This window comes from Pleurodeles waltl, chromosome 9 (genome assembly GCF_031143425.1).
Source record: "Pleurodeles waltl isolate 20211129_DDA chromosome 9, aPleWal1.hap1.20221129, whole genome shotgun sequence".
Classification (NCBI taxonomy): domain Eukaryota; kingdom Metazoa; phylum Chordata; class Amphibia; order Caudata; family Salamandridae; genus Pleurodeles; species Pleurodeles waltl.
The window spans coordinates 681,518,359-681,590,447 of record NC_090448.1 but is presented as its reverse complement, the minus strand read 5'-3'; the positions used below and the strand labels follow the sequence as shown (position 1 = coordinate 681,590,447).

At 46.8% G+C, this 72,089-nt stretch overlaps 1 long non-coding RNA gene across 1 annotated transcript; it reads right to left on the bottom strand.

Annotated features, from left to right (window-relative positions):
- Positions 1-29,724: 29,724 nt before the first annotated feature.
- Positions 29,725-68,502, bottom strand: LOC138258700 (uncharacterized). The gene is made up of 3 exons (XR_011198510.1): positions 68,394-68,502; positions 46,963-47,029; positions 29,725-31,292 (listed from the first exon to the last, which is right to left on the bottom strand). It is a non-coding gene; the product is annotated as an uncharacterized lncRNA (long non-coding RNA).
- Between the last annotated feature and the right edge of the window lie 3,587 nt (positions 68,503-72,089).

Here is a 72,089-nt window from a genome sequence, read left to right as displayed (position 1 = left end):
TGTAGAGACTTGAGAGACTGTGGCTTTGCACTCCCCAGGATGGCACTGTGGGCAACCCACCCACTGTAGAGACTTGAGAGACTGTGGCTTTGCACTCCCCAGGATGGCACTGTGGGCAACCCACCCACTGTAGAGACTTGAGAGACTGTGGCTTTGCACTCCCCAGGATGGCACAGTGGGCAACCCACCCACTGTAGAGACTTGAGAGACTGTGGCTTTGCACTCCCCAGGATACATCAATGGGCATGGTGGCCCCTTCGTGGATCTGGCGTCGTGGACTCATGTGGCTGTGGTGCCCCCCCCTTCCCTTCCCCCTGAGGTGCCTGTAGTTTTTTCATCAGATGCCCCTGCAGTGTTCTCTCCAAAGGACTCAGGTCTCCTGTGTGGGCTTTGCCCTTGTGTCGCTACACTGTGGCCCACGGACTGTTCTATTTAATTTTGATGTAGAGGACTAATTGCCTCGGTTCTCCATGGCAGTGTATATAGTATTATTTTGGTATGGATATTTTGCATAGTTGACCTATATTTATCAGAGTCTATTTTTTATATAAATTTTTCTTCACAATTTAATTATGTCTTTGCATTTTTCAGGGGGGTTTGGGTGGTGTCACTGTGCATTGTTGCTCTGCATTGGTGTGTACATTGTTTGGGGGGGTGGGGGTCGCATATGTGTGTGCCGTAAGCTTCCCTCCTCCCCCCTCCCGTGTGTCGTAGGTGCAGTACTCACCGTTGTCGTCTGCGCCGGCGTTCGTACTCGTGGTAGATGAGCAGGTAGACGAGAGCAGGTAGGATGTTTAATTTGGGTTTCATGCTGTCCTCCGTACTCGTGGAGTGTGTTTTGGTGAGCGTTTTCCCGTTCGTAGTCTGTTTCCGCCGTGTTTTTATCGGCGGGGCTCCCGCCCCGGAAAAGGTGGCGGATTGGTGAGTTATGATAGTGTGGGCGGTACATTGTCTGCTGTCTGCCTGTTGGCGGTGACCGCTGCGCTGTTTGTCTGTACCGCCGTGGCGGTCGGAGTGTTAATGTGGCGGGCAGTGTTGGCGGTTGGCGCCAGGGTCAGAATTCAATTTTTTCGACCGCCGGCCTGTTGGCGGTTTGGCCGCCGCTTTATCACCGACCGCCAGGGTTAGAATCACCCCCATTGTCTCTGAGTTAAGCCTGCCTGATCGTGCCAAGCTTCCAAGGGAGTGAGGGGGGGTGGTTAACTGAGTGTGATTCTCCTTTACCCTGACTAGAGTAAGGGTCCTTGCTTGGACATGGGGTAACCTGACTGCTAACCAAAGACCCCATTTCTAACACCAGACTTTCCAGGAGATCATTTTATAATTTGTTTCAGGTGTCATGCCGATGAGTAAGTTGGCTTAAGGACTTTTACTGCCCCCACAGCTAGTATGAATGATAATGATACCCAAATCAGAGGTGCTGTAATAACCAGTGCTCTAATTCCCCCAGCAAAAAATAATTCCCAACTCCCATTCTCACAGATAAGAAGCAAAACACTTCCCATCCAAATTAAGACGTAACAAAAACTGTTTTAGCTATGCAAAACTCTCTTGTAGGGGGACTTGGTGTAGTAGTACCCGAGGCTAGGCACGCAGGCACCCATCCAACCTTCAATGAAGTTGGAGTGTGAAGTGCGAAGGTAGGGTAGGACAGGCTATGCATTGTACCGGATGTTATTCTTTGCGTAATGTCATCTCATGTCAAGCTCCCTTCCCTCCTATCTGCAGGCCCCCAATAATAGTGGTTTTGCCTTAGAATAACTCATCTGCTGTCCTAGGAGTTACCGCCGGCAGCATGTCACTTGAGTGTACTGAGGCCGAGGATCCAGGGTCAGAGTCGGATTCTTCTTCCTCAGGTTGCTTGGATGGTGTACCTGGGACAGTACTGCACCCACTCAGAGATGCCACTGCTTTGACCACTCTCCACCTTTTGCTTTGCTTCCCTGTAAGCGTTGGCACCCTCAATTTCCTCAGGGGCTTTCTCTGGTGGGATCGGGAGCAACGCCGCGGAGGGCTCACCAGGCCCACCCCAAAGGGACCAGCATTTGGTTGTGGTTCAATCCATGACCAAATTTCTTGTGGAGTGAGGGAAAACCGAGTGCCCTACGGGGTGATCACCGCCAGTCAAGCCAGGAACTGCATAGAATATGATATTCTCATTTCCCTTAGCCTCTTCTTTGCTTCCTCAAATGCTGCCTGCTGTCGCTGGACCTCGCAGGAGAAATCAGGAAAAATTATTTTGCTGTTTTCAAGGGTGATGGTGCCCAGCTGTCTGGCTTGTTTCAAGATGCAGTCTTGGTGCTTGTAAAATAGCAGCCGGGCTACCACAGGCCTTGGTGGCATCCCAGGAGGCAACGGCCTTGCTGGTACCTGGTGCACTCTCTCTAGAGCAAAAAAGGAAGAGAGGCCCACTGGCGCCACCTTTGTGCACAACCAGTTTTCTAAGAATGAGACCATGTACATCCCCTCTAGGCTCTCAGGGAGCCCAACTATACAGGTATTTTGCCGCATCCTAATTTCTGGGTCATCAGGTTTGGATTAATGCATGCTTCCTGCATGGCGAGCTGTGCATGGGCATTGGACAGTGCCAGGGAGACATCCGCCAACCCTCTTTAATTAGTTGTGACCATTTCAGCTAGTCGCCTATGGTCGTCATGCAGGAGGCCTAGATCCGAACTCAGAGAGTCTATTTTAGTTTCTAAGTCCTCTTGTAAAGCTGTGATAGCTTGAAGTATGTCCTGCAGCGCTGGGGGCGGTGCAGAGCTCTCAGTTTCAGGAGATGCAGTTTCTAGTGGTGCCCTGCCGGCTGATAAACTGTGGGACATTCCGCTAAGTTCTACTGCTTGCTTGCGGGAGTACTTGCCTATGTTGGTGGGCAGCCAGTGAATCAGGGGAAGTGATCTATACTCCCAGCAAACCATGATTCTCCAGATGATAGTCTGCGTTATTTATCTTGGAGCGGAATTTTCTGGTTGGAAGGTAGAACGTCTTTGGTTATCCCTCATTGTTGAATCGCCCTGGCGAACTAGCTTCCCAGTCTCACTCGTGGCGCCCAGGTAGCGGGTTGAGGAAAAGCTCTTCCCAATCTTGGCTTCTTCTCTACTTCAGCCCCAAAACCAGTGCAGTGACAGTATCATCTTGGCCTTGTGCATATCCCTTGGGCTTCTCATCCCCCCTGGTTTCTCACCTCTCTCCCCATTCATGGGGAACCATCAGGTCCATCACAAGAAAGGTTGAGCCGTTTTTTTGCATGGCTATTGGGTCAGCAGTAGTTCTGCACTGCAGCTCGTGGTCTCCTGTTCCCAGTGGTGTGGATGCCCTCTCCTCCGCTGGCTACCCCGGCTTTCTTCCTCTGTCTCAAAGTCGACGGCTGCCAACCAGATCTCTGGGCAGTTTCTCTGTTATTCGAGTCCCCTAGATGAGCCCAGGTTCTCTAGTCTTCAGTTTTGTGGGCACGCCTGTCAGATGGGGCTCCCTGCTATTTCAAATGCCTCTCACAGCCTCGTCATGCCCCCGTCTTTGTTCTTCTCGGTGGGTAGCCAGTGCTCTTCTACTTGTTTGCACAGAGCTCACTGCTATGTGCTGGGGGCTCTAGACCGCATCAGCACCTTCCGCCTGCATCAGCACTCGGGTAAGCCAGAGGAGGTTCTCCTCACTATCCATGCCAGTCACTGCTCATTCCTTGTCAGGAGAGTTTGTCTCCCCCTCGCAGTCCCCCGTCCAAAGTGGTACCCTTTCAGCCATCCTTCAGGCCCGCTTGCGTTAGGCCACCTCTTGGCACTCTCCTTTCTCCACGCTGTGCCTTATGCAAGGGACCGCAGCCTTACCTTGTCCCCTGTCTGCTGGACTAGGGAGTCGATCCACTCATTTCATTAGCTGCCACGGCTGTCACAGTCTACGTTGCGGAGCGCAGTGTCTTAGGTCCATAATCCCTCACTCATACTGGCTCCATGCATCTGCCATATTGGAAGCACTGTTGCATTCGCTGCCGGGAACTCTCGACCTGATTTCTCCATTGTGCCTCGTTCGCTGCACCCAAATGGGTATTATCAGCCTCTGTGCCACTCACTGCTCATACCTCATTGGGGACTCCCCTCTACTTGACATGGTCCCGGTTGAGGGACGTCCCTCTCCAGTCGTCCTGCAGGCCCAACTGCATTCAGCCTCTTTCAGGCCCTCTCCTCCCTCAGCGCTGTATTCTGCGCCCGCGGCACTGTTTCAGCTCGGTGCCATCACCTCTCAGATCGGTGGGCAGACAGAGTCTGTCTGCCTCTTTCAGTTGCCGTCCTAATCAATGATCCCCCTCTGGGCGCTGTGCATCCCTTGGGCCCTGCAAGTCCTCAGTCGCACTGACTCTGTGGTCTGCCGTTTTCGGCTGCTTGCCGCTGCTGCTACAGGGGTCATTTTCACCCTTGGTTGTCCCCAAGCCGTTGTTCACAACCCCTGGGTGGATGTGCCCAGTCTTTACCGTTGTGGATTTTATGTTGGGGGGGGCAATATTGGACAGGATAGGGGTCGGTTGGGGCCAGGCTTGCCACAGCACTCCGGCTGACATCCTACTTCATTTGCGGCAAGCCACGTCCCCCAAGAGCCAATTTTAAGAGTTAATGCTATCTGGGACAAGTGATCCTGCAGGGGAGGGGAAAGAGATGCAGAAAAGATCTTTCTATAGTGCATATATTTACAAGAAGGTGCATTTCTAAAATCACATGCAGCTGCTAATTATGTCAATGGAGGTTTGTAAAGGCCTATCTACACCTTCCAGTCTCATTCTGTTTATTCAATGAGCAGGAACCTCTGGATAGCAATACGCTCTTTAATCAGAAGCAGTCAATTTGACAATCTACAGAGAGTCTACTCCACACAACTGGCATCTGTGCACATTGCCATGGTTTGAGTAGATGTTGTGAGGGGTACCCACAGGTTCTCCTTTTGAAGTACTGCACACCCTATTTGCAGCTTTTCAACAATTTAGCCCATAGAGTGTTGTGGGACATATAATGCACAGTAAAAGGCATTTTGTTTATACTAAGCCAAGTAAATGTCCATTTAGACCACCATCTGTGAAGCCAATTAATCCCAAACGTATCAATCATGCAGACATTTCTTGACACTGTAGAATATGGGTCTGATTTAGAGCTTGGCAGAAGGGATACTCTGTCACAAACAAAACGGATATCCTGTCTACCATATTACAAGTGTCATAGGATATCATGTACTTGTAATATGGAGGAGAGGATATTAGTCATGTTTGTGACAGATTATCTTGTCTGCTGATCTCCAAATCAGGCCCTTTCTCTTTTAGTGCTGAGTTTGACACATAAGAAAACGAACATCACTATAAACATCACTGTAGGTATGGTATTCCCCCCCGCAAGTGTAGACTGTTCCTGTTACTGTAGAATCTTTCTGAGCATGAAAACTACTTCTGTCTCTGCATATTACTGCAGTTAGTGAAGACTTCACAACTCTTTGTACACATAATAAATGGATGCAGTCTCCTACATCCTCTGAACACTGTGGGGCATATTTATTTCACCACTGAAGCACAATAATGCTGCCAGAGCGTTACTTTTCTGACTCTCCGGCGGTGCAGTGTATCCGCATGTATTTACAAGGCCACATAAATCCACCTTGCATGGCTTTTTATGGCCTTGTAAGTATGGCCCCCTTGCATGCATAACTGCATAAAAGGGGCATTCCATGGTTGTTGCTGTGGATGTTCCCACGCTACACCCAGGGAATCCAACGCATTCCCAGATTTACAAGGTTTTGTAAATCTGGGAATGCGTCACAATCCTACACCACCCTAGGGGTGTTGTAAAAGTGGCCCAACAAGGAGAAATACCTTTATTTCTCTTTGTTGTTTCCTCGTTCTATATGTGCGCCATTGTGCATTAATGATTGTTTATGTGCAGGAAGGTGTCCATTCTTGCATGAAAAGAATCATCACTGCAACACAGGCACCCTTGCACAATGGTGCAAGGGTGCCTGAGTTGTCGCTAGGCAGTCAATGGTGGGCCAGTGCAGAGGACAGTATGAGGAGTCGTCGTATTTTTGTAAATACGATGCATCCCCGCACTTTCCAAATGGCACAGCACGGTGCACCAAGCTGGCTTGTGGTGCCTTGCTGCGCCATTTTCTCGTAACTATGAGCCTGTGTTTTTTTTTTTCTCAGGTTTACCTAGTCTCAGGGCAGGAAGTGGGTAACCTCAGAATAATGAATATGAATCCCTACACCAAGAAGGCCTCTTTGCACATCCCTTTAAAAGGTACTCAAACTTTGGCCATGGGTACTTTTCAGTCTTCATGAAGACATAGTTTAACCACCAAATTGTAAACTGGGGGAGATTAAAAAATTAGCAATTGTTGCCATAGGCGCATTACTGGATGCTGTAGCCACATACAGACAAGTGAAACCGCAGAACCAAGCAGCCATGTGCAGCTGCACAAAGAGGCAGTAAACGAATAGCAAGAGAGAGGCAATCACACAGATGCAGGAGCTCACATGTAGTTACAGAGTGGGAACAGACTCACCCAGACATTAGCAAGATAACGGCACTCACCCGACATGTTGCGTGTGCAACTGGAAAGCAGTTGCAGCACAAGAAACTCACAGAGCACTACCAGCATGAAGGCATTCAGAGAACAGTGGAACAGACAGTCAAAGAAAAATGACAGCACATTTCTGAAGTTGCACCATAACAGAAACTACAGGCTGTCACCAAGCAGCTGCATTACACTGTACTGTATTGTAGTTGCATTTAGGTAGCACATCATACCCCAGACGATGTGCCCAAGCACATTTGCAGATGGGTAGCACGCTACTGCGTGAGAGTTCTGAGGTGAAAGAATTGCCTGTTTGCCACATGAGCAAGTCAGTAGTGTTTTCATATTCCGTACGAGAACCAGAGTTGTGGCCTTAATGTTTTTTGTCAGATCGCCACGGTATGTAGTAAAGCTAACAAAGTGAGTATAAGGAAATGCCTCTTTTTGCATAATCACCCCAAAGTTTTTGGACTGATGCTTCTAGTTTTCCGACTCTGAAGGTGCACTGATGCCTGCTAAACAGACCTCAGAGCCACTGCTCTGACCCTTAAAAAGTTTGTCTGATTGGTTCACCCTCAACCCTCAAAGTTAACCTTTTTGCTAAGTCCCTAGTATTTGGTACTAAGGGCACACAGAGCCTATAAATGGACTGGAGACTGCCTTCACTGAGAGGTAACTGTCCTACTAAGCCTCATTGGCCTCTGTGACCTGCTACCTGCTGGAGTTGGTTTCCCACAGTGGGTTGGAGTAGAAGTTTGTAACTCTATAAAAACTATCCCAACTTTCCCAAGTAAACCCCTAACCACGGTAATTGTCAATGCAAAGGGTGAGGAGGAAGATGACACTATGACTTCTGGCATCTACCAGAGGCTCCCGCCTGTATCTGGCAGTCAAAGGAGCACCATGTCAGAGAGGGGGATAAGAGACCTTATGGCCCAAGTTAGCCTACTAGAACTGGAGGAGTGGCGATTGGTCTTGGAAAAAAACAGCTTGGCCTTTGAGGAGAGAAGGGTCTTACTGGGCTTGAAGTCCAAAGGAAATTGTGGCAGCAACAAAGAGTCTGAGATAACTTCAGGCGATGCCTATGATCTTAGATTGCCCAAAGGAATTGTGCCTAAATTTGTTGAGGGGTTGACATAGATAAATGGCTGGCATTCTATGAGAAAGCTCTCAGGATGAGAAAGGTGGGTGCACAGCACTGGTGGTCCTTACTGTGGAAACTATTTTTAGTGGTGGGGAGAGATAGGCTTCTCATACTAGAGGATGAGGTCAGCGTCCCATGCAAACAGGAAAGCAGCACTTATAAAGCTATTTGGTCATACCCCACAGCAGTATCAACAAAGGTTCTGGAACACACATAAGGGGGCAACACAGTCAAGGGTGGATTTTATGGATGCCTTTATAAAGGTACTGGATAGCTGGATGGAGAGTAATTAAATGGTCACTTATAAAGGTCCAGGTGATTGTATAGGAGTATACCCTTACAAATTACAACCCACATCTGGGAGATTCTAAGATAACTAGCCCTAGACAGCTGGGCAAAATAGCAGATGAATAGGTGCTCACTGGGGTACCCAAGAATTCCCATGGAGGTGATCCTAAGAAAGGGAACAGCCTCGCCTTCAGGGAAAAGAAGTTGGCAAATATAAAAAGAAAGAGCCCCCTAAAATGCCCCAAACAGTGTTGAAGGAAGAAGGACCTGAGGCCCATCCCAGTCCAAAGGGAGGAGGTACCTAGGAAAGAATTATGTCCCTTCAAAGGCTGGGGGTGAGTTATGACTGTCAGCAGCCAGGACACATGAGGAGAGTGTCTGAGTGCACCAAGAAAACATTCACTGGTGGTCCTCCCAAGGGCATTGCCGGTATAGGAATGGGAGTGGAAGTTGTCCCAAGGGACTCCAGAGGGTATACTGAGATCACTGTTGATTCAGTAGGTGGGGTGTAAATTGAACTCTTGGCTACCTGTTCCCCTGACATTGAAAAGTACTGGCAGTGGCTAAGAATCAATAGTGTTAGTCAAGCCTTTGAGTGATACAGGTGCCAACATGCCATGATCATGGCTAAGCTGGTTTCCCCAGAACAAATCATTCCCAATGAGGTGCACCAGATTCCGAACTCTGACAATGAGACAGACTCCCATCCCATGGCTATAGTGGACTTTGAGTGTTGAGGTGTTACTGGCCTAAAGAAGGAGGCTGTGTCCCCCTATTATCCCAGTGGAGTGTCTACTGGGGAAAAGACCTGTAAATATCTACCTGGGCAGGTCTGGAAAGGAGGGCTCATGCTGCAATGCTGGACCTCCATGAGTGTGAGTGTGTGTGAAAACTAGAGCACAGGAAGCCTTACAGGGGATTCACAGGTTTTTGGAGTCTGGAGGAACGGCCCAAGACCATAGCAAGAGAAAGGGCAGGTAGCCTGCTCAGCCAGCCTCCCAGAGTCCTCAGGCCCAGAAGGTGAAGGGCTTGCTGCCTGAAAAGGAGGATGTCCCTTGAAAGACCTGCCACAGTCGCCAGAACTTCAGGGGGTAGGAGGTCCCTCCAGAGAGGACTTGTGCCAGAAGCAAAGGACTTGTCCCACTTTTGAAGGCATTAGGGAACTAGCTGAAACGGAAGAAAAGGGATGAGAGTATTACTCATAAGTAATACTCATAAGGTATACTGTACTGTCCTGCACATTGAGGCAAGGCACCCCAAATCAGGAACAAACCAGGAGAGTGGTGGTCCCCCAAAGGTACAGAGAATACCTCCTCATCCTAGCCCATGACATACTCTTAGCTGTTCATCTGGGGCGACCAACACCTGGGAAAGGTTGATCGCTTTTTTTGGCCTCAGATGTCAGACTAGTTGAAGGAGTTCTGTTGCCCCTGTGTCACCTGTCAAGCTAGTGACATGACAGGGAACAAGCTAAGGACTCCCCTAATACCACTACCTATGGTGTGGACCCCTTTTGAGAGGATGGGAATAGCCATTCTTGATCCCCTAGACCTTCAGACTGCCTCTGGGAACAGGTTTATCCTGGTGATAGTGGACCATGTCACCAGGTACCAGAGGCCCTTCCACTCAGGACAGTCACTGCTCCTGCATTGGCCAGGGCCTTACATCATCCCCAAAGTGAGTTTCTCTGAGGAAATCCATTCATAAAGTGGTAGCAATTTTATGTCTGCCTATATGAAAACAATGTGGGATGAGTGTGGTGTTACCTATATATTCACCACTCCCTCCTATTTAAAATCTAATGGTCTAGTTGAGAGATTCAACAAGAACATTAAAGGCATAACAGCTTTGCCAGAGAAACTTACGAGGAGATTGGATGTTTTCCTTCCAGGCCTTCTGTTTGCCTACAGGGAGGTACCTCAAAAAGGAGTGGGCTTCAGCTCCTCTGAACCCTATGTTTTTTCACCCTATAAGAGGTCCACTGACCTTGGTAAGAGATAGATAGGAGACACCTATCAAGGAACCAAAGGAAGAAATAGTGGACTTTGTATTAGGCCTTCGCTCCAGGATGGCAGAGTACATGAGGAAGGCAAACAAGAATATGGAGACCAACCAGGAGCTTATCAAGTACACGTATGACCAGAGGTCATCTTTGGTAGATTACCAACTAGGTGGGATGGTGTGAGTTTTGGAACCAATGGCTTCTACGGCCCTCCAAGACAAGTGGACGGGGCCCTAACCAACTTTGGAAAGGAATGGGGTAAGTCACTTTCCTGGTGGAACTAGGTGCCCCAAAGAACCCAAATGGGGTCATTCATATCAACAGGTTAAACCTACACCATGACAGAGCAGACATGACAATGCTCAGGGTGCCAGGTGGATGAGAAAAACAGGAAAGTGAACCTCTCTCTGACTTACTCTCAAGCAGTGCCAAAGATGGGTCAGTAGGTGGAGTAATCCTCTCCTATACTTTGACAGAATAACGGCAAAGGGGCTGTTACAACTTGTTGAAACAGGTTGCTCGCCTGCTGTCCTTGACCTCAGGCCTGACAACTTGGTGTATCCATGATGAGGACACAGATGACAGCTTGCCTGTTAAAAGTAAAGTTTAGAGGTTGTCAGACTAGGTCAAAGCTAGCATCAAAGCTGACTGTGGCAGCCATGTGAAACCTTTCCAACCCACAATCCAGACCATCCTGGCTTGGGAGGCTCCTAGGACTCAGACCCTGGTAAGAGATTTTCTTGGCCCGACTGCATACTACAGAACGTTTGTGAAGGGGTGTGGTGGCATTTGGCACCATTGGCAGAGCTAACTTCAAGGAAGCAGCACAGAAATGTTATCTGGACTGATGAGTGACAAAGGGTTTTTGACACCCTAAAATAGGCTTTATGCTCATCACCAGGCCTAAAGGTACCTGATTTGAGTAAACAGTTTAGTGTCCAGACAGATACTTATCAACATGGGAATGGGGCAGTGTTGGCACAGGGAAATGATGAGAGCCAAGAGAAACCAGTTGCTTTTATTAGTAGACAACTCCTTCTCCAGACAGCAGTGTTGCAGCTTTGAACAGCCATTGAGACGAAAGCCTTTGCTGTGGTTTGGTTCCTGAAAAACCTGAGATCCTACCTACTTGGGACTCACTTCAGAGTTCATACTGACCATAGACCTCTCAGGTGACTTGTGCAGATGAGAGAACGTCTAACTGTTGAAGAAGTCCACTTCCCTACAGAGTACAGACTTTCCAGTGGAATACAAGCCTAAGACTAACCATGCCAATGCAGATGGCCTTTCTCGGTTCTTCCACTTTGCACCACAACATACCCAGTCTAGGAGAAAGCAGTGGTGAATTGTGTGTACACAGTTTTAAGGTGGAATAGCTTTATCATTCACACACATGCTGAGCAGCCTCACATGTATGTCACACATGGCCGGATGCAAGACTGGCAAACAGAGTGCAAAGACGACACAAGAGAAACAGAACATTCATTTGTATTGTGGGAACAAACAGGATACCACAGAGCTGTCACATATGAGCACAGTAATAAAATAATAAAGGGATGGAAGGAATGTTTGAATTATTCTCAGTCCCTGAAGATTGCGCAGATTTCATTCCAGACAATGAAGAGTGATAGCATATAGCTATCCTAGAGTGGCAGAGTGGGTGAAAAAAGACAGACTGTAATGCAGCTCTGAGCAATTGACAGTGGCTGAGATTAATTCAAAATTCCTTTTCCGTAGCAGAAGATGCCCGAAATGCATGTGCCTATTCAAATATGGAACCTGTACTTGCTGTGTCACAGTATGCAAGCAATATGTCATTGAAGGGGTGTAAATAGGCTGGAACTGGTCTAGGATTTCATGTGTTCTTGTCTGAAAGGGGACTGTCTAGCAGTTTGCAGTGAATGTTCCCACTGAAGCTGGAGCAAGACTCATTTTCATATGGATGGTTTCTGTCAAGAGAACACTGGGTGAAAAATGACAGACTGGAATGCAGCCCAAGCGAGTGCTTCCAGTTTCTGAAATGAATTTTCGCATTCTCTCCATTACTTTTTTGCTGGTTATATAATGTCACAGATCTGCAGAAACGTCAATGCTCAAGAAAGGATAACTGTAAGATAAGTGGATTCTGAACCAAACAATGACATTTTAACAAGAAGTATCATTATCTAGTTCTAATTACAGTGGGTGGAAGCAGACTTGAGCAGTCCTGTTCAGAAAAGTCAGTGGTAAACTGGACTGCAAAAGACATTAAAAATTACGGAAAACAGTCAATTTGTAAATTTCACTGTGCCATTTTTTTGGGCCTTCCTGCGTTGAAACGCCCCCCCTTGCATACATTACACCTGGCCCAGGCATATTGTGATGCAAGGGTTTACAAAGTAGCGCAATGCAAGCATTGCGCCACTTTGTAAATATGGGAGAAAGGCCTCCTGAACACCGCCTAAGTATTAAAAAATATGATGCTAGGGTGGCACAAGGTGGGGCTCGTAAATACGCCCCTACAGTTTTTCTAGATTCTGAATCCTAGTATGAGGAATTGTCTACATTAAATTAGTATTAGAGAAATGTAATCCACTCCTCTAGTTTACAACCTCAAATTATCCTACCAGCTAAGTCCCTAGGCTTCACGCAGGACACAAAAAAACTGAACCTTGATGTCCATATTAAGAATATAGAAGAGGGGACACTTTACCAACTTAAACTACTTTGTAACTGTAATACTTCATTACAAACGGAAGATCTAAAAATACAAGTGTAGTCACTTATCTTGTTAAGCTTAGATTATGGCAATACCCTTCTCACTGGATTACTTAAAACAGCCTGGTACCTCTGAAAGCTAACCTGCACGCTGCTCTGTGATTTGTCTCCACCTCCCATAAACGTGACCACATCACGTCTGTCTGTTCTTCCTCTATGTGGCCCCTGACTGAGGAGAGCCATATCTAGCAAACACCATGTATAAGTTACAATACCTCACATTTAAACAACTTTTCAATAAACTGACCACATTCAGGGGTTTCACACTGGTGAGACGCAAAGGAAATTACTGATCCTGGATTCAGCATTTAAAGAAAGGATCCTCATATTCTCAGGCTTTCTCAAGACATCTGCCTAAGTTATGGAACCCATTATCTGTATCTATGAGACTAGTTAACTCCTTCACCTATTTTAAGCACTCCCTGAAAAGTTATTTAGTCACCCTCTACAATTTCTTGAGAAACTCTACTGAATCTGGTTCTGAAATTATATTTGACCTGTTAGATCACTGATCATGTTAAGGTTTTTCAAGTATGCTTAATGTAGAAACACTCCAATTTTGAAGTGGTATAAGGATACATTCTGTTATATGTTTTTGTATGCTTAGCTGTTGTTTACCCTTGCCTCTATATCCATGTAACTACTCTTGTAAGATTTATTCAAATGAATCAGTGTATCGCGGGGCGCGCTTTTCATTTCCAGTCACCTGGTGGCCGGCACAGCTGAGCAAGCAGACGCTAAGGGCAAGAGCCCTTTAAATATCTTCACAGCGCTCCCGCTCGCGGGATCGCGGGATGCGCTTTTCATTTCCACTCACCTGGGGGCCGGCACAGCTGAGCAAGCAGACGCTAAGGGCAGGAGCCCTTTAAATATCTTCACAGCGCTCCCGCTCGCGGGATAGCGGGACGCGCTTTTCATTTCCACTCACCTGGGGGCCGGCACAGCTGAGCAAGCAGACGCTAAGGGCAGGAGCCCTTTAAATATCTTCACAGCGATCCCGCTCGCGGGACGCGCACGGGCGAAGCCCGGGCCAAGGGCGGGCCCGTCCGCGCCTGTCAGAGACCGAAGGAGGTCGGGCTGGGCCCCCCCTCTGGGCCCTAAGGTACGGCACCAGCCCTCTTAGTACAGGGCAGCACTCTAAAATCCTTTTTTTCTTCATTGTGTTGTGGTATCACTCTCCAATGGGAAAGCGCAAGGCAAAAGACAGCCCAGTATCGGGCTTTGCCAAATCTAAAATACCCAAAACCAACAAGGCCACACTACCCCATACTAACTGTGTCGCTAAGGAAATAGATGATCTGATAGAAGAGGTAGAACAGATCCTACATAAGAAGGAGAGGGTCAAACGAAAGGAGTTAAAATCTGGTACCCTTATTCCATTTTTAACATCCAGACCACACATTGTCTCCAATTCACAACCCGTTGTTTCACGTCACCAGCCGTTAGCCTGCCAAGACCCAACTAGTTCCAGTAGTTCTTCTGCCTTCTCTGTACTTCACTCTGACTCAGAAGTATCAAGAGCCTACGCAACACACCCCATAATTCCCTGTTCCAACCGTTTTTCTCCTCTGGCGCCCCATGATCTGGATAATCATCAATCACCCCCCTCAACCTTGCCACGCACAGAGAGTGCCCCCCTGCAAAATGACTTGTTAACACTGGTGTGTAGCCTTAAGACTGAAGTTGGTGAACTGAGATCATTATTGCTTGAAATTACCACCCTCCTTAAAAATAAACATTCTCTCCCTACTAGCGAGTCCAAGCTAAACCCTACGACAATCAAACACACACCTGCAAAAGGCGTCCTGTTAACTGGGCCCCTTTCACCGCCAGCAAGTGCAGCAGATCTTATAGATGACCAGTGTCCTGATAGCCAGTACATGCCCTCTTTCGGAAGTAATATTCCTCTTCTTTCTAATGCTCCCTTTAAATGGGACACCACCAAAGCTTCCCGCCATAATTCTAACTTAACCAATAACAACTACATATATATGTGCAATGTCCCACCTCTGCCTCCAAACATGCGAGAAGATAAAGCTTCATTAGCCAAAAGGTCTCGCACTGGCTGAGACATGTCAGAGGTTGTGGTTCAATCATCCATGATGACATTTTATTTGCCGAACGAGTTAATGGTTCCCCTGGCTCTTCTGGTCGCAGTGACTTTATAAGACTCAATCTCAAAAACTCCCATCTGGTAGCAGGTCTCCTAGATATGGAAGCACGGACTACAAGCAGGAAGCCCTCTGCTATTTTTCTCACAGTTAGCTGCCCTACTGTTGGTCACACGCGGCCGAACTCTTCCATCAGAACAGCTAATGTGGCTTTGAACCATTCTGTAAGTATCCAAGATCTTAGATCTCCAGGCCACCAGGCCCGAAGAGATCCATTGTCTGGTCTGGCCCCTATGACCAGCTCTGGTCTTGTTCCAAGGGGCCAAGCAGTACACAATCCAGATCCTCAGGGGGCCACATCGGACGTCGACTGACTATATTTTACTAACCTTTGTATTTCCACTTTTAGTTCAGACTCAGCGGCTACTGATTTTCCACCTAATCTATCCAGTCCAGGCCTTGTCCTTTCATCGGAGCTACAACCTGAAACTACTAATACATCCACAAACTCATTCATGGCGAAACCCATTGACAGCCATTTTTCGGATGATATTATTACGAACCTAAGTGACCCTATCCCTCAGGAAACAGCCAAACTTATGTCCTGGAACGTGGCTGGCATTAATGGCAAACTCATTGATACTGAGTGGGGGTCATTTGTTGAAAATTTTAATGTCTGTATGTTTCAGGAAACTTGGGCAACACATTGTACGTATAAACAGGGGTTTAGTTCTTTTTTTAAACCTGCCAGGCCTTCTCCAGCAGGCAGGGCAGCAGGGGGTTTAACCACTTGGGTAAAATCTACAGAGGTGAGAGGAATAAAGGAGATATATGTGGATTCTTATGACATTTTGGCTGTTGCCATTCATCCAGTCTCAGGCTCTCCTGTTCTTTGTATAAACATCTACAGTAGGCCGGGACCTTCCAACCATTGCTCCACCACTATCGAGTTATTGAATACCTTAATTCCGGACCTCCGTCTTAAATATCACATCATAATAGCAGGAGATTTTAATGTTCAACTCAAACTTAATGCAGACCACATAGAGGTCATGCAGCTTGAAGATAGTGTATGTAACATCCCTTCTTTTCTGATTCCTCATTCCATCCAGCAAAACCCATATAAATCGTGTGTCAGGGCTTCACAGATAATAGACCTTATGATATCCCACGGCCTCCGTTTTGGTAATGGCCGTTTTCCAGCTGACACTCCTGCCAGACCAACTTTTTTCAGGGGTTCATATAGTAATAAACTGGATTATATTTTCTTTGATTTAAGAGCTTGGCATTATATACTAGATGTGGAAGTCGGCAACCCCTACACCAGTGACCACGCCCCTCTCCAGATCACGTATAAGAGATCTCTTTTAGCAGGAGCTGTATTTCCTCCTGCTTCTTCTACTGCTCTGGAGTTGTCTAGCAATAGGCGTACGGTAAGATGGGACTCCTTTGCGCAATCAAACAAGCTTCGAGAAAAATTGTGTGCCTTAACTTTTTCCCACCAGCTATTTGACGATAGCCTTACTTTTGCTCCAATCGAAGTATTGTCTCTCCATCTGGACCTCTTTGTTATTCTGAAAGAGCTGTTCACCAAATGTCCTAGGCCATCGACTAACTCCCGAACCCAACCTCATTCTAAATGGTTTAATAAGGGGTGTAGGGAGGCCAAAAATATTTTGGTCAATGCGTTAAGGTCAAAGGATAGACCAGGTATTATTAATGCTAGACGTCATTATGGGGGTCATTCCAACCCTGGCGGTCGGTGTTAAAGCGGCTGCCAACCTGCCAACAGGCAGGCGGTGCAAAAAATGGAATTCTGACCCTGGCGGAAACCGCCAACACAGACCGCCACTTTAACACTCCGACCGCCACGGCGGGGCAAACAAACAGCGCGGTGGTCACCGCCAACAGACAGGTGGCAGACAATGTACCGCCCACCCTATCACAACTCACCAATCCGCCACCTTTTCCGGGGCGGGAGCCCCGCCGATAAAAACACGGCGGAAACAGACTACGAATGGGAAAACGCTCACCCTACACACTCCACGAGGAATCTGGACAGCATGGAACCAGAACTACACATCCTACCAGCAATTGTCTACCTGCTCCTCTACCAGGAGCACGAACGCCGGTGCAGAAGACAACGGTGAGTACTGCACCTACGACACAGGGGAGGGGGGAGGAGAAAAGAATACGAGCACACACATATGCGATACCCCCTCTCCCACCCCACCCAACTACCTACACACCAATGCAGAGCAACAACTCAGAGTGACACCCCCCAAGCCCCCCGGAAGAATGCAAAGACAAAATAATATGTTATTGGAATTCAAATATATTGTAAGGCTAAGTAAATAAGTAAGTCGAACATCCCATAACTACATAAACATATGTAAATTGTCCCGTCAAAATTGGCTTTCTGTCATTGTACGTGGGCCAATGGTCCTCAACACATGGGCAAAGCCCACACATGAGACTCGAATCCATTGGAGAGAACACTGCAGGGGCATCAGATAGGAAAACTACAGGCACCTAAGGGGGAAGGGAAGGGGGGGCACCTCAGCCACATGAGTCCACGACGCCAGATCCACGAGGGGCCTCCATGCCCACTGTTCAATCCTGGGGAGTGCAAAGCCACAGTCTCTCAAGTCCCTACAGTGGGTGGTTTGCCCACTGTGCCATCCTGGGGAGTGCAAAGCCACAGTCTCACAAGTCCCTACAGTGGGTGGCTTGCCCACTGTGCCATCCTGGGGAGTGCAAAGCCACAGTCTCTCAAGTCCCTACAGTGGGTGGCTTGCCCACTGTGCCATCCTGGGGAGTGCAAAGCCACAGTCTCACAAGTTCCTACAGTGGGTGGCTTGCCCACTGTGCCATCCTGGGGAGTGCAAAGCCACAGTCTCACAAGTCCCTACAGTTGGTGGCTTGCCCACTGTGCCATCCTGGGGAGTGCAAAGCCACAGTCTCTCAAGTCCCTACAGTGGGTGGCTTGCCCACTGTGCCATCCTGGGGAGTGCAAAGCCACAGTCTCACAAGTTCCTACAGTGGGTGGCTTGCCCACTGTGCCATCCTGGGGAGTGCAAAGCCACAGTCTCACAAGTTCCTACAGTGGGTGGTTTGCCCACTGTGCCATCCTGGGGAGTGCAAAGCCACAGTCTCACAAGTCTTTTCAGTGGGTGGTGTGCCCACTGTGCCATCCTGGGGAGTGCAAAGCCACAGTCTCACAAGTGGATGACAGACTCCAGCGGTACTGGAGGAGTCTTGGTGCCCAGAGTGTATCGTGCAGCCCTGTCCGACACGGATCCGGGCCTGCCCCTTCTGCCAATGTGTCAGCGGTGCTTGAGTTGAAGGGCTCAGCGGAGCGGTGCTTGAGAGGAAGGACCCAGCGGAGCGGTGCTTGAGAGGAAGGGCCCATCGGAGCGGTGCAGAGACGGCGGTGCCCAGCGGAGCGGTGCTTGAGAGGAAGGGCCCAGCGGAGCGGTGCAGAGACGGCGGTGCCCAGCGGAGCGGTGCTTGAGAGGAAGGGCCCAGCGGAGCGGTGCTTGAGTTGAAGGGCCCAGCGGAGCGGTGCTTGAGAGGAAGGGCCCAGTGGAGCGGTGCAGAGACGGCGGTGCCCAGCGGAGCGGTGCTTGAGAGGAAGGGCCCAGCGGAGCGGTGCTTGAGTTGAAGGGCCCAGCGGAGCGGTGCTTGAGAGGAAGGGCCCAGCGGAGCGGTGCTTGAGAGGAAGGGCCCAGCAGAGCGGTGCTTGAGAGGAAGGGCCCAGTGGAGCGGTGCTTGAGTTGAAGGGCCCAGCGGAGCTTTGCTTGAGAGGAAGGGCCCAGCGGAGCGGTGCTTGAGTTGAAGGGCCCAGCGGAGCGGTGCTTGAGAGGAAGGGCCCAGCGGAGCGGTGCAGAGACGGCGGTGCCCAGCGGAGCGGTGCTTGAGAGGAAGGGCCCAGCGGAGCGGTGTTGAGACGGCGGTGCCCTGTTCAGCGGTGCTTGTCTTGAAGGGCCCTGTTCAGCGGTTCTTGAGACGGCGGTGCCCTGTTCAGCGGTTCTTGAGACGGCGGTGCCCTGTTCAGCGGTGCTTGTCTTGAAGGGCCCTGTTCAGCGGTTCTTGTCTTGAAGGGCCCTGTTCAGCGGTGCTTGTCTTGAAGGGCTCTGTTCAGCGGTGCCTGTCTTGAAGGGCCCTGTTCAGCGGTTCTTGAGACGGCGGGGCCCTGTTCAGCGGTTCTTGAGACGGCGGTGCCCTGTTCAGCGGTGCTTGTCTTGAAGGGCCCTGTTCAGAGGTTCTTGAGACGGCGGTGCCCTGTTCAGCGGTGCTTGTCTTGAAGGGCCCTGTTCAGCGGTTCTTGAGACGGCGGTGCCCTGTTCAGCGGTGCTTGTCTTGAAGGGCCCTGTTCAGCGGTTCTTGAGACGGCGGGCCCTGTTCAGCGGTGCTTGTCTTGAAGGGCCCTGTTCAGCGGTTCTTCACATGTGTCTCCAGGGCACCAGATCTGGCCAATATATGGTGTTCACTCGCCATCCGACTTCTCGCTTGCGGGGCCCTCCTGTGCTGGTGTCCCGTGCCCGTGGGTGTCCTCCTTCACCCCCGGAATGGGTCTGGTGGGGCCCTCCTGGGCAGCTCGCCTGCTGCCGGACTTGTCGGCCGTGCTGCCCTTGCCATCCTTGCCTGATCCTCTGTGTCCCTTGCCACCCTTTGGAGATGTGCCAGGTGGCACCCCACTTCCTGACGGTGCCAGGGTGGTGCCTGTGGAGGCTGCCGTCTCTGTCCTCTCGCGCCGGCCCTTGCCTTTTTTGGATTTCTTCCCAGGGGGTGGGCTGGCTGTCCCTTTGCTGCTGGCCGATGTAGCTGCCCTCGAAGGTGGTGGACTCCAATATCCCTGGACTATGGTCCTTGTAGGTCCAGGGCTTGTGCTGGCTGAGGTGCTGATTGGACTTTTAAGAGATGGAGGGGGTGGGTCAGGTGATGGAAAGAGGTTAAGTTTGGAGAGGAAAAACTTTTTAGGAGCAATGGGAAGGGTAGGTGCAGTGGGTATGGGAGTGGAGGAAGAGGATGTGGTTGTAGGAGAGTCAAGTGTGCTGTCGTTGGGTGCAGGTGCTTGTGACGAAGGCTGTCGTGAGGTGGATGGCTGTTGGGTGGGTGGCTGCCTGCGTTTGTGTGGTTTGGAAGAGGGGGTGACAGACACACTGGGAGAGGACACAGGGGACGTGTAAATGGCAGTGGGGGTGGTGACTGCACGTGTGCGGAGTGTTCTGGTGGGTGTGCTGGTGATGGACGTAGTGGCTGATGAAGTGGTGCATGCAAGTGTGAGTGGAGACGTCACAGGGGGAAGGAGGGAGACGAGGTGGAGGGGGACACCTAGGAGGCAGTGGCTGTTGGTATGTCTGCATGTGGATGTTGCTTGTGTGAATGCTTGTGGGATGTGTGGTGCTTATGTTTGGATGAGGTGACCTTGGGTGTTGAGGTGTGTGCAGGGTGGTCTGTAGGTGTGTCTGGGATAGGCAGAGGGACAGGGGAGTGGGACTGGGTGGAGGGAGTTGGAGGAGGGAGGCAGGAGACAGGGACAATGGCTGCCATCAGTGCTGAGGCCAGAGCGTTGAACGATCGCTGATGGGCAGCCTGACCCGAATGAATGCCCTCCAGGTATGCATTGCTCCGATGCACCTCCCTTTCCACCCCCTGGATGGCATTCAAAAGGGTAGACTGCCCAACAATGAGCGTCCGGAGGAGATCAATGACCTCCTCACTGAGGGCAGCAGGGGTAACTGGGGCAGGGCCTGAGGTGCCTGGGGCGAAGGAGATGCCCGCCTTGGTGTGCGAGCGGGCACGGGGCGAACGCTGAGGGGCTGCTTGGAGGGCGGAGCTGGTGCGCTGGGTGGCGGCTGTACCTGTTGTTGCGGTGGGCACGGATGTTGCCGCCACCACAAGGGAGCTCCCTTCCGAGGACGTGTCGGTGTCGCTGATGTCTCCATGTGACCCCGTTGTGGAGCACCCCTCGCCCTCCGTCTCACTGGTGAAATCAGAGTCCGTTGCATGGCCCTCCGGGGCCATGTGAGATGCAGCTCCCTCGTGCTCCAATGCCACTTCTCCTCCACCAGATGATGCTAATGCACACATGAACAGGAAGAGCAGACAAAAAAAGGGGGGGGGAGAAATAAAGACATGTTGAGTGCATGCATTGGCAACACAGTTGGCGGAGAGGACAGACACAGAAGCCCCCTGCACTACGCTGCGCACTTGGGGTACACTACTCAATCAGTGAGACTTGGCCTACAAGCCAATGGACGACATCTGCACACTTAGGTGACACAAGGCCATGGATAGCTGTACTTGGCACCCTACAGAGGTGGAGGGCGGGGGCACAGGGCCATGCCTTACGGAGGGGACTAGCCGACAGAAATCACCCTGGCCTAGGGATACCCACATCCCTCCTCCCCCACCCAGACACCTCCACTGTGCGCTAAGATAGCAGAATGTGCTTGTACTCACCCCCTTGTGTCTGCTGTGATATCCTCACGCGCCCATCCAAATCTGGGTAGGCCACCGCCAGGATCCGAGACATCAGGGGGGTCAATAGACGAGTGGCACCCCTCCTATGTTGGAAGGCCATCCCCAGCAGAGCCTCCGCGGTCTTTCTGCTCCCGCGGCGGATGTCCTCCCACTTCTTGCGGCAGTGGGTGCCCCGTCTGTTGTGGACCCCCAGGGTCCGGACGTCCTTGGCGATGGCACGCCAAATGTCGACTTTCTGATGGGCGCTGACCTATGTGACACGTACAGGGAGAGAAAACAAAATATCAACATTTTCAGCATGCTCGATGTGAGTGTCCCCCCATCCCCACCCTTGCCATGTGGCACATGCTCTCATCTGTCGTTTGATGCATGCCTCATACGCTCCCCTCCGCACCTTCGTTCATTCACCCCACTCAACCCAAGCATTGCCCACAAAGCATGGTCCCAGTGTACTAACCTGTTGGTCTGGAGGCCGTTGAGTAGCGCATACTGGGGGAGGACCCCATCCACGAGTTTCTCCAATTCTTCAGAAGTGAAGGCAGGGGCCCTTTCCCCAGTCGCAGCAGCCATTGTCTCTTCCAGACCGAGGTCACAGCAGCACTTGTAGTATAGGTCCTCTCCTGTGGATGATCAGGTCTCGAGTGATTAAGCTGAGAGAAAATGGCGGTCACGCCCGCGGCGGTGCGTACCGTGGCGGTGCGTACCGCGACCGCCGGCGCACTTCGTCATTGGCTCCTGAAACCCATAGGGTTCTATGTAAACCAATGCGGCTTTGCGCCGCGGTCTTCGACCGCCTACCGCCACGGTGTGCCACGCCAGCGCATTGACCTCACATCCCATTGTCACACTTCACAGGTCACATCGCCAACCCACAGGGATTCCCCCTCTGGTGCAGGTTCTGTCAGTACTCCATTTTTTGGCAAGTGGATCATTCCAAACAACAGTGGCCATTTCATCAGGGATGTCTCAGCCTATGTTTTCTAAGGTTTTGTCCAGAGTGTTGTCTGCCCTGATGAAATACATGCGGAGCTACATAATTTTCCCTGAGGTGGGCGATTTGGCTACAGTGAAGGGTGATTTCTATGCCCTTGGACATATTCCCAACATCATTGGTGCCATTGATGGGACCCATGTGGCTTTGGTTCCCCCCAGTGAAAGTGAACAGGTGTACAGGAACCGAAAAAGTTATCATTCTATGAATGTCCAGGTGGTCTGTTTGGCTGACCAGTACATCTCCCATGTAAATGCCAAGTTCCCTGGGTCAGTGCATGACGCGTACATCATGCGAAATAGCAGCATCCCTTATGTAATGGAACAGCTACAGAGACACCGTGTGTGGCTAATTGGTGACTCTGGTTACCCCAACCTGTCGTGGCTACTGACCCCAGTGAGGAATCCCCAGACCAGGGCAGAGGAACGGTACAATGAGGCCCATGGGCGGACTAGGAGGGTGATCGAGCGGACCTTCGGCCTCCTGAAGGCCAGGTTTAGGTGCATGCATATGACAGGTGGATCCCTAATGTACTCACCGAAGAAGGTGTGCCAGATCATCGTGGCCTGCTGTATGCTTCACAACCTGGCTTTGCGACGCCAGGTGCCTTTCCTGCAGTAGGATGGTCCAGAGGGTGGTGTTGTGGCAGCTGTGGAGCCTGTGGAGAGTGAAGAGGAGGAAGACGACGGGGACGACACAGACAACAGGTACACAGTGATACAACAGTATTTTCAATAACACACAGGTACGAATCAACACCGCCATTTTACATGTACTTACAGTCTCCTGCCTCTCTACTGTCTGAGTTTCCCCCCAGTTTATGTTAACTGAGTTGTGACTTTCCCTTCCGTTTTCAGAGATGTGGGCCCCACTGCGTGACCTCTGCTTTGTTTGCCCATGGACTACAGCTGTGTGACAGTGGTATGTTGTCATCACAATGTAACTGATCATTTTGGCACCGTTATGTCTAATACATTTGTTCAAAATACAAGCAGACTCCAGATAATTTTAGTGCAATAAGTGATTTTATTTAAGTGCTAAATTTAGGGACATGCTTGAAAATCGGTGATGGGTGATGGTGGAGTAATGTCCATGGCAGAGTCCAGCTTTTCAGTCTCACAGGTGCATTGTCCATATGCCTGTGGAAGGATGGAGCAGGGGCAGTTCAAGGTTGGACAGGGTGACAATGTGGGACAGTGGGATGACATCAGGGGGTATCCTTTGCTGGCGGGGGTCTTGGCATCCTACTCTGTCTTCTTCCTAGATCTCAGGTACCGCTTGCGGGGTGGTTCTTCTTCAGCAGGAGGTGGGGTTCTGGTGGCCTGTTGTTGTGTGGGGGCCTCCTGTCCACTAGCGCCGGCGGAGGTGGTAGGCTGTTCCTGGTCCATGCTAGTGACAGGGGCCCTTTGTGGTGCCACATGGTCCCGCAATGTGGTGACAAACTGGGTAAGAGCCACGACGATGGTCCCCATTGCGGAACTAATGGCTCGGAGTTCTTCCCTGAACCCCATGTACTGTTCCTCCTGCAGTACCTGGATCTCCTGGAACCTGGCCAGTACCGTAGCCATCGTCTCCTGGGAGCGGTGGTATGCTCCCATGATGGAGGAGAGGGCCTTGTGGAGAGTGGGTTCCCTGGGCCTGTCCCCCCCTGTCGCACAGTAGCCCTCCCAGTTCCCCTGTTTCCCTGGGCCTCTGTCCCCTGGACCGTGTGCCCACTACCACTGCCCCCAGGTCCCTGCTGTTGTTGGGGTGGTGGGTCAACCTGGGTGCCCTGTAGTGGTGGACACACCGCTGATTGACGTGTCCTGGAGACAGAGGCATGGGCCCGCTGGGTGGGAGCTGTGCTGGTGTTCCCAGAGGGTGGTAGGTCTGCTGTGGCCTGTGGCTGTGTGAGGGGAACCGACTGTCCCGAGGTCCCCTATGGGCCGGACTGGTCATCTGGGTCCAGGGAGACAGAGCTGCTGTCATCACTGGGGGCCTCTTCTGGGGGTGGTATGGACATTTCTGGACCCTCCTGGGCGGTGTGGTGGCGTTCGGGTCCTGCAGGGGTATAAGAGTATGGTTATTGCTTCTGTGTGTGCCATAGTGTGCAATGGGTGGGTGGCCGTGGACCCCAGTGCTGGCATTCCCTTGTGGGGGCTGTTGTGACGGTGGCTTGTGGGGGAGATGGGTATGTGCAGTGGGCATGCTTTGGTGATGGGTTTCCATGCTTTGTGGACACATGCAGGGCTTGGTGTTGGGATGGGTGGGTTGTGATGGTGAGCCATTTGCAAGGAGTTGGTGTGATGGGGGTGGGGGTGGGGGTGAGGGTGGGGGTATGATTTGGCATGCAGGTGGGGTGGGGGGAATGAAGTAGTGAAGATTTGACTTACCAGAGTCCATTCCTCCAGCTACTCCTACGAGGCCCTCAGGATGCAGGATGTGCAAGACTTGCTCCTCCCATGCTGTAAATTCTGGGGGAGTAGGTGGGGGTCCGCTGCCAGTCTTCTGCACCGCAATGTTGTGCCTTGATACCATGGAACGCACCTTCCCCCGTAGGTCGTTCCACTGCTTCCTGATGTCGTCCCGATTTCGTGGATGCTGTCCCACAGCATTGACCCTGTACACTATTCTTTGCCATAGCTCCATCTTCCTGGCAATGGTGGTGTGCTGCACCTGTGTCCCGAAGAGCTGGGGCTCTACCCGAACTATTTCCTCCACCATGACCCTGAGTTCTGCGTCAGAAAACCTGGGGTGTCTTTGGGGTGCCATGGGGTGGTGTGGATGAGGTGAGGGGTGGTGTATGTGTTGTAGAGTGTGGTGAGTGTGGTGGTGTATGGTGTTTTGTGCGTGGATATTGTGTGGGTGATGTTGTGATTTGCCTCTGTGTGATGGTGTACTCTATTCTGTGCTGTCTCTCTCTGGCCTTCAGTCGCAATTGTGGTCGTAAGGGTTTGTGGGTGATGTGGGTGTGTGTTTTATATTGTAATGGGTGTGTGGGAGTTGTGTGTGTATGTGTCTCAGGTGTGTGTATTTTGAATTGTCCAATGTGGCTGTGTTTTGTAAAGGTGTGTGTATTTTGAGCGCGTCGGTGTGTACCGCCAATGGAATACCGCGGTTGAAAGACCGCTGTTGGGATTTGTGGGTCGGAATAGCATGGGCGTATTTCTGTTGGCGTGACGGTGGAGGTTTGGTCATCGCCAGTTTTTCGCTGGCCGTTGGTGTGGCGGACTTTTGTTGTTGTCGGGTTTTTGGCGGTTTGCCAGTTGCGGGTCAGAATGACTGTGGCGGTTTACCGCGGCGGTGTTATGGCGGTCTTCTGACCGGCGGTAAGCGCCTTTTACCGCCGAGGTCAGAATGACCCCCTATGTCTCTACATGTAATAAAAGCAAACTCGAGTATGAAAAGGGGCTTTGGAGCAATCTACTTGAGGCAGCTATGGTTCACGACTCCAAACGGTTCTGGTTTCTGGTTTCTTGCAGCGATCAGAACCGAGCACCTTATTTGGAGTCTCATATTGGTCCTGATGTCTGGCTCTCCCATTTCAAGGAACTGTATGGCCCTTCACCGGCCAGTGACGTTCCAAGCCTGGGGGGGTCAACAACTTTGGGTGAGCTCATGTCCTCCTTGCCTCCCTTCACATTGAACGAAACTGTGCTGGCCATCAATGCCCAGAAAGCAGCAAAGGCCCCAGTGTCGGATGGGATTCCTTCTGAGATGTTTAAAGCCGACCAAAACATCTGGAGCCCATACATCAATAGGCTCTCCAACGCCATTTAGACTACCAGAATTTATCCTGAATCATGGAAAGAGGCAATTATTGTGCCCATACATAAGAAAGGAGAGAGGAATTCCCCAGGAAATTATAGACCCATCAGCCTTCTCGACAATCTTCAAAAAATATTTTGCCATCAATTGTTGAGCAGGCTGAGTAAATGGATAGCAGAAAATCAAATCCTAAATCACCTCCAAGCGGGTTTTAGAGAAAAAATTAGTACAATAGATCAGGTATTTCGTTTTATTTCTATCAAATGGAAAGTTGTTGACGTAGACTTAGGTCATCTATATGTAGCATTTGTTGACCTAAAATCGGCCTTTGATCTAGTGCCCCGCCACAAACTGTGGGAAGTTTTGTCCAAAATAGGAGTTCCTTGCTCTATTTTAAACATCATTAGAGACCTTTATACTGGCAATTATGGAAGAATCAGATGGGGCTGCCAAGGCGAATTAACTGAAAAATGTCCTACCGCTCGTGGCGTAAGACAAGGCTGTGTGCTTGCCCCTACTTTATTTCTCCTTTTCATAAATGCATGTATTCCTTATCTTATGGAGTGCTCCAACGATGCCCCCAAACTGGGAGGGCAGAAGATTCCCTGCCTTTTATTTGCCGATGACACCTTGTTGATATCCCAAACAGCCACAGGTCTTTCAAGTCTGCTCTCAAGGTTCATGGATTTCTGTAATGACCATGGCCTTGAAATCAATCGATCAAAAACCAAGTGCATGGTGTTTGGGGATAAAAAAGGCAGGATGAGACGACCTATCTATCTAGAGGGTGCCACGCCGGAGAGAGTCAGTGACTTTGGCTACCTAGGCTTGAAATTAGAAGACTCGCATAAGTGGCACTGTCATATCCAGAAGGCTACCCTGCGATTGAAACAACGGGCGAGTGGCATTGTAAGATTCGCAGCTAGATCCCCTAGCTTTGCCATGACGCCCCATGTCGAAATCTACAAATTACAAGCAAGAGGGGGGGCCATTTATGGGGCCGAACTGTGGGGCCACTGTAGTTTAGATGATCTGACAAAGGTGGAAAACTCCTTTTTAAGGTCATTGCTAAGAGTCCCTTCCAGCACCCCAATGCTCCCAATCCGAATGGATTTAAATCTCCCCCCCATCAGCCAGATCGTCGCACTTAGGCCCTTGTTATATTGGATTCGTCTATGGTCATTAGACTCCCTTGCCCCCTATAGATGTGGGCTTGCCAACTTGATGGCCAACAACACCAGTCCAAAAATCAAGTGGTGTGTATACATAGAACGGACCTTCTCACTACTTGGTTTGGGGTCTTATTGGAAGGACCCGCTATCTATCCCAAAGAATGCAACACAGACATTAAAGGACGCATTTTGGATCTATGTCCAACTTTTACAATTGTCTGCTGTTTCGCCATCTTCCATGACGGGCAACTTCTTACAATTCAAATGCCACTATGAATCTGTGCAGTATATGGACATAGTTTCTTCACCACATGCACGTGCATTATATATTAGATTTAGGATAGGCTCTCTTCCTCTGCGTACCCTTACATACAAATGGTCTAACACTAGCTGCACTTCTAAAATGTGTCCGATGGGCTGTGTCAGAGAAGAATCCATAACCCACATCCTTTTTCAATGCCCCGCATACCACAAACAAAGAGTCAGTTGGATTATTCCTTTATGTAGGAAAATGGGTTTTAAAAACTGTTCACTGGCTTTGAGAATTTTTAAATCTGACTCATCTGTTTTAGTGGCTTGCTGCTTGGCAAAATATCTAGATTCAATCTGGCACAATAGACTGAATATGCTCAAAAAAATAGAGGGAAAACTAACAACGGATGTGGGGAACAGTCATTGATGATCCTACTTTTGTATATATTTATCATTTTACATTGCTCAGATGTATCCCTTTCCCTTTTTTTATGCTTATACACTTTTATATTTTTAAATAGAAATGTCTTATTTTATTGAAATGTTTGGTTAGGTCTGTACTTGATTTTTAATACCTAATATGTATTTTTATATAACTTTATAATAAGGTATGAATTTCCAGCAGGAAAATGCTTATATCTAACAACTTTTTTAATCTTTTATGATCGAAATTTTCTTTTATGAAGCTTGTCATTTTGCTGAACCACGAAACTGTTAATTGTGATGTGCTTTTATGGTATTTACTCTTACCGAAATAAAGCTGATGATGATGATGAATCAGTGTAACTTCCAAACTCTGTTAATAACTCAATCAGAAATGTCTAACTTTTTATCTCCTCATTCGTGCCAATATAAAACATCTAAATACATTTAAAATGTGCCCTCACCCAAAGCTGTATGTAATGCAGGCTGTTTGTAACGTTAGATTGGTTCAGTTGGTTCTCTCCCATGTGTCTTCATGTCTTTCTGGAAATGTCACGGACACTGGCAGAGCACAGTGATTCACAGGGGGAGAATACTGTCATTTCAAAGCATACTTACTGCTGGGTGCCAGTTTGCAGATAAAAAGAATATTTTGGTCTGGTAAGCCAAATTGTATGGTCTATGTTGTCAGCTGAAGAGATATTGAGAAGGATCATTGAAGCTGTAGTCTTCAACAAACTGCACAGGATCTACCTTCAATTCACCAGCATATCCCTGCAACCCCCCCCCCCCCACCAGCCCCCTTGGACTGTTGAATGCAGCACCTGAATAAGTTAGTTATTCAATTTCAGTTCAGTTAATAATTTTATTTCCAGGAATGGAGGTAACCTATGTTGCACTGACTGCCTGCATGGTACCTCCGCCTTTTTCTAAAATCTGCAAAGGAGAGTCCTCCAGATACAGATTTGGATAACACCCAAAGGCAAATGAGAACCCTTTCTATTTACTGTTTTACTTTTCCTGTAGTTACAATAACCTCTGTTACAGTTTTGAACCTCTCTTCCGTTTCCCAAGCATTGTTGGATAACCACAGTCAGATTCTACAGGGTGACTGAGGCTGTTTTCCGTGCATTAGACTCTCACCCTCATAGGGCCAGATTTACAAGACCCTTGTGCCTCTTAGCACCATAGTTGCAGCAAAAGTTTTGCTGCAAATGTAATGCTAACAGGCCACTACCATAGAGCCATATTTACAGGGTGGCGCAAACTAGGTTTGCACCACTTTGAAAACCCTTTGCGCCACATCGTGCATAATATATGCATGATATTGCAAAGGGGGTGTTCCCTCGTTAAAGGGTCGCTAAAAATGGCACAATGGAATCTACAAGATTCCACTGCACCATGTCTAGCGTCATTTTTAACGCCTGCTTTAAGCAAACGTTAAAATTAGGCTCCCGTTGATTTCAATGGACCTCTTAACACTATACTGGATCAGTCAATTTTTTTTACACTAATCCAGTATAGCGTTACAATAGCATTAAAAAAGTGACGCTATTGCCCCTAACATGAGAAATGGTGCGCTGTTTTGTAAACCATGGTGGCGTTAGGGGACGCAAGGGGGCCGCAAGAAGAGTGGCGCATCTTGTAAATATGGCCCTAAGTGATATATGCAGAGAACTCTCAAGTAGATGCACACAGTGATGGAGTAACAATGCAAAGCCATGCCACACAGAGCAGCTGCACAAATCTGTGACATAACTACATGAATACTAAATCAAAGAAGTTACAAACAGGCGAGAAGTGCGAACAGTCTTATCGTCTAACATTTCCCAGAAAAGAATGCTTTGTATGCAAGTACACAGATGAGTCTCTGGGGCAGCGTCTCCAGCATGCATCCGATGTTTAGAGTCTCCAGAAAGGTCTTAGCACTGGATGTACTGGTGGAATTCCTCTTAATATGCACTGAGTGCACCATGTTTGTGTTGTTAAAAAAAATCACAGGTTTTGAAAGGAAGACTGGTTGGAACACTGCCATTAATTTAGGCTTAATCTAGCTGCTACAAAGTTTCAAAGCTCATGCTATATTCTCTTCCACACACTTCTCTGTAGCATTCAAGGAGCCCAGATACGACACACTATTCCCCACGCTGTAACCGTCCTCAATCTCAGTGTCTGAACTCTATCATGTGAATCAAAAAGAGAGTAGTCTCTATTCAGCAAAATCGGACTGGGACAGAAAGTAGGTACGGGCAGAAAATAAATGTGGTAGTTTTGAACATATAGAGACAAGCTTTATAGGAATTTAAAAAGTATGGGAGTTTGCATGTATTTGTGCTTGAGGTGTCACTGCACCTCCTGCACCAATGATAGCTATGCCCTTGTGCAGGCAATGTTTGTAGTAATATCAGAGAAATGAACACTGAAAAACAGCCCACCAGTCAACAAAACTGGCCCATAAACTGACCTCTAAGACCAGCTCTTCTGGCACTGCCAGTTTGCAACATATGTCAGTCCAACCACGATGTTCAGAAGGGAATTTTTCTTCCCAAATGTACACACTTTGCTTCTCATAAGTGCCCTCTTCTTTCAGGGGACGGTGCTGCACTACCAGGCCAGCTATGATACACATACTTCATGTTCCTCTGATGTGAATGTTTTAAGCTAAAAGGCGCAGGAGCAGCACTGGATAAGTTTCCCAGGTGTTTGATGTTTTTTCTGTAAGGTGCATTTAGTAAGAACCAGCAACTTAGAACTCCTTAACCCGAAGGTTCCAGGCTCTATTTACATTCTGGGGTCTCACAGAACAGGCGAGTCTGGAGTTCACTACTAAAGGCGAGGTGACTGCATTTTTTTCAGAGCTCTAACGTGATACTGTCCAGAAAGGCAGGATCCAGGCACTGAAGGATTTGGAGAAGTGAGGTACATAAAAGAATAACGTGGGTGTTGATTTTAAACTAGAGTGGGTAATTTTGTGTCCAGAGTCCTTGAGGGAGTGCATATCATTGAAGCAGATCTACGAAAGTGAAGAGGAACAACTATAAGGAAAGTAACCCTTGTTTCCCAAAGCTTATCCTTTGATGAGGTGTAGCTGTGTATTCAGCAGTGGCAAGCAGTAGACTTTCTGGAGCGGAGGTAGAGAAGTAGGAGATGGTGCTGTGCTGAGGACGTCTTGCTTTTTTGACCCCCAGTACTACCCCCTTTAGTACTTTCTATCCTGTTGCAGTTGTATGGGGTAATCCGCTCAGGTTGAAGTCTGTTAGTGCCTTGTTTCCCTCTTTTAGCTGGAGCCGGAGAAGGTGCCTTGACAGGTTAGATTATGGGTGCTGGAGCTCAGTGTGCGGGTATCAGCTAGGCTTCCTCTGGACATCTGCAAAAGACACATACGAGTTGAATAAAGCCTCCATGTAATTTCTCTTTTTTAAATTTAAAAAACTGTGCAAATCAACATGTTATAGCTTATGTATACAGGCAACTGAAGTTAAGGACCTCAATAGCATGGATATCTTCATATTAATGTCCACACCATAAGCTAAAAATGCAGTCCGACAGCAACTATTGTCGCTTTCAGTGCATTCTAAGTACATCATCAAATGGTCCTTAGCCTGGCATCTCTATCCTACAAGAAATGCCCCCTTACACCCACTTCACGAATAGCTAAAAAGCATTCTGCTAATGTCTAGCCTTCACCTCACTTATCCTATTTCTCAGTCCCCCAAAACGTTTTTTCATATGGACGAAGACAGGAGCCAATCCACCCTCTGCAAATCCCTCTTTATCTGCTTTGGAACCGTTGTCTAGCTATTTTAGCCATATTTTAGACACATTATTTTAGCTAACTAGGCGTGCCGCTGTGCACTTTAACCCAGTTACATTTTATACAGCATTACTTTATTTTTCTAGCAATAGCCACATTTGCAGTGCTGTTTTATTTCTCTATCTCATTGACCTTTCGCCTAGGAAACTATTACGTTCTTAGTAGGACATTTATTTCACTCTGCTTTTTCCAAGGCTACAGTCAGATAGAGTTGCCGACAAACGTGGTATGCTGTGTCTCCTATATTCACAGAAAAGCACACACTCGTACGTGGTGACCATTTCTTAGAATGTCAGCTGTTGTATTATTAAAAAAAAAACACCTTTGTCCCAAACACGTTAGAGGGAGATTCCAGCCAGATGACCACAACTGTATGCTGATTGCTTCGCTACAGCTATTTGCCTAGACGTCCAAACCCCAGATCCACATGGGGACGGTGTCTCTCTAGACTACAGGCTTCTTTCTCCAGGTATAAGGGATGATGTTCTCCCAGGGGGAACCCTGAAGGGCAGATTAGGCTTATTATGCTGTGCTCAAACATAGCGTAGGAAGAAGGACTGGAGATCACTCCTATTTGACAGTATGGTAGAACTGTTTTTGTGTTTCACTCTTTTAGCCACATTCTTGCTTTTATAGTGTTGTATCATCCTAGTGATTGCAATACACGCTATTTTATTTAAGATGCAGTTACTTCAATACATTCCTATTGAACTATATTCTGCCTTTGTTGTCTTTGACTATGTGAAACTTTGGTAGCTGAGAGAAAGGGATGAGGTCTGATTGACCACAATTCCCCTGAGGAGTCTTTCTTGTCATGCGCCCGGTTGCTACAATCATCTCGGGGAGAGATGAGGCGCTGCTAGTTAGCTGGAGAACCTGGATTAGGCCGACATGTGTCATATGGTGTGGAATCGTATTCAGTACCCACAATCCATGTGATTCTGTAGCCCAAATCAAGTAGCCTCATTAGCATAATGAGAACCTACGTGACGTGGCGCCGCCAACGTTTGGTCAGGCACTCATATTCAGATCCTCCTAAGTATCTCTGTCTCTCTAAAGGCTAAAGACACCTCAATACTATATACGGAGACATCCGTGGTATTGATGATTTCCTCCTCAGCTAAATAGGTAGTACCTATCTTGAGCTGCAGGTTGTTCAAGCTTGAACCTTAAAAAGACCGATCCCCATTTGGTGTCCTCATCTCTGAACATACATCTACCATTAATATGGCGAACCCACAACAGGTGGCAATTGCAGTAAATATGGGACCTCCCCTTACTGCATATTTTTTGGCAAATGGCCTAACGGGCCAGGGGGGTCCAGTCACATTTTTTGTCGAGGCTCATCCAGCCTACAGAACAAAGATTTTTTTATTCTTGGGTCACCTTTCCAGTAGCAGATGGGAACACAAATACATTTCATCACTACACACCTGCAAACACACCTGCACAATACAGTGCTTATGCATATTTAGAAATACCTTTATCTTATCAAGACCGTAATAACTGGCTTGATGGCGCCCTACTACATACAATATTACAGATTTAGGGCCAGATGTATGAAAAGTTTTTGCACTCGCAAACGGTGCGAATCGCAAAAATCGGCCGTTTGCGAGTGCAAAAACGTGGTCTGCGATGCATGAAAGGCATTCGCAGACCAAATATAAGAAATCGCAAATTGTGTGATTTTTTTGCGTTGCGCCCTGGTTTTGCGAGTCGCATTTTGCGATTCGGTATTTCCAGTAGGAAATTGCGAGGTGCAAAATGCGAATCGCAAATTCCTAATCGCAAACAGATGCATCAATAAAATCGCAATTAGCGATTATTCGCAGAATGGCATTTTGCACATGCAAAATACCACTAAGTGAAAGCAGGTGGTAACCAGGTGCAATCTATATAAAGAGGCCCAGAATGCCTCAGACTCTGTTCCACAATGGCTGCACTCTACGTCATGGCGAGGAGGATGAGGATCCTGGCAGGTTTGAGGAGAGGGAAGAGGAGACAGGAGCGCATTTTCATAGTGTGCATTACACTTTTTGACCTGACAGAGGAGGAAATATTTGAGAGGTATAGGTTGAACTCAGCCATGATTCTTGATCTGATAGCTGAGTTACAACCCATACTGCAGCGCAGAACACTAAGGACCCATAGCATACCCACCCATGTGCAGGTATTATGCTCCTTACACCTACTCGCCTCAGGGAGCTATCAAGGGGTCATAGCAGCGGCTGGGGGGGTGTCACAGAGCACCCTCTCCAGATTTTTCAATGCATTCATCAACGCCATGCTAAGCAAACTCCAACAGTACATCAGATTCCCCCACACCCCACAGGAAATACAGCAGACAAAAATTGAGTTTTATCAGATAGCACAGTTCCCTCACGTCCTAGGTGCCATAGATGGCACACATGCGGCAATATGTCCACCATCTGTCACAGAGTATGTGTACCGCAACCGTAAACACCAACATTCCATGAATACACAGGTGATATGCAATGCCTCCTACATCATAACTGATCTTGTGGCCAGGTACCCAGGGAGCACACATGATTCATACATCTTTCGCCACAGCAGGATTCACACAAGACTGCTAGCTGGGGAGTTTGGTGAAGGATATCTACTAGGTAATGTCGCTCTTTACACTGGCGCATAGATAACAAACCCTTGTCAGATGGCTGAGGTACTCATCACACCTTCTGTCCCTTCAGGAGACAGTGCCTACGCAGTGCGCACCTACATGATGACGCCCTACCTCAATCCCACAACACCGGCAGAACGGAGATACAATGCAGCACACAGGGCAACCCACAACGTGGTGGAGTTCACATTTGGCCTCCTGAAGAGTCGCTTCCGTTGCCTCCACAAGAGTGGAGGGGCACTACAGTACAGTCCAGAAACCACATGTAGAATAGTGGCTTCTTGTGCAATCTTGCACAATATAGCTACAACCAGGGGCATACCTATAGAAATCAGTGACACTGAATCAGATGAGGATGACGATCCCATACCACCTGTACAGCCAGCACACAGGACCAGTGCAGCAGAGGGACGGCAAAGGCCTGCTGACATCACACACAACCATTTCAGACGTGAGTATGAATAACAAAAATCCACTGACAACTGTACCTGTAGTTATAGGAATTTATTACCTTACGTCAGGTAATTAATTGTGAAAAATGAAGTAAACAGGTGAATAAGAAAACCGAAAATAAAAAAAAAAACGGAGTCCCACACTGTTACATCATAGTGGGAACACCAGTGTCAATGCGGCAAGAGTCACTTCCTCCTCCCTCACACACCACTGGGGTGCCCAGTTGACTCACTGGCACCCTGAATGTCACCCTCAGTGGCAGTGCTGTGCCTGGCACTGCGCCATCTGGTGTCTGAAGCAGGTACTTGCACACTACTGAGGCTCGAACTGTCCTCAGTGTGCCTCAAGGCAACCTCACTGGGAGTGGCCGACCTCTGTCCCATGACTAGTTCAATCACATTGGTGATTTGGACAAGGCCCTGGACCACATCCCTGCTGGTGTGTGCAGCCTCCACTTGGGCCACCACAGCACAACGGGCGATGAGTGCGGTGGAGTTAGCCATCCTATTTGAGGACCTGCAGTAAGTCGCAAACATGGTTCTGAAGCGGTGTTCATGTCTGCGTCGACTCACCCGTTCGTGGCGCAGCTCCTCACACAGGTCACGCACTGCACTGGTAAGCTCCCTAGTGTCCTGAGAGGCCTGCACCTGTCCCTCACGCAGCTGGTTGATATTGTTGTTCAGGGTGTCAATTTGCCGATGCAGGCCTATCATATGTCTGTTGTGGACTCTCAGGTTCCTGTCCAGACTCAAAATTGTCCTGTTTTGCAGGTGCTGTTGCTGCAACATAGCAGCCTCAAGTCCACCGAACAAGGATATACTCTCAGCTGCCTCCTGCGGTTGCTGCTGGGACACTGTGGCACTTCTGCGATGTGCTGAATGACCCCTGTCCTCTGGTATCTGGCTGCGCCTATCGGGTGCAGATGGTGTGCTTGGCCCCTCCTGCTGCACATCGGAGTCACCACTGAGGTCTGGAAGTGGCAATGGCCTGGGCCTGCGGCGCACAGTGGAGACATTGACGGACCCACTGGTGTTGGTGTCAGAGGTCTGCTGTGTGTCCGTCTCCCCTACACACGGAATTTCTGTGGCTGCTGAGCCAGGCCCACCTGCAACAACAATATGCAGCATGTCAGTTCTGTATGTTACATTATCTGTCCAGAAATGGCAATAAAGCTATAGGTACTGCTCTACATGGTGTAGTGTGTGTTGTGTTACCTTGGGTGTCACTAGGCTTGCTTACATTGTCATGCTACTGTCTGTACTAGTTTGTGGACCACAACTCCCATAATGCATTGTTGTGCTGCTACTAAGATGTGGAGTGGACTACTTCACACGCTACTTCACATTACATGCTATTTCCTAGGGGGCTTTTATGCATGCACATATTGGGTTCACACGACAACATTGCACTTACCTTGGCTGGTACTCGGTTGAGCTGAGGTGTCTATATCTGTGACCCCTGTCACTGCTTCCGGTAGGAGTGTCGATTCCACCAGGTCCTCCAGTGGTGTGGCAGGTGGCTCGGTTGGTGGTCCTCCTCCTGTGCCCCTGGCCTCTGCAAGTCTTCTTGCCACCCTCTCCTTTGCCCGGGACCACAGGTCATACCAGCGTTTCTTGATCTCCTCAATGGAGCGCTGTGCCACTCCAATAGCGCAGATTTTACCTTGGATCTCAAGTCATAGTCTTCTCTTCTCACTCTCAGGCACCTGGAGGGATGATTTGCCAAACAGGCGGTCATGGCTCCTCACCACCTCTTCTGTTAATACCTCCAGCTCCTGTTCACTGAACTTGAGTTTGCGCTTCCTCTCCTGCTTCTCCTGTGCTGTACCTTGGGGCTCCATTGTGGCTCAGGTGATGCTGCTCCTTCAGGGTGCTGCTCAATGTGGCTGGGCTGCTCTCACTCAGGATGCTGGTTTGGGTGTGGCACCTGAAACTGCCTGGGATGACTCATTTCCTTCTGGTGATGTCATCAGGCTCCTCCAGGTGTGCATTCTCGAACTTTCTCGCATTTTGCGATTTTTTACCGAATCACAAAAAAATCGCAAATTGCGAGAATGCAAATTGCGATTCGGTAAATGGGCCTCGCAAAACACAAATAGCGATTTTTAAGAAATCGCTAATTCCGAATCGCAATTTTGTTACATGGCCAATTGCGACTCGGAAATAGCGATTTCTTAAAAAACGCATTTTGCGATTCGCAGACCCCAGTTTTCATACATCTGGCCCTAAGTCCTCTGAGCAATAATGGCCCAATCTGGCCTTTATTGGCCATATATACACCACAGCCTGATGCATCAACCGTCAATTATCTGAGGTCCGCCGCCTATGTATAGAGCTCACAACAATATGCAGACTGCTAGTACAGTTTGTTTTGCAAACATTAAATACAAACCCAGCACATGTTGCCCCATACATACAGTTACGCCAGGCATTACCCTGCTACTGTACATTTCATTTTTGTTAGCTCAAAGAATAAATGTGCTGGAAGCAGTTTTCCCACATACAGGATCTCAGGATAAACATAGAATTCTCACTATGTGCTTGCCATTCAGGATGGTTCCCACAGTTGATAACTGCAATACATGGGGCATGGTATTTGCCACACTCTATACCACTGCACAGGGGACACCAACGCTTGCTAATCTTCCGGAGGTGTTATAACAAATTCAAGATGAATACAGGGCTGCCCCTGCCCTGGATTTGGGGATACAATTAATGGGAAGTTTGCCACAGTATCCTCAATTATATTAAGTAACCTTAAAGGGGAAGCAGTTGCACTAGCAGTGCACATGTGGCTCCGGGATGTTCCTGTATAGGATCAAGAAAGTGAGCTGCCCAAGATTATCGCTGAGACCTACTCTAGTATTGGTTGAGATAGTCTGGGGGCCAGACCGATCAAACCACAATTTCAAGGTAGATCTAAAAGACACTACCAAGCAAGTGCCTGAAGGTTACAAAAAACGCTGGGATAAAAAACAACAAACACCTAAAAAAGAAAGGGGATAATCTCCATATGCGGAAACCCCACAAAACAGCCATAATCTTAGAAATGGAGATAACATAAAAATGCCTGACAGTTATCAATATACTGATACACGCCGATCTCGTTCCTTTCAGGACTCACTGGAAAAATACAGTGAGGGAGGTGGGCGGTCAGAGCAGCGAACTGAGTACGTAAAACCGAGAAAGGACTCACAACGCTCGTCTGAAGTTTCAGTTAAGAAGAGAAACTTCACCAACAAAAACCCCAATTTAAAAAGAAAAAAGTGACAGCAGTTACGATCTGACATGCCACTCAAGAAGAGGGCTTTACTGAAGAACAGGAAGTGGGCACTAGCACTGTTAGACAGTGTTGAAGAGGTCACAATAGTTCGCCAGGATCTTCAAAAGCATCTGGAGGTGAAAGCAACTGATGACTTCTTGCAAGTTGAGACTGCGGGCATGAGTGTCTCTGCACCCAACAGGTTGTATAAAGTAACTATTCAGTTAGAGGGAGACATTGAACGTATGATAGGCACCATGTTTAGGGACCGCGCCGTCTCCATTTATGATATTTTGCTGGCTGAAAAAGACTGGCCGCCTGTATACGCGATCTCCCTTATGGAGAGGACGTATTGAAAAGTCCTTCTTGCCCCGTGTTCCCAGAAAGCTTGGTGAAATGTATGGCATTGATTGGGCAGTGGCGCAACACCTGCATTACATACACAATCATGGAGGGTGGGACAAAGATTCCCTCTATCACTTAATACCAATAGAATCCTTACTCAATATCCAATAAAATATGATGCAAAAGCACCTGTGAGGGAAATCCTCAACCACTTAGAGTACCAGGATGTACTTGAATCCTCAAATTCATCAATGATTAATCCACTATTTCCAGTCGCTAAACTCGACCATTCATATCGAATAGTCTTGGACTATAGACATTTAAACAGTCACACATGCACTTTTGCAATCAAAATGGACACAGCACAGCACTCGAACAACATAGAGCGCAAAAAATACCAGACGACCCTGGACATATCCAACGGGTTTTTCTGCCAAATCATAGTGCCTTAAAGTAGAAACTTAACAAGTTTCAGTGCTCTAGGCTCTCAAAAAAAATTCTGCTGACACCCACAAGGCTGCAAGAACAGTCCAGGATCGTTCTCAGCTCGTGTAACATCTATTTTACACAACACAGACCCTGAGGCGTTGTCATATGTGGATGACATCTATCTCACAGATGACGACCTTATGCAACATTTAAGACGGGTAGCCCGCATTGTTGTAGGATTTGCCGAAATAGACTAAAAATTCAACTTAAAAAAACCTAAAATAGCCTACTTTGGTGTCCTGTTTCTGGGATTCGAACTGCCGGATGAAGGCAAGAGCCTTGCGCCCAAATTATTAGAAAAATGCGCACAATTACAACCACCGAACACAATAAAAAAGCTACAATCAGTATTGGGCTTTTTAAATTTTGTAAGAACATGTATCCCAGATTATACACAATGCATTAAACCATCATATGACTTAATCAGGACGACTATCAGCAAATTCGGGACAGTCGAACATACACGCATCCTTAGAGCATTGCAAAACGACATGCTTAAAGCAAAACACTTACATACAAGGGGCAATAAAAAAAATTGGTAATCAGAGTAATTGCTGGTGCCATTGGTTTCACCTATGTGACAATCAGTGAGGGTGAGACAGTCTTGATTGCTTCAAATCACACTTATACTCCACAGCTGAACAACGCATTGCTCCCACTGAGAAGATTCTCACTGCTGTCCAGATGGCGGTCCTTAAAGAGAGACCACTGGCCCAGGGGAAGCGCATTATTGTTGTGTCCCCCATTCCAGCCCTTGAGGCTGTTACCAAAGCGAGCGTTCCAAACGCTAAAGCACTACATCCACATTGGATTTAATGGGCAGCGTCTCTGTCAGCCACTGATGTTGATTTTGTTTTTGACTCCAAATTGCAGACCCAAGAATTCTTACAATATGAACTTGAGTATCCAGCTCCAGCAAATACATTGCCTATTGAACAATATCACACAATCTTGTACAATGATGGTTCAGCCCAACCAGCAATAGGCCCCTAACATTAAAACTTCAACGCTTGTGCAGTCGTGAGTAGATACATGAAGGATGGCAAGTTCCATCCACAAAATACTTACGCGCAAACTCTAGGGGACTTCATTGCACAACTTGCAGCGCTCAAGGCTCTGGTGATGGCACTGGAACATACGGATCCTGAGCAGATGACGTGACTTTGTCTGTGATTTGTACTAATGTGTCCAGTCCTTCAATGAATATCTGCATTACTGGCACCAAAATGTGTTCAGAGATTCAAAATGCAATACTATTAAAGACAGACTTCTGTGGGGGAAAGTAGTGGAGCTGAAAGAAACACTAACTAATGTCCCTGTTGTACACACACTAGGACAAAGTGTGGTGGAATACATGTTGAAGGCAACACTTTGGCTGATGAAGCAGCCAAATCACCAGTAGCTCTAGCTTCTGTTGCTGAAGTAACTCGTTCTAAATTAAAAGTGGATGATGAAACACTGGCAGCTATGAAAGCTTTGGCTGACGGCACGCCCTTACCTAGAGCATATCCTGCTAAATATTCCTACCATATGGCAGGCATTTTTACAGCACAAGTAACAATACCAAGTGTGGAGATTGTGTGATTCCCAATAAAGACCTAAGACCTGAGTTAACAAAAGCAGTGCATGAGAGAGTTGCTTCTACCCATGCAGGTTTGGTGGCTATAATTTCACTCTTACAAGCACATTGTTGGTGGGCAGGTCTCTACAAGCAGACCAAGCAGTATGTCCTTTGTTGTGACATCTGCCAGCAAATTAAAGTATCCACCGTCAAACGCCCATCGCAGACACCCCTCTTAATTTCCACCAAACCATTACAACGTGTGTACTTGGACCATTGTGGTCCCCTGATACCAGACAGTGCATACAAATACATCCTAGTTGCTGTTGATTCATGCTCCAGATTTCTATGGGTTTGGCCACAACGCTCGGCTGACGCTCGAACTGTTATTAAAGATTTGCAAGTCTTTATCAGCACATATGCTGTTGCGGCTTTCCACTCGGACCAGGGCCCTGCTTTTGCCTCAAGGGCTTTCAGGGACGCCATGGCTTCATTAGGGGTGCAACTGCATCACTCAAAGCCATTTCATCCCAAGGGAAATAGTGTAGTGGAGCGACAAAACCTAGATTTAAAGCAGTCCTTAACAACCAGAGTATTAGGCACGGTCATAGTTGGCTCACACACCTCTATGGAGTTCAGAGAGCACTTAATCTGCCCAGAAGGTCCCTGGGGGGGAAGTACTTCATAGGAATGTTTGTTCAGAACAAAAACTTATGTTCCAGATCTTGATGGTCCTGGCGCAGAGGCGGCAGCTACACCCTTTGACATAAATAAACGTGTCACTGTCTTGCAGGACTTACAATAGTTCCGTGATGACAACGCATCTGCCAGTGCTGCCTCCTCTGGAATTAGGGATGTAGCAGTAACATCTACTGGCTGCATTCCGAAACTTGGGGTTCTAGTGAGTGAAAAGATTGCTGTGAAAAAGGAATTTGGTCCCTCTTATCATGAACCAGTTCCAGTCCTGGGAATACACGGTACCAGGACTGTCATGTTACCACCGCTGCCTGGTTCTAAAGAAAATCGCTTTGTCTCCATTGACAATGACAAGCTACACCATGTGGCCGACCTAAGGGACTCCCGGGTAGTACCTCAATCCCTCCCACTACAGACCAGGATGTTCCCCTACAAGTCTTCAACAGCAACGCTGATACCTCTCCAAGCTTGGGGAGGGTGGAAAATGAGCTCTCATTGGTTCCACTAACAACAACTTCCACAATAATTACTGGTGATAATGAACAATTTTATTCAAATTCTACACAAACGGATGGCATAGTCTACTATGAACCACTGAAGTAGTCTTCTGCAAGTTCTCCTCTTCAAAACACAACTCCAGTTTTTGCACAAACTGATTCTGTTTACTTTGTCGACGTTAATGACACATTCACTGACTCATCTGCCTCTACTGTAACAGAACTGTCAAGAGCACGTAAGCTGATAATTTGGCTCAAAAATAACTATTTCATTCCCTGGAGCTATCTATGGCTTTCATTAACTATACTTGCTTTCTTCCTATGAACTGGGGTTGTCATTGTTTTCTTTTTTCTTATGCACGGTCATTACCTTCCTGAACGCTCTACAGCTGAACTGGTGGATGAGGTTTTAACATTACATTTTTCATCACACAACATTCACAGAGACTTGTCCCTAGTGAACATTTCAGCCATACCAATTCCTAATGGAAATGTTTGGGATAAAGTATTATTTGATATACATGGGCCAATGGAGGTCATTCAAATACCATATGCATTCAAACTTTCTATGAATGATGTAATTACACCCGGAGTGGTTTCTGAAGTTTGGGATGTGAAAACTGTTGATGCTATGATGTCTGATCTACAACATTATACAATATTTGAAAATGAAGATGTGTATAAGTTTAGAGGAAATTATGGAGCTATGTTCTGTTACAATTACTATGGACATTATTTGATTCACAGAGCAAGTACCCCAAAGACTATCTTTAAATACACACAGTGGGAACACTGCCCGACTCCACCAGTAGGCAGTTCCAAAACATATACTGAAAAGTTTGCATATTTTTCTGGGCACAGTGTTAAGAATACTGAGTCATATTATTTCAAATTGCCAGTAATGGAAAGTAAACATGTTTTATTGACAGATACAAAATTAACCTATTCTGATTTCTTTGTTTCCTGATTGGCTATAGAAGGCTATGAGTACTGGTTGAAGTCGACTGACTTAAAAAAGTGTGTGGGGAACTGAACGTTGGCAAATAAGAGGAAAGGAAACTTTATTTAGAGCATGCGTGATTCCTGTTCAAATTATATTTTTTAATGAAACCATACAGCAAACAAGTTGTTTAGGCTTCACAAACATAAAGGAACTGAATGCGTCCAGTATTCCTGCCCCTGCAAAATTTTCGAAATGGCAAAAGTATATAAATGCGTCTGAAGATTAGCTCGATGAATGGATCCCGAATGGAACATTTAACACATCATTTTCACGTCCTGGTGGGTGGTTATTATGGCCTGTAGACACCAATGGGTGCCACACACGTTTTCTAAACTTTGTTTTTTTTAGAACAAATAGGCTGGACCCTCCCTATGTGTCCACGGAACACTCAGGTATAGTGTCAACATATAGCATAGGAAAACTGTGCCAGCAATGGCTGAAGGGTTCCTCACTGGATGCTGTCAAAGAACATCTTAGTCTCCTGTCCAATAAACAGATTTACAGGATTTACTGTTAGGCCGCAGAAGACAATGCAGAAAATGCTTCTTACATGCAACATATACAGGAATTTGGAAACTTTCCCAACAAGAAGCGGCCGCCCGGTTAAGGCAAATAGATCAGGAAAGTTACAGAAAGCATTAGCTGTTGTAGATAAAGGGATTAATGCCTTGTCCGACCGAATATACTCCTTAAACAATATTGTGCCCTCTGCAATTTACATAGTACAGAGTGATGTGCCATTTTCGCAACATGGACAAAGTCAGCTAAGATCCATTATGCAGTTAGGTTGGACGTTACAAACACTGAAAGCAGGTCGCATTCCCTGGCAACATGTGGGCGCAAGGGATATTTTTTCAACATTTAATTCAACGCGACAAAAAAAATAATAGCTAAGAGGGAAGCAACATACGTCATGTTAAATATTGAGAAATATTGAGAATATTGAGAAATTAGAAACGTTGCCTTTCACTGTGGCTGAAATACCATCTGCTGAATGGTTAATACATGGGTTTATAAATCTGTCCATTTCAACACTTAAATTCATGTCCTATTTGAAACACATTCCAGTGGGCAGATATGAAAGGCTGGGAGATAGTTACATATACGATGTGTGAGAGCTTCCCTTCTCGTACAAATGTTTCAATGGCATGAAAGAAGTCTTTCTTAGCGGGTAGTGAATGCGAGACTTCTGTGAGCCATTCGATGGTTTGTAAACAGCTATGCTTGTTATCTGAAGGGTGTCCCAGTCACCTTGATTAGACCTACATCCAGGTGCTCTCACTGTTAAGGAGCTATGTGCTCCTTAACAGTGAAAGCTGTTGTGAAATGCATGCCAGAATAGCTTATGTCGTTTTGGTCTCCCAAATTGTTACATGTTGCGGGAATGTCCTTTTTCCCGCTACGCAACTAAAAGGAGTAGCAGACGTTTGTCCACATATTGCTACTGCTGATGTGAATTTTGACAAGTTGAGCAGACTAAAGGCTTTATTGTTTCAAAAACATGTGGTCCTTACATCTGCACGTGAGACCTAGGTGTTCAGGTTGTGAGGTCATCGGCGGAGATTCAGTCCCTTTTAAGTACAAATTTTCCACACACTTTGGTGAACTTGTGGATGAATATTTAATGCGTCTAGTACTACTGGAATCGCCCATGTTTTTAAGGGTGTTGGTTCTGGTTTCATTCACACCTTCTCCTCCATATTTGACTTAACACCTTCAGCCCTACACTCAATAGTTTCAAGTGTTTTCGGGGGATTTTTGATTACTTTGGCTATAATAGGTGGCATTTTGCAGTTGCTACTTCTTCTGCTTTTTACACATAGAGAGAGATAGGGGAGGTTCTGGTCCCCATACTACCTCTCTAAATCAAGAGTCATAAACACAGAGTATGGGGAACCTAGAGAACAAACCAGTCAGGCCTCTTCAACTGGTCATCAGATCATTATTATTGTGATCTAATTAAAGGTGGAAATGGTTGTGATAACCGTGTTTTTGGAAATCTATTGGAGGACTACAGGCTTCATTCTCCAGGTATGAGGGATGATGTTCTTACAGGGGTAAATCTGAAGGGCAGATTAGGCTTATTATGCTGTGCTCAAGAATCGTGTAGGAAGGAGGGCTATAGTTCACTCCTATTTGACAGTATGGTAGGACTGTATTTGTGTTCCTCTCTTTTAGTCACATGCTTGCGTTTATTGTGTTTTATCATACTAGTTACTGCAACACACGCTATTTTATTCAAGATGAAGTTACTTCAATAAATTCTTATTGAACTATATTCTGCCTCTGTTGTCATTGCCTATGTGAGACTTTGGTAGCTGAGAGAAAGGGATAGGATCCGATTGAGCACGATTCCCCTGAGGAGTCTTTGTCATGCACCCGGTTGCCACAATCATCTCGGCCAGAGATGAGGTTCTGATAGTTAGCCAGAGAACCTGGATTAGGCTGATAGGTGTCATATGGTGTGGAATCGTACTCTGTATCCACAATCCATCTGATTCTGTAGCCCAAATCCAGTAGCCTCATTAAAATAATGAGAACCTAAACAACAGAACCATTTATCACCTTATACCATAATAAATCCAAAGCAATGTGACCTACGTAGTGCAATTTGTTGTGGTGCGCCACACTAGAAAACCTTTCTGCACAACAGGGTGACACTTGGGTACAAGTTAAAGAGAACTGCAACACCTCTACAACCGTAGGGATGCACTTGTAGGTCAACCTAATTTCTGACATTCTCGAGAATGGAGTTTTTGTGTCTAAAGGAATGTAGCCTCATGAAACTCCAATCCTCTATAGCCTTAAAGTCCTGCAGGATCATTTTTAAATTCCTTGAATTTTCTGGGATATGTAGACAGAATCCTTCACTAGGATACACTCTCAACTATTATTTGACTACGTACATTTGTGGGCTACCACAGCCAATAGTTCCTAGGAGAACTCTCTAGAGGACATCAAGTTTGCCACTACAAGTTCTCCATTATCTCTGTGGGAAGATACTGAGGTTGGGATATACAATACTGGCTGGGACCAACCCCTAAGATAATGGGGATTCCAAGTTGCTTATCTCAGGAATAGAAAGGAATAGAGAATAACATGTGGGCCCTAGAATACAGCGCCCAATTGCAAATATTTCCCCTTACGGGGAAACAACAGGTCTAAATTCACAGCCATTAACCACCTGCTTGGATCAGGTGGTAAGTGGTTGGGGACTTTTTCTATCCCCCAGGGGAGAGAGTGAAAGGGGTGGGGGATAGCATAAGGGTAGTCCTCCTTTTACTTTAGATAGGGTAACGTCTGATATGCAAGTAGGTGGGGGCAAGGTGTAACGGCTGCCAGTGGACCACACAGCCCCTTATGGAAGAAAGTGCCTGAGGTCTCTGAGCCTGGAATTATTGGGTCTGGAGTTTGTGGACCTGATAATTCCTGATCTGCTGGCCCAGCATGCGGCCATCTCTGTGATGGCCTCCAACTGTGTAATTAAAAAATACCTATTAGTACAGGGGTCAGTTCTTAAAATCTTTACTGGTCCCAAAAATACTGGGTGCAATTTATGACCAATATTTTGCACCTAGATGTTCATACATGCATGTGCTATACAAATGATGTCTTTCACACAAGGTTCCTTATATAAGCTAGTACCTTTTCATCTTCAGTGATTGTCTGTTGCCATTTGTCTTTCGCAGGCCATGCTTTGCAAATATGCAATACAGTCAGTAGGTCTAGCACTCACTGAGTCTACTTCCAAAGCATGTTCCACACAGAAACACAAATAATGCTGTTCTACCTCCATACGTTGGCTTGTCCAATTTGCCCCATCCCACCTTCGAAAGCCAACTTAATTATTATATCAATACTTTTTACTGAGACAAAAACAGGGACCTCACCAAATACTAAATTATCAAGCATGTCTATTGTAGAATGCCACTTTTACCCACCCAACACAAAACCAAACAGATGCTGAAAGGTTCTTCCTTCCTGCCACACATGCCAAAAAAATAAAAGAATGAAAAGAGCCTTTAACACTTTTCATGGGTATGTACATGCCAGGTATAAGGGAAAATGGGAACAGGGAGCTAGTGGATGCACAATGAAAGCAAAGCTGTTGATCCCCATTAATTAACATACTCACTCATAAAAAATCAAAGTCATTGTCAAAGGCTGCATACATACCCACTCCCACCAGCACTTACATGCAGCAGCTGAGCTGCTGATCTTCACCTGAGGAATAGATAAGTCCCCATATGCCAAGTACCCACAAAAAACCTGGTGCTCACCTGTAGAGGATGGGTAGCTGTACTGCTGTCTATATTCAGCACAGTTAACGATTTGGCCCTTTTCATCCTGCAACAAAAGCAGAAAAGCTAAATGATAATAAAAACACTAAGACACACTGGTTAGCTAGGTTCGCCCTCCCTTCATAAAGGTCGCAGTGCATTTTTTTACATTGCTAACAGCACCTTCACTGTGAATACTTTCTAATGATTATTCTATCAAACATTGTAGTGTGATGGCAGAATCAAGGGTCACTAACAGAACTGTGTGTTGGGTCCTTAGTAATGGGTGTTCAGGTAAGCAGAGGTGCCTTAGCACTGTTTTTGTAGACTTCTGTGCTAAAATAGCAGGATGTACTGTAAGCCAATATACAGGTGCTGGACCTGCGAGCCTTAGGGTGGTCTTCTCCCAAACCTCACCCCTCCCATTTTTGCTTTTTTTTTTAAACAAAAACTGTATTTTGATTTTTTGCAGTATAACAAATCTAAAGAACATTACAAACATAGGTAACAATTACCAGTTAGCTCATAATAGGAACATCACCATAGTCCAGATCTGCAAATGTGCTGCCAACAATTCGATAGCTAGTAGAGATAAATTAGGGGGAATAGAGCATAGAGGGATGGGAATGCAGTAGGTAGCTGCAGTATGGAGGATAGACACAACACAGAGAAAAACAGTAGGAAAAAACAGAGGCATTAATCACCCAACTCCTCTGGAGAACTATCTGCATAGGCCCTACAGAGGGGAAGGGCTGAGGTGTCAGTGTGCTGGTGAAATGAGTCAATCTCACTCGAATCTTCAGTTTGTTAGGGAGGCAGGGTCAAGAGATAATTTTGAAGTGGTTGCCATATGTCTTTGGGTCGGGAGGATGGCAGCTGTAGCACCGCATAAGTTTCACTTGTGGTGTTACAATAAGACATGTCACGCAGCAATGCAGACTTGGTAGGGGTTGTACTGCTGCCCCAGTGGAGTGCGATCTGTCACATCGCAAGGTGTAAGACAAATAAGACAAAACGCTGGACAGGCAGAGGCAATGGCTTAACATAGACCAACAATGGCAGAAATGGGCTAAGAGTGGGCAGGTGTCCTGTAATTTGTGTCAGGATGGTATGCACTGAGTCTCAGAATGCGCAGATTGAGGGGCAGGTCCAGGCTAAATGAGCAAAGTCAGCGCTCTATGAAGAACATTTTGGACAAGAGTGCGATTGGGAGGGGTCTAATTTGGCGAGCCCCTGCAGAGTTACATAAGCGCGGTGGAGGCATTTGTAGTGCAATAGTTTATGCCTCTGATTGTTGGAGATACGTTTAGGCTGTGTGCAGCAATAGTACCATTGTTTATCTGACAGAGGATGCTCCAAGTTGCGCTGTCATGTGGATCTGGATTTCTCTGTCCCCATGGACCTTAACATGTGCGAGGTGCTGTAGAGTTGAGAAATCAGATGTGCGCAAGGGCCACAAGAAATAGAGAGTGGAGGGAATTCGATTGGTTCATGTGGGTAATTAGGCAATGTAGTACATAGGGCACTATATATGCGATGTAGAATAAAACTATCTAGGTGCGTTGCATTGTGTCCCTCATTCAACGTGGCAACAGTTTTCAGTGTGGCCTCACTAAAGAGGTCACCCATTGTGTGAAGGTGATAGGCGGCAAATATTTACTGGGTTTGCCGCTCCAGTGTGAGTGGAAACCATGGGTTCCCTGATAGGGGAAGGTGGGGGAAATGCAGCGTGTCATGGCCTAGATATCGGAGCAGCTTGAACCTTGCCCAGCATGTAGTCAAAAGTGTCTGGATTTCAGCTGAGATCCTGGGGAAGCCATGTGGCAAAAGCACGGAAAGGGAAAAGGGAAAAGACTGTGCATGCTCAGGTTTAAGATATTGAAGTCGGGCATCTGGGTGGTACCAAAAATGGGCAAAGTGTGCCTGGGCTACTAAATAACAGAGACGAAAGTCAGGCACTGAAAATCCTCCCAGTTCATATGGAAGAGTCAACATGTCACAGCGTACCGGGGGCGCTGGCCAGCCCATATGAGTCTTCTAAGCAGGTTACCAAGAGTATCAAAAAAGCTATTGTACAGCGCAATCGGAATGTTGAAAAATGAATATAAAAAGCTGGGAAGGACCACCATTTTAATAATAGCTACTCTACCAACCACGGAAAGGAGGGGGTTAAATCCAGCACTCTAGCTGGGATGTAAGTTTGTCAATCGCTGGGCTGTAATTTAAACGGACCACCTCAGCCCTATTTCTATGCAGATAAATGGCAAGATATTTTAGTGGGTCTTCACACCATTGCAGTGGATAGTCAAGGGAGTAGGGAGTAGTTGCATCGGTTAGAGGAAACAATTCTGATTTTGCTCCAGTTTATGGACAGACCAGAGGATGTATCACCTCCCTTATCAGGGGAGGAAGGCTGGTGATAGGTGATGGACAAACAGGATGTCACTGGCGTATAAGCAAGCTAAAAGAGGGCCTTGATGAAATCTTAATCCTCGATCTAAGTGGCGTTCCTGGAAATAGCACTCTAGGGGATCCAAAGCTATAATAAACAGCAATAGAGTTAGCAGGCACCCCTGACGGGTGCCAAGCGTGAGGGAAAAGGATTCTGAGAGGTTGTCGTTTATGCACAGTTTTGCAGTAGGGGCTGTATAAAGCAGCCTAATTAAGTCTCTGAACCCTTTTAGAATTCCCAGCTTTGTTAGGGTGGCATGGAGGAAGGTCCATTTGAGAGAATCAAATGCTTTTTCAGCATCCAAGAGCACTAGCACTTGGTCTGGAGAGGTCTGACTAAACACCTGAAAAATGGTGCATAGGTTAATCGCTGTTGAACTATGAGGAACAAACCCAGATTGCATAGGGGAAATGATTTTGTCCATGAGGAGAGCAAGGCAGGTGGCGGCAATCTTGGCTAATATCTTATTATCATGGTTTAACAGCTACAGTGGCCTGTATGAGGCGCAGAGATAAGATGGCTTGCCAGGATTCAACAGTAATGTAATCACAGCCTCCCGAAGGGTAGGGGGAAGAGTTCCCAGCTGCAGAGATTTCAAGTATACTTCTAGCAGATGCAGAGACAGGAATCTATGGCTTTGGATATCTCGTTGCAAGTAATAGGGGCGGCAAAGAACTGTTGTTGGCTGCTATCCAGTCACACCATGGCAATGTCTGACAGGTAACTCGCAAGATCAGCAGCTGGCCAATCAACCCCAGAGGTATACAAACGACAGTAGTATGCCATGAATTGAGAGACAATGGCAGTATTGGTCCTAATCTGGGTGCTGTCCTCACGGCAGAAGGCTATAATGTACGAGGCATGATACGGGGGGCGCAAGAGGTGAGCTGGTGTTCGTCCAGGTATCTCCCCGTACCGGCAAGCCGTAGCATATTTACCAAGGTGAGCAATCTCTCGCACAGCCAGGGCATGAAACGTCTGCAACAACACTGATTGCACAAGCATGGATGTGTTTTAGGCCAGCAAGCGGGTCTGGTTATCAATATCAGTAAGATGCTTCTCCACTCTGGCAAGATCCGCCTGAATAGCTCGGAGCATGCCAGCATCTTTGGCTATACAGACACCTCTTATGTAGGCTTTTAGGCCTAAAAGCCCTAGGGTGGTCATCCGCCAACTTTTTGCCTGCCTCCCTCTACTTTTCTGACACTGTTTTTGCTGGTTTTAGAACTCTGCACACTTTACCACTGCTAACCAGTGCTAAAATGCATTTGCTCTCTCCCTTAAACATGGTCACACTAGTTCATTCCCAATTTGCATATTTGATTTACTTGTAAGTCCCTAGTAAAGTGCACTACATGTGCCCAGGGCCTGTGAATTAAATGCTACTAGAGGGCCTGCAGCATTGATTGTGTCACCCACATAAGTACTGCTATCATATACTTTTGAGTCGTAGATTCAGATATGGAAGGAGTAACCAGGTCATATCTAGTATGGCCAGAATGGTAATAGAAAATCCTGTGTATTGATGAGGTTGGATTTAATATTACTATTTTAGAAATGCCACTTTTAGAAAGTGGGCATTTCTCCGCACTTAATACCATCTGTGCCTTACAGCCTGTCTCCAAGCCACGACTGGTCTGTGCTGGTTCACAGCTCCCTTGTGCATTTCACCCAGACAACCACAAACACAGGACACTCAGTCACATCTGCATACTGAATGGGTCTCCCTGGGCTGGAAGGGTGGAAGGCCTCACAATTACATTTCAAAGGCCAGTGGCCTGCTCTCACACAAAGGACTGCAGCCCTGTTGTTGTCCTGCTGTCTGGCTGGCCTCTGACTTTGCTAGAAGGACTCTGCCCTCCCCAAAAGTGCTCTCCAGGGGTTTGGATTGAGCTTGCCTTCTGTTTCTGAAGTCTCAGGGCCAACAAAAATTTCACCTCTTCAAGGAACTCCTTGTGCATCAAAAACACCTGCAGAAATCAACGCAAAGCCTGCATTGCGGCTGAGAAATCACCGCACAACTGACCGGAATGACGCAGCACCGACTTCCTGAGCGGAAACTCGATGCAGTGCCTGTCTTGAGATGGAAAATTTGACGCATCACCTACTAGGTCGCCACAGCACCTGCTCCTCCCTCCAGCGTCAAGGATTTTCAATGCATTATCCCTCAGCATCACAATATTCCTGCATCGCAGTGAGGAACCAAGACTGTGTGCTGAAAAACGATGCATACCTTGCAGCGCGGAAAAAAACGACTCGTCCGTGACAAGCTGGAAAATCCAACGCAACACCTTATTTTTCTGCGCATCTCCTCCTCTGTGGTCTCCGTGCATCGTTATTTTTGACGCGTCCCAGGTACTGTGTGTAACAAAGAAACAACTGTTTAATTCCTAAGGATTGAGACTCTTTTAAAACTTTTAAAAGTGATATTTCAACTTGTGCTTATTGGATTTTTGTCATTTTTACCTTATTTTATTCAGATAAATATTGGGGGTCATTCTGACCCTGGCGGTCATGGACCGCCAGGGCCAATGACCGCGGGAGCATCGCCAACAGGCTGGCAGTGCTCCCATGGGCATTCTGACCGCGGCGGTACAGCCGCGGTCAGAAACGGGAAACCGGCGGTGTCCCGCCGGTTTCCCGCTGCCCAAGGGAATCCTCCATGGCGGCGCTGCAAGCAGCGCCGCCATGGGGATTCCGACCCCCTTACCGCCAGCCTGGTTCTGGCGGTTTTGACCGCCAGAACCTGGCTGGCGGTAACGGGTGTTGTGGGGCCCCCTAACAGGGCCCCACCAAGATTTTCAGTGTCTGCTAAGCAGACACTGAAAATCGCGACGGGTACAACTGCACCCGTCGCACCCCTTCCACTCCGCCGGCTCCATTCGGAGCCGGCATCCTCATGGAAGGGGGTTTCCCGCTGGGCTGGCGGGCGGCCTTCTGGCGGTCGCCCGCCAGCCCAGCGGGAAACTCAGAATTACCGCGGCGGTCTTTTGACCGCGCAGCGGTATTCTGCCGGCGGGACTTTGGCGGGCGGCCTCCGCCGCCCGTCAAAGTCAGAATGACCCCCATTATCTATTTTTCTAAAACTGTGTGGTATATTTTTGTGGTGTCTTCACTGTGTTACTGTATGATTTATTGCACAAATACTTTACACATTGCCTTCTAAGTTAAGCCTGGCTGCTCAGTGCCAAGGTACCAGAGGGTGGGCACAGGATAATTTGGATTGTGTTCTGCCTTGCCCTGACTAGTATTGTGGTCCTTACTTGGACAAAGGGTGTATACCTCTGCCAACTAGAGACAACGGAGTGGTAGAAGGTATTCTGAGTCTGGCCACAACAGGAGAGTGGTCCAACAAAGTGCAGGAAAGATAGAAAATATCAGTTAGCCTCAGAAGTACAGAGGAGGGAAGTACCAGTGGTCAATGCGTGTCCATGTCTTATGCAGTGACGAGTAAAATGTAAAATCCAAGACATGTCGGTGTCTGGTGCGCCACACATCTGAAAGTTGGAATGTGCCTATGATGTCCGTTAGTAAGTAAAGAGAGTGTGGCTTGGTTACCCCAATGGAGCCTGTTGTGTCCAACAAGGCATCGCAAGCAATATTAAAATCTCCACCTAGGAGAATATGGTCCGCCACCATGTGGTCCAATTGAATCTGAAGGGTAGAGAAACATTCTGGGGAATCAACATTTGGAGCATAAATGTTAGCTAATAAAACCGGGAAACCCACCAGAGCTCCTAGTACCAATAAGTATCGCCCTCAGTATCAGAATCAACAGCTTAGCATTCAAAAGGGATATTCTTGTGGACCAATATAGATACCTCATGGGAATAGCAGCTGTAACATGCAAAGTATCTGTGTTGGCGCCACTGTGCAGCATACGAGTGGTCAGGCCGAGGAGATAGGTGCGTTTTCTAATATAATGATAATAATATAGTGATGATGAGGAATTTGGACTAGCTAGGTGAGTTAGACAGCCTGATAGGACCGCAGCGTGGAAGGGGTGATAGTCACTGTGATAATACATAACATAAACAATGTAACCCAAATCTCCCCACCCACACCACTGAATACAGTCCCCAGCAAATCCCAAAAAACAACAAAATCCCCAAACAAGCAACTATATCGGCATACACAATGGGGTTGCGGCAATGCTCCAGAGGTGGGGGAGGTGCCAAAGCTGAAGAGTGGTAAAGGCAATGAATAAGAGCAGCCAATGTATTAAATAGTCATCTATTACCATAGGGCGGTGTCATCAGCCCGGTCCCAAAACATGCATTGTGTCGAACGGCCTCCATTCGAAGTTCAGGCATCCTGCGACAGAGGCGGCAATGTTGGGGCAGAGTCCACAGAGCTCCGCCGACCTCATGGAGACCTCCCAAGCTGGCGTAGTTTGCAGAAGGATGCAGCCTCAGCAGGAGAGGTGAGGAAGTGATGCTTGCCCTCCAGTTCAATGCGTAATAGTGCTGGGTACAATGTTGCAAATCAAATGTTATTTTTCTGAAGTATTGCCTTAACATCTGCATATTTGTGACACACATCTTGGACCAGCTGTGTGAAGTCTGGGAATACGGAAATTGACATATTCTGATACCGTAAGGGCTCCTTTTCACTGGTCAACCGCAGATTAGTATCCTGGTCTCGAACGTTTAGAAGTCTAGCAATTATGAGATGCATGGGAAAACCGGGACGGTGCGCTGGCCCAGCGTTCTATGGGCATTCTCCACAACAAAGGTGCTGGTGAAGGCCTCCCTAACAAATAGTTCCACGAGGAGCTTTTCTACAAAGCTATTTTTGTATGCCAGTGTTCGTTGTTTCCGCTACCCCTGTAATGCAAACATTATTGCGATGTGACCGTGCCTCCAGGTCTTCATTTTTGGATGCCACCACTTTCAGCGTTTTTGGGTGTCAGCACATCCATCTTTCACCTCTGAAATCAGATGCACTCTTCCATCTATTGTAGCAGCCTGGCGGTCTATACGTTCATTCATACGGTCCCGTCTCGCATCCAGGGTGTCAAAGTGGGAATCTATGGCCTGGAATCCTGCCCAGAGCTCAGCCATAATCTCCGTTGTGCCATCTGGGGGAGGGGCACCAGGTTCCGAGTTCATAGATGCAGGCCTGTCCATAGGACCTTCTTGGGGATCCTGCTAGTGTCAAACAACAGTTGCTTCTGTCTGGGGTCATCCCGTCCCATGTTGCGACGCTGTGCAGGCACGCCAGATAGTGGCGCGGTTGTCTATGCCAAATATTATGCGCTGAGCGTTGCAAGCAGCTTTACAGTGAGACGGAGCAAGTGCTATGTGCTCTGAGTCTTGTAGGTTTAGGATTGGCAAGAATGCAGCACTTCAGTAGGTAAGTAGTAATCCGGAAGATAACCAGCGTAATGGAGTCAGCTGCAGTGAGTTCCACCACGTAGGCAGCACGGCAGGCCGACGTGAAGCAACAGGGAAAGCTGGCTCCCTTGTAGTCCAAGAAGGGAAATGAAGGGGCCAATAACTCACCACTAAAAATGTGGTCCGGGCTAGAGGATAGTCCCCGATGCGAGGCCTTACAGGGAGGCGCTACATCAGGTCAAGTCCTGGAATCAATGCTTGCCATGTTGAATCCAGGAATTTAAGGTCCTGGCGGCACCCCCATCAGACCAGGTAAAGGACGATCTGCAAGCACCCACTCAGGGGCCGCCGGGCGGAGACACAACCCGCAGCGGGTCGGACCCTGGGAGCGGCATCCACCCAGGCCGGTGCCAACAGGCAGCCCAGGCCCAAACTACCTGCCTACAGCAACAGACCTGGACAGACGAGTAGACCCAGGGTGGGTGGGGCTTGCACTCCCAGGATGTGTTGTGCAGTTCACTGCACCTCCAAATTCAGTCAACAGGGATCTTGAGGCACACCTTCCATGGTCTGCTCAGCTCAGGCCGCTGCTGTCCCGCCCTCAGGCTCACCCGTGGCCCCTGTTGCCACAGGGCCTCCGAGGGCAGTGTCAGGCCGCAGTAGTCGGCATGCCGCACCACAGCAGGGAACCCCCGTCCTACATGGTGATGGCAGCATCAGCAGGTCCCCTGCAGTATAAGATAGCAGCTCATGTTGTTCTCGGGCCCGTGTTGTCCATGTGGCCTTTGATTATAGAGGATATAGGGCAGAATTACCTGGAGCTTCACGACCGAGCGGCCATTACGGTCAGTGGTCAGGCTACGCCCCTCAACTCTACCCCTCCTATTTTTGCTGATTTTGTTTTGCTGGCCTTAGGACTCTGATCACTCTATCACTGCTAATCACTGCTAAAGTGCCTGTGCTCTCTCCTTAAAAGATAGTGGAATTGGAGAATACCCAACTGGCTCATATAATTTACTTGTAAGTCCTTAGTAGAGTGGTACCACATGCACCAAGGAACTATAAACTACAAGCTACTAGTGGGCCAACAACACTGATGGTGCCACCCACTTAAGTAGCCCTTCTAAACATGTCTCAGGCCTGACATTGCATTACTCCTAAATTAGTTTTTCACTGCTGCAAGGCTTACCTCTCCCAATAGCAAAATTGGATTTTTACATTTAATAAACCATAACTTCCAACTGGGAGCAGGTAGAGAGTTTAAGCTTGGTGTCTAAAGAAATGTAATTCAAAGCCCTCTTTAATAATGAATCAGATTTTTTATCACAATTACGAAAATGCCACTTTTAGAAAGATGGCATTTTCTTGTCAACAATTTGGTGTCTGCTGCCTGTATTGTGGGTCACATGACTAGGTGTAGTTTGCAGTTTCTCTTTGTGTTGCTCCAAGACAGTGAGACAAAGGGAAGCTAAGTGTTGGCAGGATTAGCCTTCTGACTTAACGAGGGGGACGAGCTGTCACATAAAAAACACCTGCACATCACAAACGCCCTGTCTGAGCACCCTCACAAAGGGGTCTGACACTAGTCTATGGTAACCACAGACAAATTGAGGCTATGGGAGGGAGGCAGGGAATTCCAAGCAACTCTGTGGGGTAAAATCCTCAAAGTGGGCATCAGGTATCAATATTGGACCACAGACACCAACTCTTCAGTACACTTCTGGACGTGTGGGCTCTGCCAGGAAGAAATAATCCTGTGCTGCAGAAAGGACTGCTGCTGGGCTGACCTATTGCCATGCTGTCCTCTTGCCTGGGTGAGAAGGAATGGATCTGCATCTCTAAACCTAGGACCCCAGAGTGATTCCAACAGCTAGTTGGCTGGCCTCCGGATCAGAAGCCTCAGGGATTTAACTGGCTTCCAAACACCTTGAACCCAGCAACTGGACCAAGCACCTGGATTCTGCTGTAGTGTAGCCATTTTTATGTAGCTTTTGCACGTTTGCCTCAGGCATTAGGCCTATGAGCACTTTGCCCTAGATGCATTTTATTTGTTTGCTTAAAGCATCGGGCCTCTGTGCACTTTGCTCTAGATGCATTTTATTCAGCCTCGTACTGTTATTTTTCAATAGCCAGTTCCACGGTCTTGTTTTATTTTTTTATATCACACTGTTTAGCCTACTTCAGCACCGGAGCTCTCAAATAATACATTCTTGCTTAGTGGGTCAGACTCAGTCCCCCACACCAGGAACGACTCTGCTACCTAGAAATAAAGTAGTCTCATTTAGGATAATGAGAGCAAACGCGACATGGCGCCGCCAACGATTGGTCTGGCTCTAATTTTCGGGTCCGGCTGACTCTCTCGGTCTCATATATATATTGACACCTCGGTTCCGTTAACGGAGACGTCCGTGGCACTGAGGACTTCCGCCACCGCAATATAGGTAGATCCTAATTATAGCGGTTAGTTGTTCAAGCTTGAACTCTGAAAGGAAAACCCTGATATTGGTGTGCCTTCTCTGACCTATAGCTGTTTTCAAAATGGCGAATCCCCAGGTAATACAAATAGCAGTTAATATGCGACAACCACTCACGGTTCATTTGCTAGCACATGGTCTAACAGACCAGGGGGTCCAGTCACGTTTGTGGTGGATGCCCATGCAGCCTATAGAACAGAACTTCCAGCAACTGATGGGAATTCAAACACATTTCACAATTACACGTTTGCGAATGCCCCTGGACAATACAGGGCATATGCATATTTAGAAATACCATTATCTTATCAAGAACATAATAATTGGCTTGATGGCGCCCTACCCCACACCGTAGCACCTGTTAGGCTAGGTCCACTGAGCAACGATGGTCCTACCTGGCCTTTATTGGCTACATATACACCACATCCTGCGGTTGCTAACTTGGGGGTGGCTGAAGTTCGTCGCTTATACATAGAATTAACGGCTACATATAGACGCTTAGTACAATTTGTAATGCAGACACTAAACCCAGCGCGTGCTGCTCCAGCTCAACAACATGCAGTAGTTCCGGGTATCAATCCGGCGACTGTACACTCTGTTATGGGCAAGGTACCAGCTAAACGAGAGGAGACTCCATTTTAACATAGAATATTAACGATATGTTTACCGTTTGGTATGGTTCTCACAGTGGACCATTGTAATACATGGGGCACGGTGTTTGCCGCGCTCTACACTACAGCACACGGTACACCGACATTGGCCAACTTACCGGAAGTGCTCAAACAAATTCAAGATGAATATGGGGCTGCCCCAGCCTTAGATTTGGGAATGCAACTGATGGGCAATTTTGCCACGGTTTCTTCCATCATATTGAGTAATCTAAAAGGGGAGGCAGTAGCACTAGCGGTGCGTATGTGTCTTCGTAACTTCCCGCAACTAGATCAGGAGCGGGAGCTGCAGAGAATAATAGCGGAAACATATTCTAGTATAGGTCGTGATAGCCTTGGGGCTAGACCGCAGAAACCACAGTTTCAGGGTAAGGGTAGTAAAGATACTACTAAACAACAACAACCTGAGGGTAATAAAAAGCGCTGGGAGAAAAAACAACAAACACCTAAAAAAGAAAGGGGAGAATCCCCGAGACAGGAGACCCCTCAGTCCAAATATAACCTTAGAAATAGGGATAATTTGAAAACGCCTGACAGATATCAATACACTGATACACGCCAATCTCATTCCTTTCAGGACTCATCGGAAAAGAGAAATGAGAGAGGTGGGCGATCAGAGCGGAGAACAGAGTACGTGAAGCCAAGACAGGATTCACAACGCTCATCAGAGGTTTCTGTAAAGAAGGAAGAGAAACCGATCCAACAAAAACAACAGTTTAAAAAGAAAAAAGTGGCGGCAGTCTCAGTTAGACATGCCACACAGGAAGAGAGTTCTCTTGAAGAACAAGACATGGGCACTAGCACTGTTAGACAGCGCGGCAGAGGTCACAATAGTTCGCCAGAATCTTCTAGAGCATCTGGAGGTGAAAGCAACTGATGACTTCATACAAGTCGAAACAGCAGATATGCGTGTCTCTGATCCCGACAGAGTTTATACAGTAACTTTACAATTGGAAGGGGACATAGAGCGCACTATAAACGCCATCTTTTGGGATCGTGTAGTCAAGATATATGACATTTTGCTGGCCGAACAGGATTGGCCCCCTGACTTTGTACGCGACTGTCCAGTTGGGGAGGAGGTTATTACACCTTCGTTCTCACCACTTGTTCCGGGAGAACTCGCAGAGTCCTATAGCATTAAATGGGCTCTGGCACAAGCACCCGCCTTATATAGAAATCATGTGGGGTGGGATAGGGATTCTCCTTATCATGTAATACCGATTAAGGGTGAACCTCAGCCACAACCGCAATATCCTATTAAATATGAAGCGAGGGCATCGGTAAGAAACATCCTTACACAATTGGAGTACCAGGGAGTTATTGAACCCTGTGTCTCGCCGATAAATAATCCCTTATTCCCTGTAGCTAAACCGGACCATTCTTATAGAATAGTGGTGGACTACAGACATTTGAACGGACATGCATGCACATATGCTATACAAAATTCACATAGGGCAGCACTCATGAATAATATTGTGCGTAAAAAATACAAAACCACTCTAGATATCTCGAATGGTTTCTTCTGCCAGAATATAGCGCCCGAAAGCAGGGATTTTACGAGCTTTAGTGTGTTTGGCTCTCAGAATAAATTTTGTTGTTTGCCTCAGGGGTATAAGAATAGCCCAGGACTGTTTTCGGCTCGTGTGACTGAAATATTGCACGAACTGGACCCTGAAGCATTGTCATATGTTGATGATATATATCTCACAGATGATGAGTTACTACAAAATTTGAGGCGGGTAGCCCACATTGTTGTGGGATTTGCAGATATTGGCTACAAATTCAACTTCAAAAAATCGAAAATTGCCTTTCTCAGCGTCATTTTCTTGGGATATGAGCTGTCGAATGAAGGTAAGAGCCTAGCGCCACACTTTTTAGAAAAATGTGCACAATTGCAACCTCCTAATACGATTAAGAAACTCCAATCGTTGTTGGGATTTCTAAATTTTGGCAGAACTTACATTCCTGATTATGCTACACGTATAAAACCATTGTACGAGTTGATTCGCCCAGATTTTTTGAGTAGATCGTGGACGATTGAGCATACACATACTCTTCGAGACTTGCAAAATGATCTCCTAGCTGCAAAGCATTTACACACACAGGACAATAAGACACATCTGGTCATCAGGGTTGTAGCTGGGGCCGTTGGGTTTACGTATGTCACTTTTAATGAAGGTGAGACAGTCCCGATCGGATACAAGTCTCACTTGTATTCTGCTGCAGAACAACGTTTTGCACAAACAGAGAAAATTCTCACTGCTGTCCAGATGGCTGTGATTAAAGAACGACCTCTTGCCCAAGGCAAACGCATCATAGTCGTTTCCCCGATTCCGGCCCTAGAGGCTGTTACGAAGGCGAGTGTTCCCAATGCGAAAGCATTACACCCGCGATGGATACAATGGGCTACGTCTTTGACAACCACTGATGTAGATTACATTTTTGACCCAAAGCTACAGACACAGGAATTTCTCCAATATGAAATAGAATACCCTGTTCCCGCTGGCCACGTTGCCTATTGATCAATATCAAGTAGTCATGTACACAGATGGCTCTGCGCAACCCGCGGTTGGAACAAAACACCAATATTCTGCTGCATGTGCAGTGGTGAGCGGATATATGGAGGGGGAGAAGTTCTGCCCCCAACACACTTATACACAGAGATTGGAGGACTGTACAGCACAGTTGGCTGAGCTGAAAGCTCTATTATTGTCCTTGGAACATACGGATCCGGCACAGTTTACACTGCTTGTTTGTGATTCCTATTACTGTGTTCAGTCTTTTAATGAATATTTGCATTACTGGAGGTTAAATGGGTTCAGAGATTCCAAGGGTAACACCATAAAACACAGATTGCTGTGGGGGAAGGTAGCGGATCTGAAGGAGACGCTTCCTAAAGTCCATGTTGTGCATACTCTTGGACACCAGCGCGTTGGAATACACGTTGCTGGAAATACTTTGGCTGAGGAAGCCGCGAAATTGGCAGTGGCAGTTGCCACTGTGGCCGCAGTAACTTGTTCGAGTTCCAAACCAGACACAGAGATTTTGGCAGCCATAAAAGCTACGGCTGATGGCACGCCTTATCCTAGAGAATTTCCATCTAAATATCATTACTCAATGGGTGGTATGCTGAACGCTGAGGTTAAGATTCCAGGCATAGGTGTACGCGACATGCCCAATAAAATAGTGCGACCTCAATTAATTACTGCAGCACATGAGGGGGCGGCATCTGCACATGCTGGCGTGGCTGCCACGATTTCGCTGTTACAGGCCCGGTATTGGTGGCCTGGTCTTTATAAAGAGACAAAGCAGTATGTCCTTTGTTGTGACATCTGTCAACAAATTAAAGTTTCAACGGCTAAACGCCCGCCGCAGACACCTCTTCTGATATCAAATAAACCATTATAGTGTGTGTACTTGGGCCATTGTTGCTCCGCTGACACCAGATAGTGCATACAAATATATTTTGGCGGCTGTAGATTTGTGCTCCAGATTTGTGTGGGTGTGGCCACAGCGCTCGGCTGACGCTCGAACTGTTATTAAAGATTTGCGCATCTTTGTCGGCACATATGCAGTTGCGGCTCTCCATTCGGACCAGGGCCCTGCTTTTGCCTCTAAGGCATTCAGGGACGCCATGGCTTCGTTGGGGGTCCAGCTCCAGTTCTCGTCCCCATTTCATCCCGAGGGAAATTCTGTTGTGGAGCGTTTAAATCGCGATTTAAAGCAATCCCTAACAGCTAGAGTCATAGGTACGGGTCGTAGTTGGCTAACCCACCTGTATGGAGTACAGAGAACACTAAATAACTTGCCTAGAAGGTCCCTGGGGGTCGTACTTCATATGAGTGCCTGTTCGGAACATAAATGTTTGTTCCAGATCTAGATGGTCCTGGTGTGGAGGCGGCGGAAACGCCTTTTGACATAAATGATCGTGTTACTGTTTTGCAGGATTTACAACAATTCCGTGAAGATAACTCTTCTGCAAGTGCTGCCTCCACTGGAATTAAGGATGAGCCATTAACGCCTACTGGTTGGATTCCCAGAGTTGGGGATCTTGTGCGTGAAAAGGTCGCAGTGAAAAAAGAATTTGCCCCTTCGTCTTGAGCACCAGTCCCTGTACTGGGAATCCACGGAACAAGAACTGTGATTTTGCCGCCGTTGCAAGGTGCCAAAGAAAATCGCTTTGTCTCCATCGACAATGTCAAGTTACAACATGTGGCCGATTCTGCACAGCAGACCAAGAGGAACGCCCAGTAGTTCCCCAATCCCTCTCACTACTGGGGAAGATGTTCCGTTGCAGGTGATTTGCGCCAACGCTGTTTCCTCTCCGAGCTTGGGGAGGGTGGAAGATGATCTTTCGATTGTTCCACTGACGACAGATAATTTGGGATCCTTTGATCAAGTCGCAGTGACTACTGATGTTACTGAGGGTGTTATCTACAGTGTACCATGGCGAGAGACACCTACTACTCCTTTGTTTACGGTGGCACCTTTTGTGAGAACTGCCTCCGGATGCTTTAATACCAACGACGATGGTCTATCGGACTCTTTGTCCTCTTCAACACCTGACCAGGGTCCACGTAAGCTGATATATTGGCTTAAAGATACGTATTTTGTTTTTCCTTGGAACTATCTGTGGCTTTTCCTGACTCTGATGGCTTTTTTTCTGTGGATTGGGTTTGTTGTTACCTTTTTTCTCGTAATACATGGTCATTTTCTTCCTGAGAGATCAGAGGTTGAGCAGGTGGAAGAGGTGTTGAAGCCACATTTTTCATCACATAAGGTTCGAAGAGACTTGTCCTTTGTGAACATTTCCGCTGTGCCAATTCCGGATGGGATTGTGTGGGATAGAGTAATGTTTGATATATATGGTCCCACTGAGATAATTCAAATACTGTATGTTCTGAAGTTATCGATGAATGATATAGTCATACCAGGCATTGTATCTGATGATTGGGACGTGAAGACAGTTGATTCTATGTTGACAGAGTTGAAATATTATACTGTCTATGAAAATGAAGATGCTTACCAGTTTAGAGATAATTATGGTGAAATGTTTTGTTACAATTATTATGGGCACCACTTTATTCATAAAGCCATTAGTCCTAAAACAATATTTGACTATACGCAATGGGAGCATTGCCCGACTCCTCCACAAGGGAGTTCTAAAACATATTCTGACAAATTTGCATATTTTTCTGGGCATCATCAAACAAGTGCTAAGTCATATTATTTTAAGTTAACTCTGCATGCAAATAAGCAAATACTGTTGACTAATACGAAATTCCTGTTTTCAAATTCATTTGTTTCCCAACTGTCTATTGAGGGGTATGAATATTGGTCAGAAAATGTTGATTTGAAAAGTGTTTGGGGAACAAAACATTGCAGACGCAAGGTAGAGAAACATTGTTTAGAGCATGTCTCATTCCTGTCCAAATGATTTTCTTAAATGACACTGTACAACAGACTAGCTGTTTGGGCTTAGCAACTATTAGAGAATTGAATATGCCCAGCATACCTGTCCCTTCCAAAATGAAGGATTGGCAGCAATATATCAATGCTACTTTTAGTGAGCTTACAGAGAGGGTCCAGAATGGTACGTTTAACACTTCATTGACACGTCCAGGTGGGTGGTTATTGTGGCCCATAGACACAAATGGGTGTCATCAACGTTTTGTCACCTCCTCAGGGGGTTTCAGGACCAATAGGGCAGACCCTCGCTACATATCACCTGAACATGCTGATATCATTACTACATATAGCGTGGGGAAATTATGTCAACAATGGTTAAAATCATCCACGCTAGATGCAGTTAAGACACATCTCACGCTTCTGTCTAATTATACTGACTTGCAAGATTTTTTGTCACGCCTGAGAGTGCCCTGGAGGAAACATTTTTTGTACGAAGTATACAATGAGATATGGAAACTTTCCCAACAGGAGGCAGCGGCCCGGTTAAGGCAGATAGATCAGGAAAATTTGAAACAAGCATTGTCCGTTGTGGATAATGGAATACATACCCTGTCCGACCGTATATATACGATTGACAACATTGTTTCCTCTGCTATAGACATTATTAGATCAGATATGCCTTCTTTATATCATGGACAGAGTCAAACGCGGTCCATTATGCAGTTGGGTTGGACACTTCAGACACTGAAGGCGGGTCGCGTTCCGTGGCAGCACATCAGAGCCAGGGAAATATTTTCTTCTTTTAATTTGACACGTCAACAACAGTTGATGGCGAAAAAGGAAGCAACATATGTTATGTTGAATATTGAAAAATTGGAAAGGTTGCCTTTTACTGTGGCCGAGATTCCCTCTGCTGAATGGTTACTACACGGGGTTATTAATCTGCCTATTTCCACATTTCAATTTTCTTCTTGTTTGAAACATGTTCCGGTGGGCAGATATGAAAGATTGGGAGACAGTTATATACATGAGGTGTGGGAGCTTCCCTTTTTATACAGATGTCTTAATGGCTTGAGAGAGGTTTTTCTTAGCGGTAGTGAATGCGAAACTTCTGTCAGCCATTCGATGGTTTGTAAGCAGCTGTCCTTGCACAGGCGTGTAATGCCTCGGTTGCGAACTTGGCTTGCTATCTAAAGGGAGCTCCAGTCCCCGTGATTAAAAACACATTCCAGGTGCTTTCAAACGGCAGCTATGTCCTCCTTAACAGTGAAGACTGTTGTGGCATGCGTGCCGGAATAGTTTACGTGGTTTTAGTCACCAAGGCCGTTACTTGCTGCGGAAATGTGTTATGTCCCCCCACTAAATTAAGGGAGGTGGCAGATATCTGGCCTCACATTGCTTCTTCCAAGGTAAATTTCGACAAGTTGAGTCGACTAAAGTCTCTATTGTTTCGAAAGCATGTGGCCCTTACATCTGCACGCGAGACCTACACACTTCAGGTGGCAAGGTCATCGGCAGAAATACAGTCCCTGTTAAATACTAATTTTCCGAGCCACTTTGGTGAACTCGTGGGACGTACATTTAATGCGTCCAGCACTGCTGGATTAGCAAATTTTTTCAAAGTCGTAGGTGTTGGTTTTGCTCATACCTTCTCTTCCATATTCGGTTTGATACCTTCGGCTATTCATTCTATTTTCGGAAGCATTTTCGGAGGATTTCCGATTACTTTGGCTTTATTGGCTGGTGTTTTGCTGTTGCTGTTGTTCTTCTGCAATGGCTGTCCCGCTGCGACAAGAGCGAATGTGGGCGCTCCCATCGGTGCAGCTGTGTCGTAAACGCATGATGCAGCATTTTGGAGCAACACTCCTTGGACATTTGGACTGTGACTGGCCCATGTCCTTCAGGCCAGTTTTGGATTGTGTGCAACCCGTGTTTCAGTGCCTTTGGTGCTCATTTGAACATGCACTAACTCTCTGTCTCTCACTGCAAAGCCCCCCAGTGGTTGATGCTGCTCTGTTGATGTTCCCGGTCAGGGCTCATTCCCAGACATGCGCCCTGAGGCTGCGTTTGCTTCGTGAGGCAGTTTACGAGATTCCCTTCCTGGAGGAAGATGATGTTAACTCGTTCATAGGCCCTGCACGGGATGCTGCCTTGGATGGTTCTGGGGCTTTGGAACACACCTGCTCCATGATAGTGTTTGGTGTGGATTTTCCGGTCTTGTCATCTGCCGAAGTGGAGAATATTCTGCTTTCCGTGACTTCCATTTGAATTGTATTTGTTCAAAATTGACATTTTTAAATGTATTTGGCTCCCATGTCACATGCTTATTTTTAAATTTAGGGTTTTGTGCTTTGATGTCCTCTGGACTTGTCGAAATGTGTGTTTTGTAGATTTTTATATGTAGAGCATTTATTATGTTTCGATTAGAACCACTGTCTACCGACAAGGGGAGGGTGTAGTGTAGCCATTTTTATGTAGCTTTTTGCACGTTTGCCTCAGGCATTAGGCCTATGCGCACTTTGCCCTAGATGCATTTAATTTGTTTGCTTAAAGCATCAGGCCTCTGTGCACTTTGCTCTAGATGCATTTTATTCTGCCTCGTACTGTTATTTTTCAATAGCCAGTTCCACGGTCTTGTTTTATTTTTTTATATCACACTGTTTAGCCTACTTCAGCACCGGAGCTCTCAAATAATACATTCTTGCTCACTCTGTGCTTCACTCAAGGATACAGTCTGGTACATTGCCGATAGACGAGGTAGGAGTTTAGTCTTTGGTTTGTAGACGATACACATCCTTACGTAGGGCGTTTTGTTAGCACATCGACATGTTAGTTATAAAAACACTTCCTAGTCCTAATACACGCAAGAGGGAGATTCCGACCAGGGAACCACAAAAAGACACTGACTGCCCTGTTGCAGATGCTGATCCAGATCACAGGCCTTTGCTCAGGTATGAGGGTTGATGTCTTCCCGGGGAATCTGAAAGGCAAGCTTAGAGCTTAACATGCTGTGCTCGAAATAGAACTTAATTAGAGGGAACGTAATCTATTAACACTATGATAGCGTTATTCTTATGTTTCACTCTTCTAGTGACTATTTCAGTCCTACTGTGTTGTATGGTTCTGGTTATTGCGGCTCACGCCTTATTATCTAAAATGCAGTTGTTTTATTAAATCAATCTATAAAACTTAAACTGCCTTTGTCATTTGTATATGAGATCATACTGTAAATGAGAGAGCTGGTTGGGATCTGAGCGACCACGATTTCCCTGAGAAGTTCTAAAGATGTAATGCGCTCGGCTGCCCAATCATCCCTTCCCCTTGGGAGAGATAAGGCACTGCTAGTTAGCTGGAGCAAAACCGGATTGAAGGTGACAGGGGTCCTTCTTAGTGGGTCAGACTCAGTCCCCCACACCAGGAACGACTCTGCTACCTAGAAATCCAGTAGTCTCATTTAGGATAATGAGAGTCAATGCGACACTGCCATGTGAGGGTCCTACCCTGCCATGTGGTGCCACCCCAGTCCTGGACTCCTGGAAGTGGGCCTAAGGGTGCTCTGCCAGCCTATCTGTGGAGCTAGCAGAACCAACATATCCCCTCTGCTGCATGACGCAACCCCGAGCAGACCCAACACATTGTCCTTGCTGTGCAGACTTTCCCAGCACCAGGAACTTGCATCACCTCTGCAGTCTCATTGGAACCGCCGCAGCATGACATCCCCAATGTAGGCACTCCCATCCCAAGTCTCTTGCATACTGCAGTACTGACGACGAAGCAGGACTCCGCATCGCAACCCTTGCAGCTTCTTCAGAACCCAGCTGGTGTGCAATGCATCCTCGACAAAAGATTTTTCATCACCAGTCTCCTCATCAACAGCCTCTTCAATGACGCAGGACCTCGCATCGCAGCCTCACAGTTCCTTGGAACCAACGCTGCCCTACGCATCTCCAAACAGGACCTTGCACTGCCTCAGCTGCACAATGCATCCTCGATGCAGGACTCCACCACTCTTTGCAACCAGGATTTAAGGTACTCTTGTTCAGCAAGACTGATTGGGTCTCTGTAGCTGGCCCGCGCTCCACTGCAGTTGGCCTGAACTGGGTGATTTTGTTCTGGTCTAACCCAACTAGCTATCCACAGTTAGCCCTTTGTGCTTTTGGAGCTAATTTCACCTAAATCTTTAAAAGTTGCATAGCTCTGGTTCCCTTGTTTGGCTTCCTTTTGTATCAATCTTATTGAATTGAAGCTTTTCTGGTCTGGGATTTTTCTTGTGTTATGTTTCACTTTATTACTGTTTGAAGTGCTGTATAAATACTTTACACATTGCCTCTACGGTAAGCCTGACTTCTCTCTGCCAAACTACCAGATGGTTGACCACAGGTTTATTTAGGGTTTGCTTATGACTTCACCCTGACAAGGATTGTGGTTTTTGCTTGAGAAGGATTTCACCCTCCTCAGTCAGTAACCCAATTTATTTCTAATTTCTTACAATAGGTGTCACAGCAAACCAGTGCTTGGTTTCAGTTCATGAAAAGCAGGGTGTACTGAAGGCCAGGAATTAAGTACAGTGGCAGAATGTATGTGGGTCAGGATTCAAAAATAGCACCGATGCCTCATGTCAAAATTGAGATGTACTAGAAAAGAAGTGTATATGTCAAAGCGGGAACAGTAGAGGTACTATACAGCATTAGCATGCTTGGGCAGAGAGTGCAGTGTATAGTTTGCAGTATTAAAACAGCAGTCTTTTTACTGAAATATGAGGGCGCTGCAGGTCAGAAGCTAAGGTATATTTGCAGAACTGTTGTTTATGGTTCTGTTTTGATAAGAGCAATAAGTGTCCACCTCCAAATAAGGTGCACCTGCCGAACTATATGTGGTTCTCTACTGAAATAACTGGATGTGCTGGAGGATAGCATTAGGGTGCTTTGGCAGCTCTATGAAGGTCCTCAGACGTAAAAACGTGAATGGGTCTGATGTATTCATGGATCTGTCCAAGGTAAAAATACAAATTTTAAGCAAGTACCTAATTCTCAGAGCTATCAAGATATTTTGAAATGTAGGGATTGTTCTGATTGACACATAGATAATACCTTACCCAGTGCTGATTGGTGCTGCATCCTGCATTGCCTCGCCTTTGAGTAGACGTACAAGCTTCTCTCTGCTCCGTCGGATTGACTTCCGAAGCTCTGTAAAAGAGCTGCTTCGTCTCAAGGTTCCCATCATACTCTAATGATCAAAAAAAGATTTAAGCAACATATCTCCTTCATTTTTGTTATTCTGTAAACACTATGCAACTCTTATTTATGGGAGCACTGGAAAACAAAACCACATATGAGAAAACAAATAATATACAATCAATATTACATGACAATAAGACAGCAACCAAAATAAACGTATTAATCACTCCCAAAACAGTTTGAATGTTTGGAAAAAACGTGGAAGTATGCTGAATTCTAGAAACTGCCCTGAAGAAGGCCTGGTCACCCAGTGTTGGGCCATGTGAGCAGAGTAGGGTGATATACCTCTTAAGACTTTAGCCTGGTTTAAGCCACAGGTTTGACTCTTGCTTGCACATCGTCCCAAAGGACAGCCAAGTCATTTGAAGAGTCCTTCACTGAAACAGTAAAATCCATTGAACTCTCACTTGCTCCATTTGTTATTCAACTGGTTGAAGAAAAACAGGCATCCTGCTCTCACTTAACAATTACAAGGGGGCCTGAACTACTCCAAATCATCAAACCCCATTACTGGTGCAGTGCCTGATAAAATTTGTAAAGACTTGCCAAATCATTTGTTACCATACTAAGCTTCCTTAGTGAACTAGTCAGTTGTAGGGGGTGTATTTCCTGGGTGTTTGAAAATCGGACGTCTCAAATATTTTAAAGAAACCCTCAGATGACCTAATTACCTCAAACATGTCCTCCCTGTATCATCTCTACCACTCCTGTAGAAGGTAATGGAAAGTTGTGTTGCCTCCTAACATCCAATTGTACAATCTACTGGAAACATTGCAATTTGGATTCAGGCAGGGTTGTAAACCTGAGAATGCACTTCTACAAGTTGTAGATGATGCAAGCCACTTCTTAGATTCAGGTCATTGCTTCTTTCTTGTAAATATGGTTCAATCAATCATACACCCCTGATCAACATCCTGATTAATTGAATGGACATTGAAGGTTTTGTTTTAAACTGGCTCTCCATGTATTAGTCACACCAAACCCAAGTGGTTAAAATTGGCAATGCTGAAGGGAATAGCCTGAGTGAGGAACCAACATGGCACACCTCGCCCAGGCTCTCGAGTCGGGAGGTCCATAAAGTCTTCCCAGCTTCAGGGGCTGCAAATTTTGATATGTAGTGTGGGTGCAATGCGCTGCTGAGGTGGCAGTTATGCTGATAATTCAGAGGTTTAGTGGTCGATGTTACTCCAAGCCCGTTGCTCAGCAAGGGTCCACAAAAATGGCAGCAGAGCGCTCACAACACAGAAAAGATCTAATGCGTACCATCCCACCAAGGCCCACACTTTTGAAAATATTAATCTTGCCTATAAACGGAATACCTCGGCCTCTCCACAGGTCAAAGAGAACACTTTTAGAAGAAAACAAAAGGAAAAGTAAAGCGAGAATGCTGAAAATGTGCATTATTATAATAGCGCTGACAGAGGAGAAGGACCTGAGGGTGAGAGGCTGGCAAATTAGCTGTGCCCTCCTTGGACTCAAAGGCTGAGACGTATGACACATGGCAGGGAGGATGGACAATGCTGAGCATATTAAAACTGGCTTAATGCTAAACAAAGATGGCTGTCACATGCCCACAACAAGGAGCAGAATGGTGTGCCTCATCCCACTGAGGCTCATACTTTTGAAACCATACTCTTAGCTCAGTGGCAGAACATGCTAGGCTTCTTTCAGTTAGAAACGAACACTCCTTAAATGGAGAACAACAGCTCTGTGAATGTGCATTAAAATTCTTGTGATACAAGAGAAGCAGATCCTGGGAGAAAAAGGCCAACAACTTAGATGTGCCCGATCATCTAACTAAGGCATAATTAGAACAAATAAAAGGATATGGAGGATATCTAGAGTTGAGGGCGCCCTGTCTCAACTTCATTAATACTAGGAGCTTATATTATGATGCTAGCTAGTTACTATAGTGCATGCCTGATTCTGAATGGCGTCCACACTGGGTAAATCCCCTAAAAGTCAGTGGGCAAGACATACCAATTATGAAAATATCTCAGATATGGCTTCTCCTGCTCTGGAAAGGGACATAAGACTCTTGTTACAGGCATTCAAAAAATACCTCTTGTCCCTTAATGCAGACTTCACGAAAGCTTTGTCTGACCTTTATCACACTATTCAAAAGGATAAAACAGGGCTAGATTAAATAGAAACCAACTTTACGCAGCGGAAACACGACCTCAATTAATTGATCAAGCATATGGCAACCCCGGAAACCCATCAGATAGTATTACCTGAACACATGGAACTATGAAAAAGGTTCTATCAGAAATAATTTACAGATCAATGACATGCGTATCATAGTTCATAGTGAGGAACTAGAGAAACATGCAATCTTTGTTCCAACATATTTTAGGTAACCCAGAAGGGAAGGAAATTACACTGGATTTCACTTATTGTGTCTTCTGAGCACACCAACAACACAACACAACAGTTTAATCCCTGATGTGTTGGCGAGAGTTCACTTTTTCCAAGACAAGAAAGACCTTTTAACTGCTGCCAGGTAAATAGAAACAAAATAATATAAAGGAGATGCTATCTCCCTTTTCCAGGACATTTCTCTACTCTTGCATGCCAAAAGACAGTACTTTAGAGAAGTGACTGCTCATTTGCGTAAAGAGAACATCCCATATCGATGAGGCTCTCTGCTTCTGTTATTATTTACATGACAAATAAACAAGTATCAGTTCAGAGCCCAGGGGAGGCCAAAGACCATATGAAAATGAATCCTCCTTCTGACAGAAACAAGCTCTCGCAGGGCACAAAGTCAGAGCCACTAAGAGCAACTGGAGGCATGCTGGACTGAAGAAAACTTGTCAAACAATTAAGAAACCCACCAGATGTCAGAAGCAGTTCATTGAACAATCGTGGCTTATTTCCTGATGCTGTTTATTGAATAAATACATGAAACCTGTTAAAAGTACAAACTATGCCGCTGGACGGATCCAACACAGTTCAGACAATGCAGCTGAGATGGATTACATCCTTTAATAAAGTTTGGTGGGTGGGGGAGGGTACCCAGTATGACCTTGGAAGCTCCCCCTTTTTAGGTTGAGTGTATGCAGTGCGCATGCGCTGTCTTCAAGACCTGCTGTATTCAGTAAAAGGATTTTGATCCTGCCTGCTGCTTATCATGTTTGACTGCAAAGTCGCTCTTCTTTGCAGCCTCTTAACTGGTTTGCGCAGCCAATACCTCACTTCTGTTCTTGGCTGAGGAACACCGGCCAAGTACATTTTCCTTATGCTTTGAATTGTTTAGCTGATGTTTGTGGGAACTCTTTTTTTAATTGTTTCCTGCCTCTGAAAGACGTTCTGATGTACGTCTTTCTGCCTCGGTTTGCGAAATGTTGCTTTGTTTCCGCTAAGCATTCACCCAACTGGAGTTTGTTTGCAGGCATATTAATGCAACTCTCTAGGCGTCCCCAGTGGTGCACAGTCAGCAAGGTAATGCCTTTATCACGACATAAACATCACTTTGTGAACTCAGTGCAAACTGCTTACTAATACCACAAATTGGAGCACAAAAGAAGTGCTCAGCGCCGGGCAGTGAGCCC